The sequence below is a fragment of the Callorhinchus milii genome, unplaced genomic scaffold (assembly GCF_018977255.1).
Source record: "Callorhinchus milii isolate IMCB2004 unplaced genomic scaffold, IMCB_Cmil_1.0 Scaffold1, whole genome shotgun sequence".
Lineage (NCBI taxonomy): Eukaryota > Metazoa > Chordata > Chondrichthyes > Chimaeriformes > Callorhinchidae > Callorhinchus > Callorhinchus milii.
The window spans coordinates 77941122-78013210 of NW_024704742.1; the positions used below are offsets into that span (position 1 = coordinate 77941122).

Sequence of the window (72089 nt, forward strand, 5' to 3'; positions counted from 1 at the left end):
TTACTCACAAATTAAAAGTGACTAAAGAATTTGAATGTATGGCTCAATGTGTAAAATGCTCCATTGCCTAGAAATCAGTGGGTGCTTGTACTGTACGTGGTTTTCATGTAGTACTATGAAGCATCCCAGATTATTGGCCCTCAGCCTGATGTTAGTTCTGTGCCTAACTAGCACTTGCTGATTAGCACTTGCTGATTTTACTGCAGATCCCATGAACAGGTAGATAATGTCCAGGTGAAAACAGAACTTTGGAATTAAGAGTCTGAAGTAAAGTAAAAAAACTGGGAAGCCTTTTCTACAATTTGTCAACCTCTGATGAGAGGCAATAAACTAGAACACAATCACCAAAAATTCTCTTGCTGCTCGTACAGATATGCAGCAAATGGGTGTCTACATTCAGTAGTTTGGAAGTGTATACAAATTTTTTAAAAATCACAAACATCATGGATAAATGACATTTAAACAAACAATAAACAAAGTTGTTGGTCCTTGTCTATTTACATTTTTGTTGCATCACAAGACTCACTGAAGAATAATTTTCTATTGAGATCTGGGGAGTTTGCATGTTATCTGATGCACGTGACTTTAGGGATGAGGTTCTACCAAATGAAGGTGTGAACACCTGTGGCTTAAGCAAAGCATCTGGCATGAGCGGTAGCTCTCCCTTGTAAAAATATACCCGACAGGTCCTGAAGCACTTTAGCTAAAGTGCAGCAGACACCTTTCTGCTATTGAGGCAGTCTAAATTGGGGGGGGGGGGGGGGGGGTGAGTCAATGAAACACAACTACTGTTACAATATAATACAATGGCTACAAAATTCGGCATTGCTGGACAACATGCCAGATGCACAGAATGCAATCGGTAGGTTTTAATTTCTAGAATTGGGTGTGAATTACGGTTACTTCAAGGCATTACGGGAGCATCAGTAATTCCCAGAAATATGCACTATTGGCAATGCATGGACCTCCGTGTTTGGTTTAGGCACTTGGGTTTTAATCACCTGCCCAAAACAAGTGTGCACTGATCCTCATCTTTTCTGTCACTGCTAAAAACGGATATCACTGTATTCACATTAGAGCACTTAACAAAGAGCTCCTTCTCCTAATTAGTTAGCCTTTTAATACAGTAAAGTTAATATTAGCCCACAGCACGGTTACCCATCTACATTCCTACTATTTTTGTTTTACATTCTAATACATGATGGATGCAAACAAACTTTGCTATGCAGCATAGAGAATTAACTCTATAAAGGAATTACCTGTTAAAGCAGATTTTTGTTACAAAGATGACAGAATTACTTTTCTTTAAAAATTCTTGTAACGTTCTTGAACCAGTTGTGCAATTATACATTGGACAGATGATACAATATTGTACATTCAGAACTGAAGGCCATTTCGTATTCATTACAAAGAAAAGTTCCCAGTATTGATTTGACATAAGACTATATTTTGTATGAAGCGTTACCTCACTTAGGCACACCAACTACCACTATAAACACCTGCAACAACACAGTCCTTTGTAACCGACCTTGACGTGGGCAAAAATGGCACAGCTACAAAGCCTTTGGATTGCTATTGCTGAAACTATGACTTAGAATACGTAACAACAGTTTATCCTGGTTGACCACCGCTCCATTGTAGAACTATCTTCATCTGGTAAAAAAACATCCAAAATGACCATGGTTCAACATGATGGGTGTCCCCTCAATTTGGATTAGTGTCCAGGAGCTGATGTTGTGTCAGCTTCACATTGGAAAGCAGCAATTTTACATGGACAAGGGCACTTGGTTGAAATTCCCACACATTCATCCTCCCACGTTATCCCTCATGGAGTCCATTTTTTGACCAAGGTCCTTGAAGTTTGGACGTTGAGTTGGTCCATTGTGCCAGCAATTCATCATTGTGGAATGAATCTGAAATTGCAAGCGATTAGCACCATTAACCACAGGGACCAGAATCCCAGTTGAAATGCAAGCACAAGTAAGATATGAATGTTCTTCTTCCCATTTAAAATGTAATTTGGTACATATGCATGAACTTTATTTTAACTTTGTTCATGTAATAAAGTTGTTAGTCAATTGGTGGATCGCTTTCTGGGAGTAATAATCCTTTAAAAATAGATTAAAAAATAAAAAATAATTTGATTATTCAATTCACGACTGTTTGCAGGACACTGCTGTGTGAAATTGGCTGTCGTGTTTTGTGCACAAAATATATAGTCAATTCACTTTGCAATATATTCTGTGAAGCGCTTTGAGATGTCTCAATGCCGTGATAAGGCGCTATATCAAATGCAAGAATTATTATTACTATTATTATAATAATAACGCCAAGTACATCTGTGAACCTCTTTTGAAGTGTTTCCACCAGTCCAATGAGCATTCTTCATCTGATAGCAACACAACACTTTTCCTCTCTTCCAATTTCCCAGCTCTTTCCCTGAAAGTTGTTTTGATTCTCTTTGCTTTCTCCTGGGTTTCTACAGGCAATCTTTAGTACCTTGCTCAAGTGGTCATAATTCATGTGTAAGGCCTGATAGTGGGTACCATAGGGTCAACACATTCAATCCTAATCACGTTTTTACCCAACATCCACCAATGCACATCCTCAAACAGGGACAGTGATTAGGAATGGAAACCCTTGATGATTTTTCCCTCCATAACCCATGGGTGCTGAGGCCACTTGCCAACATCTCAACAGCAATGCAGTGAATCAGCTGGTCAGCAAAGACCATGATTCCAACATGCAATTGAGGTCATTTGGGATATGATGTCCAGTCTCATTTTAACTAAATCTTGAGACACTTAGTTTTAATTGTTGTTTGTTTTTTGATGGAAATATAATGGGTTAGTATCTCCTGACTGCTTTTTTCAGTGTTGTTTTGGGTAATATGTGGTATAGTGCATGCTGCTTCCAAATATTACCGTGTCAGGACATCCATCGGGTCTTGGCAGCCTTCTACCATCCTTAAGAAGCTCAATCAAATGGAAGACGATCATCTGCCCTTGCTTGTCATTGCCGATCATACGCATAAACTCCTGAAATTGCAACAACATTGATTAACCCAGGCCACTTACACTGGAAACAAAGTACGGCAATAAAGGCCAATAACAAAGTAGCAGAGACAAAACTTAATTGAAAAGAATTCAGTGATCCAAAACTAAAAAGTTGTACTTATAAGGCCCCAGATACGCTGCAGGAACCAATTCAATGTGCTGTCTGCAATAGTACTTCATAGTTGGCAGACCGTACTTTGTATTTAAGATTGGTGCTGGCAAAGAGGAGCTCCATGCATACACACAGAATCTTCTCTGAACCCGATTCCCCAGGTCCAGAAGCTGAATCTATACTAAACGACTTGTTTCAATAGGATGTGAAAACTCCATTGAATCAACACAACAATGTATAATTGGGGCAGAATAAAGAAAACTACAAAGGCTGAAACCATTAATTACTCTGTAGATCCTATTAGGGAACTCCCAACTATATTTTGCACGAAAGACAGAATAAAGGTTACAGGGAATTTGCAGCTGAAATAGAAACCGATACAGCTAGATTGAAGGATGCTTGAAACTCACTGAAGGTGGACTTTTGGTCTTCTCGCTGCATGTGAAGAGTTCGTACAAGACCACTCCGAAACTCCACACGTCTGAGGCCACTGAGAACTTGTTCTCCATCAAAGACTCCAGCGCATACCTGATTACAACGTTAAAAGGTGTTCAGCATGTCGTCTTGATACTTTGCTGTGCTATTAAACAATAATAAATGCTCTACATATAGTTCCACGAATACTGATGTAGCAAAAGATTATGGTGGAAGAAATGCCAGGACTGTGATTTGAACCAGACTCCCAACTCAGTGAAAGATTCCTGTTCAACTTGTAACACGTACTTACAACCATTATAGCTCATTTGGATTAAATTCTCACCAAAAAATTGGACTCTCTCCTGGTTCTTTGACTTTGTAATACTCTTTGTCTTGTGGCAAGACTTTGGTCAAACCAAAGTCACCAATTTTCACTCGGTTCTCATTCTCCACGAGAATGTTCCGTGTTGCCAGGTCTCGGTGTATGTATCGCTTTGTTCCAAGATATTCCATTCCCTAGAAAGAGGAAGCACTATTTTACATGCAAGGATCCAGGAGAAAACAAAATCAAGCATAACTGCTTAACAATGATTTGTCAACAACAGACATGGCAGCGGGTTTCAAATTGGGAAGATTGTTACAAATAAATTGCATTTTCAGTTGTACAGATTTTCACACTGAAGCCTTCCTGTCTGAGAGCGCTGATGTGTTCACATATGCGTGTTAGCTTCTCATTGATGTTGGTGGTGTACCTTGCATATCTGAGAAGCATAAGACAACAGTTTCCTGCGATCAATCCGATCTTTGTTTTTCTGTAAATAGTCTCGTAAGCTTCCGTGAGGTAGATACTCCATGATCAACTTCAGGTTTCTCCGCCCTGTAAAGGCAAAACAAGCAAAAATACAATTGTTGGCAGTCTCACCTGGGGCTCAACTGCACTTAGCCATTACGTGCTGCAAGAGGAAATCCAAGTTATGATGCTTCAAGTGATGATGCCTTTCAATGAAGTGCGTTTGCCTCCAGAAACAATTATTACTACATAAAATAGTCATTACAATCAAACACCTATCTTTTTCTTGAAATGCATGAATGTCCATGGCCAGTAAAGTGGGGTCGGGGTGAGAAGTATCGATGTTTGTGGATATATGGATCCACAACAATAATTAAAGCTCTTTCCCACTATTCTCAGATTTTGTAAGGGATTTTTCTTTCCTCCTTAACATTGCCCCAACTACTTTTGCAGAATCCATATTGGGTTAACTGGTGGGAAGGCTGGCAAATTAACCCCAGGCATCTGCCAATACCTTTCTGTAACTGTGCCGGGAGGTTTGTAGGCTAACATTCCCTTCAATCAATATCTTCCAACAGCTTGGCCAAGACTGGGCACCCCCGTTGTGAAGAGCTCTGATTTATTATTCTACGCCAAGGGTGATACATAAATGTCAGCTGTTGTTATGGAGAATACCCCATTTAACCCCGTTTCACAGATCAGTATTCCAGTACTACTCAATGACAGATCACATGACTACTTGCTCAAATATATATTTTTAAAAATTAAGGTTAAAAATTAAAATCTCTCCATTATACCCACAACCCAATCCAATGAAGATACAATTTCCAAAGCAGAATTTCACAAACAACTCATCCATATAACCTTCCCCTCCCCAACGGTCAATCTGTAAATCACTAAACAGAATGGGTCTTCACTTGAAGCCTTTCTGTGAGATTAATGCAGCATCAAAACTCCATTTCCTGACTGTTGTAAGATAGTGTGTTATCTAACCCAAAGCATGGTACCCATCAATGTTTGAGCTTTATTAAGTATTATGTTGTCTCTACGTACCAGCACTGTAACATACTCCTTTGTATTTGACAATATTATCATGCTGAAGAGATTTGAGGATTTCCGTTTCTCTTTCAAAGTCCCGTATGTGCTCTGCAGTGCTCTGCTGCAGCTTCTTCACAGCTACCACATCACCAGTGTTGTCCTGAAGTGGGTCGTATCGACACAGCTCAACACTGCCAAAGTTACCCTGTTTGGAAAAGGAACGTTTGGTTCATAAGGCAAATTAAAATGTTGAGCTACTTTGCTTAAATTACCTCCCAACTTTCTGGGGAAGGGGAAAAGCGAGAGATGATACTTTCTTGTCTATTTATTATCTCAGTATTACTTTTCTGCCAGATTTTAAAGAAAGATCTTCCCCTCCCCTTCTCTGACCCTTCCATACGAGCTCAGCACGGAGCCTGATGCCAAGCTTCTACACATGCCACGCTAATTAGATGCTAAGGAACAGTGCACGACTTAACCAAGGTGATACACCAAACAGATCTCTCTACCTGCAGAGAGAAAATCTGCACATTCAGAAAAATCAGATCATAGATAATAATAATAATAATCCTTGCATTTGATATAGCGCTTTTCACGTCGGGAGGACGTCCTTTTTTTGGAGGGATTACCTACATTTACCTACAAAGTACAGTTATAACACTTCATAGTAATATATCCTATAAAGCGCTTTGAGATGTTTTGACAATATGATAAAGTGCTACATCAAAAGCCATTATTATTTTTATTATTATTATTATTATTATGCTTGATGGCTTAAGCTGCACAAACAATTACCTTGCCCAACTGCTGCAAAAATATGAGATGCCTTTCTTCAAACTGTGCAGGATCATGGCTTACACAAGCACCAAAGAAGCCATTCCCAGCACCTCTCACATTTGGCAACAGATCAATTTCAGCCAACAACTCATAATCTGCAAGAGAAAAAACATTTTGAGGAGTTTATCTTTTAAAATTCAGGGAAATTGTTCGGTCTTCTATCAGGGCTTTTTACCTTCACGGGTTCAGTTCAGCTGCGTATACAGAGAGAAACAAAATGGTAACAGATACGCCCACAAATACACATCCAAACAAACAGGCTTTTAAGAGGGTGACAAAGGTTAAACCATTTAATTGACAGTGAATAGAAAAAAACTGATGGTGTAACTGGAACAAATTGCATGATTCCCCCACCTTTGAATTTCTCAGCCTGGACTCACTGGGACTATAAGATTGCTTTCTCCTCATGATGATCCACGCCAGTGGGCTAGCCATGCCTCACTAATCACCCCCCCCCCCCCCCCCATTCGCACCTAGTCTTGGCGTGTGCATTTTGACTGCCGCCACCGACCTGAGCTGCTTCCCTAAAATGCTCCCACCCCTGTCCTCTCCTCTCCCTTACTCCCGCTCAGTCCTCCTCTCCCACCATGTCGTGCGGCATTTCTCAGGTTTCTGTCCTTGGTTTCCTCCTGTTCAACATTTCTATGCTCCCTCTTGGTGACATCATCCGCAGACATGGGGTCAACTTCCACATTTATTCGGAAGACACCCAATTGTACCTCTCTGCCTCCACCCGTGACTCCAAGACCTCTGCTGTCCTGACATAATGTTTGTCTGACATGAAGTCCTGGATGAGAGTTGAACTTGAGCTCTCTGAACTCTCCATGAGAGTCTACGGTTGAACGTCAACAAGACCGAGGCTCCCCTGATTGGCTCCTGTTAACGCCTCCTCGCCTCAGGCGCTGACAGCATCACCATCCATGGTTGCACACTCCACCTCACTGAGCCAGTCCGGAACCTTGGGGTCTTGTTTGACCCTCAACTATCCTTCCTACCCCACATCTGTGCCATAACCCGCTCTGCCCTGCTCCACATTCACAATGTCACCCTTCTCCGACACTGTCTCACACCACAGACTGCCGAAACCCTCATACACGCATTCATAACATCGAGGCTTGACTATGTAGACTCATTGCTTGTCGGCCTCCCCAACTCCTCCCTCCACAGGCTGCAGATCATCCAGAACTGTGCAGCCCGTGTCCTCTCCCGCACCAGACTCGGTGACCCTATCACCCCCATCCTTGCCCAACTCCACTGGCTTCCCATCACAGAGGATACAGTTCAAGATCCTGGTCCTCACCTTCAAAGCCCTCCATGGTCTTGCTCCCCCCTACCTCTGCAATCTCCTAACCCCCTATCATCCTGCCCGCTTCATCCGCTCAGCGGGCTTCGGCCTGCTTCATGTCCCCCGCCTCGCCCGCCCCAACACTGGCGGGTGGGACTTCTGCCGCTCTGCGTTCACTCTGTGGAACTCTATCCCGCAGTCTCTCCGCATCGCCCGCCTGCCTTTTGAAATAGACAGCACACTACTCCTGGATGTCCAATCGAAACTCCATGATATAATTGCCAGCTATCAGTGTATCTCAAGTCTACAATACTGTAATGTGAATGAGCAATTCGCTTCATCTTTCTTTAGTTACTAAAACAAGATAGCTTTCAATGCACATTCACAAAGGAAGTAAGAACTTAAGCAACATTTCTGAAATTGTGAAACGTACCTGGAGTGAATAGGCTGTTGAGGTCTCGTATTATTGCACGAAATGAAGGTCTGAAGTCTGGTTCATAATCCATACAGTTATTTATAAGGTTAGCGAGTTCTGTCCACTTTGGAGCAGGGAGCTGGTGCCTATCCTCATAAAACTGCAGTTTCTGCAGCACAAAACATGCATTTCAGTAAATTCCTTTTGGACTGCAAACATTTAGGATTTTTGAAGTGCCCGACACACACACACACACACAGACAGAAACCCGTTAACAATTTCCAAGCCAGACAGAATTACAACATAAACACACACATACATACACATATATATGATTATTTTTCATACATGCCATCTTTGCAGTGTAACATCAGTTTTACGAAAGCACCATGACGGCTTTCACTGATTGCCTGAATTGGGTCTCATTACTCCTCACGTAGTGCTCCCTCAGTTATTAATTTCCACTGTGATTCTCATGCAATTCAACTCTTCCCATCTATGCCACAAAGCCCTCTCTGTGACCCTCACAGAGACAGAGGTATCAAACCACCACATTCCTTAAACCATTCCAGGTATTCTGAAATCCTGGAATGTGTAGTTTCACTGGACCCTCATCGCCATCAAGGTACACCACACAAGATATTATTTGCTGGCAAACACACGCACATTATTATAAGGGTCAGATGTGAGATGGCTGCTACTCACATCCAGTCTATCACTTACCCGTGTGGTATCAAGTGCGCTAAGTGGTTTATCTCCTCCGCTGCAGATCTCCCACAGTGTGGTGCCAAAACTCCACTTGTCTGTTGCAAGGCTGATATTCTTGGAATCCTCAATACATTCTGGTGGTACCCAGGGAATCCTTTCAATGAGAACTATGTAGACAAGCACACCAGCATATCACTGACTCCCATACCACAAATACTTACAAGGGAACGCAGGGTAAAAATTAAAGCGCAAAATAAGGTCTCCAGGATAAAGAGTAATTTGCTTGACTTTCTAATTCGTAGGGAAGATTTATGGAAACATTGCTCGCTGCAGCTTTCCTCATACTTTGAATGGAATGAAATCAACAAATGGATCACAGGGGCTTGTCCGTGTGAGACAGTCACCTAAACGCAGCACACATGATGCAAGCCTAGAAAATCACAGCACTGAAGAAGGTCATTCAGCCCATCGTGTCTGTGCCAGCTCCTTTAAGAGCTTTGAGGCCCACTTACCTCACCCTTCTCTATATACCTGTAGTTGCCTCCTTTTAAGCCATATATCTAATTCCCTTTTGAAAGCCAATACAGATCCATGACTCAATCGGTATCACTCTCACATCTGAGTCATAGCATTGTGGCTTTAAAGCCATATTTGTATTTACACATTGCTTATCAGTTAGGAGAAGCATATAAGAACTGCTAGACGAAAGAAGACCAAGGTCCATCTAGTTCAACTTCCACCACCTTGGCAGTCACATGCTTATGTCGTGCCCCAAATTATATACTGTATCTTGAGATATTATTTCCTAACAGAAATCGATCTAATTTGTTCTTGTAAGAAATCTATGATGCATGCAGAGCTGATTTAAATAAAATAAGAATGTTCATCTTGTTATGCTTAGGTGTAAACAAAACTCAGAAATGCAGGAACAACAACTTGCATCCGTCACACGAACCAATGACTCGGGAGTGGTTAAACAATCCCAACATAACTGAATGGTCAATTAACCCCCTCCCCCTGAGAAAAGTAACAGGACAGTATTCTCACCATCTTTTGGCAAAACTGTGATACCAACTCCAGGATCAGTGAGTTTTATGAACGGAGGGTTTCCGGTGTTCCGGTCCTCTTCTCTGATCATTAGGACATTCTTGGCACAGACGTTTCCGTGAACAAGATTCCGGTCTTCCTGCGTACGAAGATAAAAGAATCATAAAACATCCTAAAAGGTCGCAAACCGCAACTGGTTCAAAACAATTGTACAGGGTTTCAACAACAGCAAGTGCCACACTGAATACCATAGCAGTTCAAGGGATTGCTGTGTGCTTCATTGGTCAATGTCTTACAAAGTCAAGGACAATTGAATTTTAGATCCTGCAATTAATTTTTCACAAAAATGTTCACATGGTATTTTACAAAAACTAATGCCACTTGGAACCCCAAAAAATAGTACTAAGTAAACGGTTTGAAATTGTCTTCAGAGAATTGGCAGCACCATCAATAACATTCTGGAGTCTAATTTATAAAACTGAAATGTTTGTGTACAGTAAAACCAGTGCCATCTACTTAGAACTGTCATTTTGTGAGGATGCGTGGAGTAAGAGAGCCTTGATGAAGTATGGTACAGTAATAAATATACACCAGGTCCTCTATATCAGTGCATTGGCAGAAAAGCATGACTGGCTGGCCTTGGTGGTGCACAAGACAGATCATCAGTAAGAGGGTGGATTGTTTTCTTGAAAAAAGGTCGACCCACAACTGCGCTATTCTGGGGGAGCAATGTTATTCAGTAACTGGACTTACTAAGAAATGCATGGCCCAGGCTAATTGTTTGGCCACCTCAAGCTTCCACAGGATATTGATATTGTTTTTGTTTTTCTTCAGGTAGGTGTCCAGTGATCCAAACTTCACGTATTCCTGAACCATGATATCTGTTTCCAAAATATACAGAAGTGTGAATGCAACACAGAATATAATAATAATAATCCTTGCATTTGATATAGTGCTTTTCACATCTTCTAGATGTCTCAAAGCGCTTCACAGAATATACTGTAACGTGAATTGACTGCATATTATATGGGTGAAACAGGCAGCCAATTGCGCACAGCAGTGTCCTATAAACAGTCTTGGATTGAAGTGACCAATTTATTATTGTTTTTTTTGAGGGATTATTAGGCATGTGGAGTAAGGAAACTTGCCCAAGGTTTCGCCCTGCCAGAATGAATGTGATCTCTCACTGCACAATGACAAAGATGCTTGCATTAGAAAATTTTAATAGTGTGTCAAGCTGGCTCAGTTAGTAGCTTGACTTTCTAATTTCTAAAGTTAGTAGCACTCCTGTGGCTTCAAGCCACAAGTTGAAACTCATATAGTCTAAGCTGACATTCCAATGCACTGTTGGGGGATGCTGCATTGTCAGCGATGCTGTCTTCTGAATGGGATATTAAACCTTTTCAGGTGGAAATTAAAGATCCTGTGGCACCATTTGAAAAGGGGAGGCATTTTCTCCCGGTGTTGTGACCAACAGTCTCTCCAATATAACTGGTCATTCACTTCATGGCTGTTTATCAGACACTTCCGGGTGTAAATTGGCTGCCACGTTCATCTACAAAACACACAGTCACTACACTATATCCTGTGAAGAACTTTGGGACATTTTTCCGACGTAAAAAGGCAATATACCAAATGTAAGGATTATTACAATAAACAAGATACTATTTTTTAATATTAAAAAAGGTACTGAACAGTTATTTTCTGTGCAGACCAAAGTTGGTGAAACATAAGCGCAGTGCAAGAAGATCTAAATTATTCAGTTGGTAGGTGAGCCATCTTTTCAATTGAGAATGTCTTAAAAAATATTGGTCAAAGCAGGATGCCTTAAAACAGCACGTTACTTAAATCTAAACTAAAAAAGCTTTGTTTATTGGTTTACTCACTCTCTTCACCACATACACAAACTCCATAGTTCAAAACTAAGTGCTTGTAGGAGAGTTGACTCATCATGCTTGCAGCTTCAAAAAAGGACTGAAAAAGAAGATTAATAGAGACAATCAGACCACTTGCTAGTTTATCAATATGGCTTTCTCGGCTAAACCCTGCTCCATCCACCACCAGTCAACCTCAAAAGGAAATTAATCCTTTTTGCTGACTGTCAATACAACACCTCATATCATAAGAGCCCAAGAAAGGAGAAAAACCCATTTTTAGCAGATTACTCTGAATGAGCTGTGAAAAAAAACTCAACTGAAGAGTATATTCCAGCAACAACTGAATGAAGGCAAATGATTTTTGCTTCTCATCTCACTCATTCCTCCCCTTAGTCTCTGTAGCTCATTTTGCAGTTAAGGATTATTTCTGGGACAGCGCTTGTTTAAAATAACTAAGGGATGAAAATGCAAAGTGCAATAATGGGATCTAGTGTGCGGGACCCACAATATAATTTGTAAATAGCCAATGCTGTGGGCATGGATTGAGTCTCAGGTCAACTCTCTGGAACGCTGCTCGGTTACCAATCAGTTTCCAATTCCACAAAGCGGGACTGTAGCCAAGGTTGGCATGTAGAAGGAGATCATCACTAGAGCAGAGGTGCAGCATAAGGCACGTCCAAATATTTGCAGGATGGGTTGTTTACAAATCCTTTTGTGATTTTCAAGTACTTTGAGACGTCTCAAAGACGTGATAAGGCGCTATATCAAATGCAACAATTATTATTGTTAATTTCGCAAGTACAAGTGAAGAGCCATATCACAAGAAAAAGACAAAATCTCCACCCTGCAGCCTCTGAAGGCATGACAAAGCATTGAGTTCAAGTCCAAGGCCTTCTTGGTCTGTAATGCCTGTACTGTTCCAACACCGCATTGGGTGACGTACTGATCAGGAACAGACAGACATGTTTCAAAGAGGAGAAAATTAGAAAAAAAGACGAAGAACAATTTTAAAAAAATAGAATTCATTAAAATCTTTTTATAGCAAAGTGCAGACAAAACAAACCTCAGAGTAATTTCTGTGAGCCTTGTCTAAGACCTTGAGGAGAACATCAGTCTTGTGTATCTGTCCATAATCTCCTAATTCTTCCCTGACGCCTTTGCAAATTTTTGTAAATGTTCCCTGGCCAAGGCTTTCCCCCTGCAGAAAAAAAACACGATTGTGTGAAAACTCTCTGTAGACAAAGATTAGCCAACGTCAATTTGTCCCGATTTCAAATCATTTATGTTGGTACATGCAGAATCTCCAATTCTTTTCTCCCTTTCATGAGGCCTCTATGTTCCCAAAGTGAGAGAGTGAGATTACCCGCTTCCAGGCTTCACTGTACACTGCTCTGCATCACTTAAGAGGTGTGTGACAACACCACATGTGGTCTCAGGCTTTGATTTGCCCCTTCCTCAGAGCCCCACCTACAGAATTCTGGGCTCAATGGGACTCTGGACAAAAGACTGAGATCTTTGGTGCGCCGACATGCTGTGCTACTGGAATTCCCCAGTCACAAAAATAATCTCTCATCACATCTCCTCCTCGTCCCTTGCACCCTCCGCCCCACCATCGGAAGTCGTGCTTTCAACCACTACGCCCCAAAATTCTGAAACGCTCTCCCTCATTCCCTCGGCCTTGCCCCCTCTCTCAAGTTAGGCCTGAAAACTTTCCTCTTTGTGCTTACGGCCATCTCCCCCCTCCCCCCCCAGCTCGGAGTCAAGCTCCACCACTGTTAAGCGCTCTAGGATGCTATCCTGCGTAGAGGACGCTATATAATGCAAGTTGTTGTTTTGTTGTTCTTATTGTAACCAATAAATCCCCAGCACAAAGCTTTGTCCTGTCAAAAGCAATAACTAAAGAAATATCTCAATGTTTAGCAGATGCTGTTACATTTGAAGTCAAAGGTGGACAGTGAAACTGAGAAGTGCAGAGAGTGATTTAAATGCACAGATTCCCATAATCCGAGTTCAAAAGAAGCTTTGGATGGACTCTTACGTTAAGTTAATCTTCACATTTTCCTTCTATTTTCCTTACCTTCTTCTCTGAAAAACAGTCCCTTGCCTCACCCCTCCTTGCCTCCTTCAAGACCTTTCTCTTCGGTCACCCTCGTACCACAACCCTCGCTGCTCTCCACCCCCCTTGATCCCAACCCCCAGCTCGGGTCCAAATCCTTGACTGTCCAGTGCATTGGGGTATTCTCCCAAAGTAAAAGTAATTTGTTTTTGTATGCGGATGACACCCAATTCTATCTTTCTGCCTCCACCCTCAACTCCAGGACCACTGCTGTCAGACATCAAGTCCTGGATGAGGGCAAATTTCCGACAGTTGAATGTGAACAAGACTGAGGCCCTCCTGATTGGCTCACACCAGCGCCTCAGCACCTCAGGCTCTGGCAACATCAACCTCCATGGTTGCACACTACAACTCACCAAGACAGTCAGGAACCTAGGGGTCTTGTTCGACCCTCAGCTGTCTTTTCTCCCCCACATTCAAGTCATGACCTGCTCTGCTTCCCTCATCTCCGTAACATCGCCCGACTCCGCCACTACCTCACCCCTCAGGCCGCTGAAACTCTTGTTCATGCCTTCATCACCTCCAGGCTCGACTATGCAAACCCCCTGCTTATCGGCCTTCCCAACTCCTCCCTCCGCAGGCTACAGAAAATCCAGAACTCTGCAGCCTGTGTCCTCTCCTGCACCAAACTCCATGACTCCATCTCCCCCATTTTCGCCCGACTGCACTGGCTCCCTATCCTTCAGCGGATCCAGTTCAAGATTCTGGTCCTCACATACAAAGTCCTCCATGGCCTCGCCCCACCCTATCTCTGCAATCTCCTAACCCCCTACTAACCCGCCCGTTCCCTCCGCTCAGCCAGTTCTGGTCTGCTCCATGTCCCCCGACCCACCTGCCCCACCATTGGCGGGAGAGCCTTCAGCTACTCTGCCCCCAACCTCTGGAATTGCATCCCCCAGTCACTGCATCGCCCCCTCCTTAGCCTCCTTCAAGTTCCGCCTCAAGACTCTCCTCTTCGACCATGCCATCAGCCATTCCCTTCCCCTCCCCTCCCTTCAGCTGCCCTGACCCAAGCTCGGGTCTGAAATGCTGTACTCTGTTCAGCGCCTTGGGACGTCCTCCCGACGTGAAAGCCGCTATACAAATGTGATCTTGTTGTTATTGTTCTTGTTGAAGGCAGCGATTCAAGGGGCTAAGTGGCCACTCTTCACCTGAGACTAAATAACAGCAAGATATTCAGCAGTGAATGAGATCACAGTCGTATCTCCCGAGCTTCGGGAATACCTACCATTTTAGAAACGATCACTGAGAATGACACTGAGGCAGAATCAGTTGTAATGCCTGTCATTTTGCCTGTTGTGGTGCAAATGCAGCAAATTGCAGCCAAACTGGCCTCTGATTCTTGCACTCTGTTGAAAGATCCTGGGTGATCTGTGGGGCATATACTTTCCACCAGCGGCCACTGGATAGGATCAGGAAGTATAATTTTTGCCCAGAGAGCAACTGTGGCACCATCACCACTGCTCTGGATGAGATTAGCTAATTCACCAGAGATATCGTTCGTTGTAGAATCTCATCTGTAGATCATCTCCTGAGCTTCAGGAATATCTACCATTTCAGGAACGATCACTGAGGTGGTGTCAGCTCTTGGCCCCTGAACAACTTTGTAGGAAGTTAGCACAAGTCAAAAATCGTTCACGTCCTGGCTAACAACGCTGAGACCGGAAAACATCAGTGCAGGGACTGAGCACCACAAGTAAACTAGCACCACACCGCCCACTGTGAGCCACATTTGATCAGCTTGGTTGACAGCAGTTTCCCAGCATTTGGAAATCTTCAGTGAACGATCAACCATCAGACACCAAACCTTTCTCCCCTTCAGCATCTTGGCTGACAGAGCCCCTTTTGATTTATATACATTTTCTGTTTCTCGTTGCAATATGCATTGTCTTGCACCTCATCTATATTAGAATCCATCTGTTTCTCCTTAGACAATCTGCTCAATAGTCCAGATCTTCTCGAATTTGATAGCTAAGTAAATGTAATAACATTTCTAGATGAGATCTCTTCACAAGTCTTTCTATGATGGCTTATTGTACAATGTATTCTCCCAAGTCTAAAAATTCACTCTAAGTGCTGAAATCTAGGGTACCAAATTAACATGAAAGCTGCTCTTTTAAAGGAGACAATCCAAACTCAGCAATATGAATTAATCTTCCTGAATCACTCTAATTTTTCTTTGGAAAAAGAATAAATATTTTGCAAGATTGATTCTAAAGAAAAATAGATAGCACAGTAAATATTCAGAGAAGTCAGTGTGCCGTGGTTACTTACAAATACTAAATCCTCTTTCTTGATCTTGTGGAATACCATTTGGCTGACATTGTGTCTCTGCAAAGTGGGCGATGTTGGCAAATCAGACCTGCCATTGCTTCTCAAGACCAAAAGATTAGATTTATCTGGAGAAATGAAATCAAAAGCAAATGCAATATTATTATTCAATTCAGATAAAATTATACATCACAAGAGACTATTTTCACTTGCCAATCTCATTAATAATAGTCTTTTATTAATAATCCTTGCATTTGATGTATTGCATTATCACGTTGGGAGGATGTCTTAAATTGCTTCACAGGATTTATCGCATTCTTACAACTTCTTCTTCAAGTTGATTTCTCCCTTTCCTAAGTGCTAACTATTTCCATGCTCCCATGAAGGTACAGTTTCCTGCTCAGAGTGATCTGTCTTTTGATCGCTGCCATTCGACTGCATTTATTTGGGAATTTTTTTTCCAGCAATATTGAACAACAAATTACATTTGTACAGCGCCAGGAGGACATCCCAAGGTGCTGGACAGTCAGGGATCTGCACTTGAGCTGGTGGTTGGGATGAGGAGGGGTAGAGCGGGGAGGGTATGCAGGTTGAGAAATGTTTGACTCCCATTCCAAACACTAACTAAAGAATGACGCTGAGGCAGAATCAGCGTGTCACTTTGCCTGTTGTGGTCCAAATGCAGCAAATGTAAGTCAAACTGGCCGCTGATTCCTGTACTCTGTTGAAGATCTTGGGTGATCTGTGGGACATGTCAAGCCTTTTCTTTTTAACAAATGTCAATAAAGAGCTGATTGTGCTTCGACTGTTATTTAATAACAAATTAATACTCAATTTGGACTTCTCCACGTTCAGTGTGACATGAACACATGGCATACAGGACATTTTAAATCATCACTTCCTCACATACAATCCTCCCTCTTCAAAATCCCAAAGGAAGCACGTTCCCCTTCACCTGAAGGCAATATATGTAATGCTGGCATTTCCCCCGTTTCCTATCCAGGGGAAGGAGGGGAAGCTATTCCCACATCACTAAAGCTCGTCTACTGATGCACTGAGCAAGCAACGGTTTTACTGGATCATTTGTGTGGGAATCTTTGCACGTTCTTAACCAACTGAAAAGGGAAATAAAAGTACTTGTGGAAGTGGTAGTATTGTAACCAGAAAGGGAAAATCAAAGCGCTGAATTTCTCCAATTACCTTTGGGTTTTGGTGGGCAGCATTTGGTAAACTGAAAGATGACGCCTTCTGAACGAACGGTTTCCTTCTGGTAACAATTCAGCAGCTCTTTCAGACTGGAGAAGCTCTTCTTGGTTCCAATCAGATTGTACTCATTGTTTTCATTCTTTGTAATCAAGCAGTGTCGGCATTCAGTCACACCATCCTTCTAACAGAGCAGAATTGAAGGAAGTTAACTTTTTTTCCCCCTCCAGTCTCATTGTACACTTAGCAACTGTCCTGCAATCACCTTTATATAAATATAGAATACCACTGTCAATTGATGGGGAAGAATATTATTTGAAGACATGGTCCCTTTAAAGAAATTAACCTTAGCAGCCTTCCTGTTAACTTCACTGGAGTTCCCTGCATCTAATCCAAGGACATAGCTCTGTGGACAAATCTCATTACTGGTAAGCATTTATTGGTGAGTATTGCTCTGGACGGGACTGCAAAACAAAATTTGGTCATGGCTCTTATGGTGCATCTAGAGCATTTGATCAGGTTGCAAAGATCAATTTTAGTGTTTCTCAAGAGGTTTTTCTTTATCCAGTGGCTAACTGGTGACTGGAACAAGTTATCAGGAAGAATGGTTAAAGTCAAAATGCTGGATACATTTATAAAACAGCTCGTGGCTGTGATGGGAAAATGGCAGTGTGGATATGCAGGAAGATGAGATCAAAGGGCCTTCTTCATCAAAACCTCAATCATGAGAAGCTAAAGCAGTGGAAATGAGAAACATCAAATCTTTTGATCCTGTGAAGTGGTGCGATGCGTGGCCACAGCATGGTGCATCGGCACAGTGGAACCAACCCCTCCTACTGACCCAGGCTCTGTGAGTCTCCTTGCTTTACATGCAAAAAAAATCTTACATTTTTTTCTGTGCAAATCGAACTGAAGTGGATAACCAAGCAAAGCTTGAATCAGTAATTTTTCCACCAAGATTTTTGGTACAAGCGCATGCGTGCGCGCACACACACACGCGCGCTCACCCAAATTCTTCCCAAACAGATACAATAATATGCTCTGAAATTTAGAGTCAGGTAATGTTCATCTCTCACTGATCAAACACTTGAATTACAATGTTAGCCACAGTCACAACTCTGTACACTTACCTCTATAGCAATGGTGAGAAAATACTTGTTGAAGTCTTTAGGACTGCATCGAAGAATGTAAAGGCCTTTCTGATGCCCTGCTTTCTTAAGTTTATTCACAGCAAAGTCCATCCTGGCACAGAAAGAAGGCTTGGTAAGTTTGTGTAAAAAAGACTTGAAAGCTTTGCAACTTATGATGGGATCCTTGCACTGAAGGTTTTATATCAAGTTGATATTACATTCTAATTCCTAGAGTACGAAGAGAACAGAATAATAATAATCCTTGCTTTTGATATATCGTTCAGATGTCTCAAAGCGCTTTACAGAATATGTTGTAAAATGAATGACTATATTTTGTGGGTGAAACGAGGTAGCACACAGCATTGTCCCACAAACAGTCGTGGATTGAGTGACCAAATTATTATTCAAAAAAAGTTTTGAAGGCATTATTATTCCTGGAAAAGTCCACCAATCGACTAACAACTGGGTTCCTACTTGCTGCTAGGTAAACAGAGGCGTGTGGAGTAAGGAAACTTGCCTAAAGTATTGCCCTTAGGATCAACATTCTCAACCTAATTAATTATGTAGATGAATGCAACTTTTATACAGTAGTTGGCGATGTTGCTGCAAGAATTGCAAGGCCAAATTCAATCTACTGCAGATTTATTCATTATTAAATGAATATCCAGTCCTTTTCACAACTGGGAGCACTTATGTACACAAATGTTTACACATGATGGCTTATAATGTTAAAGGTGGCGTCAGACAATGCTCACAACATAAACATTCAAAACTCATTTTTGTTTTGAAGTTGCCCAAGGGGAGAGTGAGTGTACAAAAAAAATCCACTCCTCTCAAACATAATCTACATCATAAACTGAGGAGGCTTTAAATACAGCATTGGAGTCATGGTCAGAGAGAGCCAAAACAATGCAAAGCCTGCAGGGTAAACATTGTAATTGCCACAATGAAGAACACAGAAGCTGCGCGAGTGGGTTTAACATAATAAGCAGTGAGAAAAAGCAGGTTAGGAGCTGTTACCAGAGGGCAGCACTAATGCACAGATCCTGTAGTGACCAAAGCTACAGTCAGTCTTTTCAGTTTAGCAGTAAATAAAATCTGCAGAAAACACTATGCAGGGCAAGTAGTCAGCACCAATTTTCAGTAAAGACAAATTAAATATCGCTTAAAGTATTTTTACATCACTCGCACAAATCTATTACGTAAAACATATGTAAAATAATAGTAATTCCTTGCACTTAATATCGTGCCTTGGTGTAGAGACTGTGTATTTGAGGGAAAAACATGACCAATTTGTGCACAGCAATGTCCCACAAACAGCCATGTGGTGAATGACCCATTTATTACCTGGGGGATTGTTGCCCAGGACCCAAGGAGAAACTCCCTTCTTTTTTTGAATAGTGCTATGAGATATTTAACGTTCATCTGGACAGGCAGACAGGGCATCGGTTCAACATCTCATTTGGGATTTCCAACAATGCAGTGCTCTCCAAACACTGCATTATAATGTCGGCCTAGACTATGAGCTCAGTAGGGCTTCAACACACAAATTCTGATTCACAAGTGAAAATACTACCAACTGAATCAGGTATGTGTCATATGTAACCTCATACGTAATGAGGAAATTACTGGTGTCTTAAATGATGAAAAGGATTGGCTGTCAGTTTCATTATGAATAAATCCTGCTGACCTCCCAGCTCCACCTCCTTGCCCCTCTACTCACAGACACCATCAAACTTGCCTTGTCCACTGGTACCATTCCCACCCCTTAAAACAGCCGTCATCAGCCCTAACCCTCAAAAAACCTTCCCTGGACCCATCCCCACTCTCAAATTACTGCCCCAACTCGAACCTCCCTTTCCATGGTCCTGGAACGAGTCATTGCTTACCAGCTTTGTTCCTTCCTCTCCCGGCAATCCCTTCACGAACCCCTCCAATCAGGTTTCCGTGCTACCCACAGCACAGAAACAGCCCTGGTCAAAGTGACAAATGACATTTTGTCCATCTGTGACCAGGGCTCCTTCTGCCTCTTCATCCTCCTTGACCTCTCTGCTGCCTTCGACACTGTCGACTACTCTTATCTTCCTCCACCGCCTCTCCTCTCACCTCAACCTTCACGGTCCTGTACTTGACTAGTTCAGATCCTATTTTTAATATCGTCTCCACTTTGCCACCACAAACGGCTTCTCCTCTAGCCCACACACTGTCTTGTGCAGTGTTCCTCAAGGCTATGTTCTTGGTCCCCTCCTCTTCCAACATCTACATGCTCCCTTTTGGTGGCATCATCAGCAGACATGGGGTCAACTGCCACAAGTATGCGGATGACACACAACTCTATCTTTCTGCCTCTACCCTCAACTCCAGGACCACTGCTGTCCTGACAAAACATCTGTCAGACATCAAGTCCTGGATTAGAGATAACTTTCTAAAGTTGAACGTCAACAAGACCGATGCCCTCCTGATTGGCTCCCTCAACTGTTATTTCTACCCCATATCCATGCCATGACCTGCTCTCCCCCAACCTCCGCAACATCACCCAGCTCCGCCACTGTCTCACCGCTCAGGCCACCAAAATCCTCAGCCATGCATTTATTACATCTAGCCAGACTTCCCCACTCTTCCCTCCACAAGCTGCAGATCATTCAGAACTCTGCAACTAAGGTCCTCTCCCACACCTGCTCCATGACCCCATCACCCCCACAGGATTCCACTGGCTCCCCATCCCCCAGAGGATAGAGTTCAAAATCCTCATCCTCACCTTCAAAGCCCTCCGTGGCCTTGCTCCTTCCTACCACTCTGTGACCTGCTAATGCCATATAAGTCTAATGCTAATGCCGTGGAGTCCTGTAGCTCAGTGGTTAGAGCACTCGCTTTGCAAGTGAGAGACCTGAGTTCAATTCCAGACAGGGCGAAACCTTGGGCAAGTTTCCTTACTCCACACAGAGCCTAATAATAATCCCTCCAAAAAAAAAACAATAATTAAATTGGTCATTTTCAATCTACGACTGTTTGTGGGACATTGCTGTGCGCAATTGGCTGCTGCGTTCGCCCACAAATATACAGTCAATTCACTTTACAGTGTGTTCTGTGAAGCGCTTTGGGACGTCCTCCCGACGTGAAAAGCGCTATATCAAATGCAAGGATTATTATTATTATTATAAATCTGTCTGCTCCCTACACTTAGCAGGCTGTGGCCTGCACCATGTCCCTCACCCAGCCCACCCCATCAGTCTCTCTGCCACCACCCTTTCGAACTGTAAGTCCCTTTGCCTTGCTCCCTTTCTTGCCTCCTTCAAGGCATGTTTCAAGACCCTCCTCTTCAACTGCACCTTCGGTCACCCTCCTACCCCTGCCCTCCCTGCTCTCCACCCCACCTTCCCAACCCCCTGTTCGGGTCTAAATCCCTGACTGTCCAGTGCTTTGGGCTGTCCTCCTGACGTGAAAGGCGCTATACAAATGCAATTTGTTGTTGTATTAATTAGATCATTGAGGGAATTTTATTGCAGGTTATTTATGCATGGTCCATACATATACACCCCAAAGTTGAGTGCAAGTGTCTGTCTGGCTCAATAGCAATGAGTATTCTCACCTTTAAGTCAGAAGGCAGTGGATTCAAGCCCCACTTCAGGACTTTGAACAAATAAAGCCTATGCTGATACTCCAATGCAGAACTGGGAGTGTACTCTATTGTTGTCCTTTGGGTGAGAGTTTAAATTGAGGACTTATCTGCTTATTCAGGGGGTCTTTAAAGATTTCATGGCACTATTCAAAAAGAGAAGGGGGATCTCCTGGTGTCCTGGCCAACAATCCCTCTTATAAAATTGGTGATTCACTTCATCGTTGTTTGTTGGAAATTGCTGTTTGCAAATTAAATGCTGCATTAACCTACAAAATACACCATTACTGCACTTTATAATAAATCCTATGAAGCGCTTTGAGACATCCTCCGAACATGAAAGGTGCTATACCAAATGCAATAATTATCATTATTATTAAGCATATCAATATCATTACAAAGTATTGAGCCACAGAGTACAGTCATTTGAGTTTTCCTCCTTTCTCAGCACTTTGGTCACAGGAAAGAGATCCATTTTCATTTCAACATGCGGAGGAAGGGAAGAATAGATATATTGTGCTGACGTAGAACTTATCTGGAAGCTAGCCCAAGGGATCAAAACACCACTTACGAGTTACTGCTGGACTCAGCCGTCAAAGGACATTTTGTGGTTAGGCAGCTCAGAAAAAGCTTCCAAGTTAACCAAAAAAACAGCCCGCAATTGAAGTCTGCCAGGAACTTGCAGCACCTTTTACTATAACCTACTGTAGCAAATTGGCTCAGAGAGGAAGGATATCCAAATGGCAAAATTGGCTCATATTGAGCTTACGGTTGCTTAACATTGTTGCGAAGAGGTCACATTTCATACACATTGCAACAAGGGAGCACACCCCACACCCCCAACCATCTAAGCATGTGTGTACAAGTTTAATGTACCAGACCTTCTAAAACAAGTAAAACAAAAAAAAACTGGCACTTACGAGACTGGCCCATGACATTTGCTTTGAATGTTTTCCAGCAATCTGGGAGGTGCAACCTCTTTGCAGAGATAGTGATGAGCATCTGCAGTTAGCCTGTAGTAGCCATCAATTAACGACACGAACGAAAGAGCCTCTTTCAGGGATGGAAACTCCACTTCCTATCCAAAAAAGAAATAAAATGAAATTCACAAGTGTGCTAAAATATAACTTAAAGAAAAATCATTTCCAGGGCGGTCCTTGTATATACATTTAAAACACTGGTTGCTTCAGAGTGGAGAAAACTTCTACCTAAAATCAGGGCAGCAAAATAACATTTTCATAAACAAAAACTTTCAAAAGTTTACATATAGATATTTTATAAAGTACTTGAACATGTTACACGGTACTTGTGAGGAATAATTGGTGCTCTTTTGCTGTGTGTGTGTGTGGGTGGGTGTGCGCGCGCGTTGGGAATGATGTACATTTAAAGAGTTAGATTTTTCTTAGGCATGTTGAGTTACATTTGTCAGCTAACTGCTTGCTGGCTGGGTATAACCTGGGCATTGTGCAGAAGCTGGCTTAGTCTGACATTAGGCAGCCTTCTGATCAAAGATTGAAGTAAGCCTGTGTAAGAATACACATACAATTCCCATTTGTATAGCTTCCGAGTCATAGACTGCAGCAAACTCATATGTACAGCTTGATGGTCAGAGACTGCAGTTAGTCCGATACGTTCAGCTTGATTGTCAGTTTGCCGAATGTACGAAAACTGGAATAGTGACAATAATTAATACAAGTGGATTTATATTGTGATCCCTGACTGTTCAGCGCCTTGGGATGTCCTCCCGACGTGAAAGGCACTTTACAAATGTAATTTTGTTGTTGTTATATAGTACCTTTCACATAACGCAAAACAACCTGAAGTGCTTTAGAAAAAGTATTACATAAATCACAACACAGATCCAATTGTAGGACAAAGGGAAGATCAAGGAGATAAGGAAGTATGGAGTCTTGAGATTCTGGGGAAGAATAACAACAACTTGGATTTATATAGCGCACTCCACGCCGGACGGCGTCTCAGAGGGCTTCACAATAACGGATCCCGGGGCCAAGTCAGGGGGAGGGAGAGGAAGGTGACCAAAGGTGCGGTCAAAAAGAAAGGTCTTCAGCCGAGACCTGAAAATAGGAAGAGAGGGGGCGAGGCGAAGGGAATGAGGAAGGGAGTTCCAGAGCCTCGGGGCATAGTGGCTGAAGGCACGGCCGCCGATGGTGAAGCGGAGGACTCGGGGAACGAGGAGGAGGCCAGACTCGAATGGAGCGAAGGCGATGGGCACTGTTGTAAGGAGAGAGGAGGTCAGAAAGGCAGGGGGTTGCAGAGAAGTGGAGGGATTTGAAGGCAAGAGTGAGGATCTTGAAATCGATCCTCTCTGGGACAGGCAGCCAGTGTAGTCTGGCAAGGACTGGGGTGATCGGGGAGCAGAGTTTGGTGCGGGTAAGAATGCAGGCGGCAGAGTTCTGGATGACCTGAATTTTATTAATGGTAGCGGAGGGGAGACTGGCGAGGAGGATGTTTGAATAGTCCAGCTGAGAGGTGACAAAGGAGTCCTGTAGCTCAGTGGTTAGAGCATTCGCTTTGCAAGCGAGGCACCTGAGTTCAATTCCAGGCAGGGCGAAACCTTGGGCAAGTTTCCTTACTCCACACACCTAATAATAATCCCTCCAAAACAAAAATAAAATTGGTCATTTTCAATCCATGACTGCTGTTTGTGGGACATTGCTGTGCGCAATTGGCTGCCGCGTTCGCCCACAAATATACAGTTAATTCACTTTACAGTATATTCTGTGAAGCGCTTTGGGACCTCCTCCCGACGTGAAAAGCGCTATATCAAATGCAAGGATTATTATTATTATTTATTATTAAAGGCAAATAAGTTAAGAGAAGCAGACAGTGTTCCGAGTTTGGAATACAATATAGTAAGGATTGTCGCAATGAGAAAGAGTACTTAGGATATTTGGAACTTGGGAAGAAAATAAAGTTTGAAGAAGCTTAGTAATATTGGACAAAGATCGAGAAACAGCAGCAAAATCTGCACAAATGGAGGAACAAAGGTGGAATGAGGAAACTTGATTGTCATTATCAGGCAGAGAAAAGCAAAAGCAAAACCGCCGAGTTTATCAGCATGTATCAGAAGTTAAACCTGGATCCCATCTGCCTTCTCAGGTGGATATTGAAGATCCCATGGCACTATTCAAAAAGAGAATGTCTTGGCCAACACTCCTCCAGATAAAATGGTCACTCACTCCATGGCTATTTGTGGGACTTTGCTGTGCGCAAATTGGCTGCTGCGTTTGCTCACAAAATTCACAGTTACTACACTTCACAGTAAATCCAGTGAAGTACTTTGAGTTTCCTCGACGTCGTGATAAGGCGCTCTATGAAATGCAACGATTATTTAAAATGTGTGATGAGCGCAAGCAATGCACAAATGCCATTCAATGTGGTCCCAGCAGGTGGCGATGTTCCACAATGTTTCATACTAATCCTCGCATTTGATACAGCGTCTCATCATGTTGAAGCGTCTCAAAGTGCTTCATAATAATAATCCTTAATAATAATAATCCTTTCATTTGATATAGCGCTTTTCACGTCTTCTGGATGTCTCAAAGCGCTTCACAGAATACACTGTAAAGTGAACTGACCGTATATTTGTGGGCGAAACACCCACAATGGGCCTGATATAGCAATGCTTGGCAAAATAATACTGTTCAGAACATAACAATTTCCTGAAAAACATGTTTGCCCAGGTCTGAAACCATCCACAGTGTGCCTGAACTGTTATGAAATCTTCTCTGCATTATAATAATCTTTGCATTTAATATATCAAAGTGCTTCTCAGGATCTACTGTAAAGTGTAGTCACTGTATTTTGTAGTCGAACACAGCAACCAATTTGTGTACTGCAATGTCCAACAAGCAGTCATTAAGTGAATGACAAATTGTATTTGGGGGACTGCTGAAGCAAGTAATTCTTCTGCTTCTGACACATAGTGAAATGTACCTTTTGATGTCAATGGTGCCTTTGGACATCGCCAGGAATCACTGACAATGCTAGAAAGAGACGTCACTGCTCACCGGCATCTTCTCGTGCACAGCACAGGACACTGGGAGACACTCCATTCTCTTTTCAAATAGTGCCATAGGATCTTCATCTGAACAGGCAGACGGGACCTTGGTTTTAACATCTGATACATAAGATACACTTGGCAGTTTAGCTTCTCCTTGCCTTATGGAGAGGAGTTATACCGATACTGAGCCAGACCTGCATTATTTCAGACATGTCAGACTGTAATGTATTTACATTTCCAGTCTGGCTCAGTAGGTAGCATTCATGTCGCTGAGTCAGACGGTTGTGGAGTCAAGCCTCATGTCAGGACATTGAACTCACAAAGTCTAGGCTAATGCTCTAGTATAGTGCTGGGGATGTGCTACATTGTTGGTAGTGCTGTCGTTTAATTGACATGTTAAACCAAGAGATCCCATCTGCCTGTTCAGGTGGGCGTTAGAAGATCCCATGGGCGCCATTCGAAAAGAGAAGGGAGTTTCTCCTGATGCCCTGCCAAACAATGTCCCAAATTAAATTGGTCATTCACTTTATGGCTGTTTGTGGAGCATTGTTGTGAAAAATTGGCTACAACATTTGCCTACAAACACCTCCATCACTACACTTCACTGTAAAATCCTGTGAAGCGCTTTGAGATGTCTAAACAAGTGATAATGCGCTACATCCAATGCAAGGATTATTATTGTCATTCTTTCTGTATTTGTCTGCAGTTTACATTCTTATGCAATAAACTAATTTTGGGGTGGGATAAGAAGTTGGTTGTTCAACACTATAATAATAATCCTTGCATTTGATATGGTGCCTTATCATGTTCGAGACATCTCAAAACACTTCATAGAATATACTGTAAAATAAATTGACTATATTTTGTGGGCGAAACGCAGCAGCCAATTGCGCACAGCAGTGTCCCACAAAGTGTCCCACAAACAGGGTGACCTAATTATTATTATCATTTGTTATATTTTATTTTGAAGGGATTATTACTCCTGGAAAAGCGATCCATCAATCAACTAACAACCGGGTTCCTACTTACTAACAGAGACGTGTGGAGTAAGGAAACTTGCCTAAGGTTTGGTCCTGCCATGGAATTGAATCCATGGCTTCACCGCTTATGAGGCGAGTGCACTACACTACAGGCCTCCACAAAACTAATACTAATAACTTTTCCATTCACCAGTCGTCACCCTTTGGATTAATCGAACCATGCCCTTGCTAGCCTGAATTTCCTACTTGAATACTGTGGGTTTAAACTTAGGGCGATTAGTGTTGTCTCCTCCTTACCAAGATGCTGCTGTGCTGTCTGTTGATGGTGACAATTCTGCCTTCTGTCGAGCTATCCTTGTTTGCTTGCTTGATGCTGACATTGATGATATCAGGGAAATCACAATATGGTTGTAGATCCTGTGCACAGACGAAAGGTGTTATTACTGTGATGCCAGTCACAAACAAGTCAGCCTCCGAACCACCTTGACAGCACTTCATTCTTGTGGCGCATATTTAAAATGATGAAACTACATCAGTAGATCAAATAAAAGCAAATTCTACCATGCACACCTCCCACCATTCATTTCTGCAGAATGTTTTGCTTCTGAATAAGACCAGATTTTTCTATTTTCTATTACAACTGATCACACACGACCCTGCGACCTCTCATACTGCAGTCTGCCTCTTAGAGAGAAGGTCGTAGAAATATCCTGTACTCTTCCAGTAAACCCCTCTTCCTTTAGTAACTTTTTTTGATTTTTCAAATAAAATGTCACAAAAAAATCATCCAATATACGAAGATTTGGTTTAGAGACTTGAATCTCATAAACTTAGTAGATAATAGCCAATAATAATTCACCTTATATTCATCAGTCAACATATATTCATTGTTTAAATGCAGAAACCCATCACAATGCTTAAGAGTATACAAACCAGACTGAGAGATTCATGCAGCTCACCTACACATAAAAAATTCTGTATGTCTGGAATGGAATGCATTCCACGCTCTCCCCGGAGAGATGATCCCTGCTTACCTAATTCCAGAGAGCATTTGGAGCAGGATGGCACGAGCCAAGGCTTGGGGTCCCCAGAGTTTACAATGGGGTACTGCTGGAGCTTAATCTGTTAAAATCAATTGCTAGCACTATTTGGCAAGCTTCCTGTTGCTTGTCCAGCTAGGATGGCTCTACCCATTAGGGCTTTGATATACAGAGTTAACAGGAGCTGAGTGGAAAGAATCCCTGGCTCAGGCTGCTCCTCCAAGTTCTGCCAATGAGCCAGGCTGGCTGGTCTGTCGTTAGGAATACTGTGGCCCCCGCACCGGTTCAGGAATCAGGCAATCTAGAGCGCTACAGAGGTTTGGCTCGATTCTAATATTCCACTGGCAAGCATGTCATCTGCCCCAAAGGGGCCCCACTAACCTGCTTGACAAGGAGGCTAATATGGACCACAAGAATTACAAAACAAAAGATTATAACCAATGTGAACAGCTCAGATGCCAATTCTTCAGCTCTGCTCTAAATATTAGAAATCAATGCAGATTGCCTAAAAAATCTTACAATGAATGTTACCTGATCAGAGCCATACTCGTTGTCTTTACGTTTCCCTTTCATCCAATGGATACCGCCGTTTCCAGTTACAATTATGGTCACAAAGATATTTTCTCCCGAGGGTCCTCTCATCAGTTCCCTCACTTCAAAATACTCAGAGAAAAAGGAAGGCTGAAGAGTTTCCATGTTAATCAGATACTTCAGCTTCAGGTCTCGGGCACTGGCATTGCACTGGCTGAACTGTCGAATGAACCGGTAAAACCTGTACCGGATTCGCTTCCTGGTCACAAAGTGGTAGTTCTGGATCTCTACACGGATGTTTTTTGGTAACAAGGATTTGTAACTGGAAATTAAAAAAATGCAGTAAGTTGGGAAAGTATACAAAACCTTGCATTTGGTTTAGTATCTTTCACATTAGGACGACATCCTAAAGTGCTTCAAAGGATATAGTGTAAACTGGCGTGACTGTACATGTTATTGGGCAAACGGAAATAACACACAACAAATAAGTGTTACGCTGCTGAGAGCAACGTTATTTCGCCCCCAGCTGTATAACCACAGTGTTATGCCAATTTCAGCTCTATCGAACTAAGGGGAAAAGAAGATAAAAAGAGTGTTAAGTAGAGCAGTCAGACAGCTGACAAGTATTTGGTTTGAGCTCACCCTAAGACAGGAAATCCTCTCAATGGGAACATTAAGCAACACAGCTGCAAGCAAGGTCTACAAGTTGTTTGCCACAGTCTGGATTGACACAAGCTCTTTGAACTGTGACCGCAGCAAGCTGGATTGCATAGCACTCTGCACACCAATCCTTCCCTTTGTAATCTAGTTACTAGTATTAATTCACTGAAAGTTGTTCTTCTCGTTATCCTCCATCAGACTACAATTTTCTGTTAATTCTCACATTTCTCTACCAATTACAAATCATTGTTCAACCACATTGGGCTATTTTTAGACACATCGTCACTACCAATTCTTTCTCATTGCTTTAATTTCTTTTCCTCCTGGTCCTTTCTTTCTCTCATTATCCCCCGACTTTTTAATGTCACTTTCTATTACTTCTCAAAGTCTCCGTCTCTTCCCCCATCCTCATTGCCAGAGTGACATAACTCTGGCTATCGGAAAGAAACCCTACTCAGACGTTTTGCAAAACTCGTATTAGGAAACGCATGCAAAACTCAATGCAATATTAGTTATAAACTATAAACTGTGGGATGCTGCAGCTAAGCTCACACTGCACACCAACTTCCTGGTTCCGCCCCTGCAATCAAGGGGGAGGCACAGAGGAATGGCCATGATCTTCACCGGAGGGAAAACAAGCCACATTGGGCTTTTTGCAAACTTCCTCACTACCCATTCTTGCTTATTGTTTGAATTTCTTTTCTTCCTGTCCTTCCTCTCATTTTATCCGCAAACTATGTACTGTTACTTTCTATCACTTTTCAAATCCTCTGCCTTTTCCCCTATTCTCAATGCTGGGAACTTATTCCGTATACGTATCCCTCTGTTGGACTTGGACTGAAAGGATTGCACTTAAAAGAGCTAGCCCAGACTTAATAACCAAACCGCTTTCTTCTGTGCTGTAAATTTCTATGGTTTCTACGTTGACCCCCTCTCAATCCATGCTCCATATATTTTTCATGCTTCCTCATTCCTCGCTCCTAAGTGTTCCTAAACACCTGCCATGCCTCACTATCTAAATGTCTGCCTGTCCAATACCAAGTGTCATGGGACCCGAATGGGAGACACGGCTATCCCAAACTTCCATGTGGGTAAAATGATTCTGTTGGGAGGGAAATGCTTTCAGAGCATGGGAAAGGTTACTAGGATAGTTTTTGTGTTGAGAACACTTATGGAATAAATTTCATCAAGCTCTTTAAAGCAACAGCTACAATTTGTCTTGCCCATCCCAAGTGTTCTTCCAATCTCTACCAGAAGCTCCCAGTAACTCCCTCCCTCTCCTCTGCTCACAATGTGATTAATATTGAGGCATTTCTGAATGAGATTTCTTAGTTAAGAAATAAAGGCTGCTCCAGAAAATTTCTTGATCCCATTACAAAACATCCAATACTGAATGCACTATTGGTTACAAACTGTGAAGCAGCCACAACTTTCAGCCAGTAAATGTGAGTGAAATGGCCTTTACTCTGAAGTTAGCATTCTTCTTGGCCACAGAGCTTCTTTTCTATACTTCGTTTGCTTTCTCTATATCAAAATCTAGTACCATAAAAGCCAATTTAATCTCAATAGCTTTGACGGGTTAAAACTTATTCCTTTGGCACTGAATGCTGTGCTCACAAACACCACTTTCATATCACATCACTTGCATAATGCTGCCATACGTAAAATACACAGTCGTTACACTTTACAGAAAATCCAAGTGCTTTGATACATCCTCACAACGCAAAATTAAATCAAGGATTAGCATTATTATTAATATATGAAGTTCCACACACACAAACACATACACAAACACAAGAAAAAGCTGGAAAATGGAAATTTATCTGAATTTTATGGGTGTGGCTGCATTAAGAGAAACGTTTTAAGGTCAGTGCCATCACTTGAACGTCACATGTAGGGCAGCCCACGTAAAAAGGTGTAAAATGTTAATGTTAAAGCAGTACAAGGTGGTAGGTGGTGGTGGTGGGAATAGCAAACGTATGCTGGATCATGAAATAAAACAAGACTGTAAATGCACAGCAGGAAGAAGCTGGTAGCTTTTGCATCCCTCCCCCATACCTATTTGAGTGATAGATGTCCAGGGGTGACAGTTCTTTTTCCTTTGCCATTCTCATCATATCAAGTACTGCCATGCCCAGAGATTCTTCTTGCGTTTCGTGCGTAACTGGTATTTTTATCCATCCATTTACAAAGTCATCTCGCCACTATAAGATAAATAAAAAGGATGAATTTAGACACCAGCTCTTCAGTGAACTACCACCTATGACATAAAGTGATATTTGTCCATTCCCCTTCCTTCCGTGCAAGGAAGGTCTCTGCTTAACCACCTCTCCTCTCACCTCAACCTTCACTTCTCTGTCCTTGACTGGTTCAGATTGTACCTCTCACACCGCCTGCACTTCATCTCCACAAACTGCATCTCCTATAGCCCCCGGAGCGTCTCATGCGGCGTTCCTTTGTCCTTGTTCCCCTCCTCTTCAATATCTACATGTTCCCTCTTGGTGACATCATCCGCAGACGCGAGGTCAATTTCCACATGTATGCGGATGACACCCAACTCTACCTCTCTGCCTCCATCCTTGACTCGAGGACCACTGCTGTCCTGACAGAATGTTTGTCAGACATCAAGTCCTGGATGAGAGCTAACTTTCTACAGTTGAACGTCAACAAGACCGAGGCTCTCCTGATTGGTTCCCGTCAGCGCCTCCTCACCTCAGGCGCTGACACCATCACCATCCATGGATACACACTCCACCTCACTGAGCCAGTCCGGAACCTTGGGGTCTTGTTTGACCCTCAACTATCCTTTCTACCCCAGATCGGTCCAATGACCCGCTCTGCCTTCCCCCACCTCTGCAAAATCACCCGGCTCTGCCATCGTTTCACACCGCAGGCCGCCGAAACCCTCATACACACATTCATTACATCGAGGCTCGACTATGCAAACTCTTTGCTTATCGGCCTCCCCAACGCTCGCTCCATAAGCTACAGATCATGCAGAACTCTGCAACCCATGTCCTCTCCCGCACCAGGCTCCGGACCATATCACCGCCATCCTCGCCCGACTCCACTGGCTTCCCATCACACAGAGGATGCAGTTCAAGATTCTGGTCCTCACCTTCAAAGCCCTCCAAGGTCTTGCTCCCCCCTAACTCTGCAACCTTCTAACCCCCTACCATCCTGCTCGCTCCCTCTGCTCAGCAGACTCCGGCCTGCTTCACGTCCCCCATCTTGCTCACCCCACTATTGGCGGGCGGTCCTTCTGCCACTCTGCCCCCACCCTCTGGAACTCCAACCCGCAGTTACTTCACCTCGTCCCCTCCCTTGCCACCTTCAAGACCCATTTCAAGACCCTCCTCTTTGACCATGCTTTTGATCTCCCTGCTTCCCCCCTGCCCTCCACCCTCCCCCACCCCCCAGCTCGTATCCGAAACACTGACTGTCCAGCGCCTTGGGACGTCCTCCTGACGTGAAAGGCGCTGTACAAATGTAATTTTGTTGTTGTTGTTAATGCTCCATCTGACAGGATAAGCAATATTGGTAACCTACCAGTGAAACATGCATCCTACCACTATGTGACAGCACACTGATATTTATTTGTGTTCTTTGCCTTTTAAGCGCTCTGGGATGCTACCCTTTGTGAGGGGCGCTATATAAATGCATAAAAAGTTATTATATAAATAAAAGTTATTGTTGTTGTGCCCTCTGCAGGTTTCAAGTTTCTCTTAGACTTTTATAATATAAAGATCGTAGGTGTTTTTTTCCACTTTTATTTGGTCAGCCAAGTGTCGGACACATGCAGAAACTCATCACCATGCTTAAGAGTATCCAAATCAGATAAGAGTTTCACATAGGTTTACCACCTAAACATGGAAATTTCCCAGTGTCTGGAAGGAATGTGAACTCCCTACCCTGAAGAACCCATCCTGCTTACCAAAATCTGGAAATTACCAGACAGATTGTTGAGAGGTAAGGCTTGGGGACCCCAAAGTATGGGGTTGGGGGTATTCTGGAGTCTAACCAGCTAAAACTACATAGCTTGCCGCAAAACACACCGATACCTACTTCACCAAAGCAGATTCTGGGCACAAGACAGGAGAATTCCCTTCAAATCCAGGCTCACTTTGAATGGTAGTTATGTTTATTTAATAATAATAATAATCCTTGCATTTGATATAGCGATTTTCACGTCGGGAGGACGTCCCAAAGCGCTTCACAGAACACACTGTAAAGTGAATTGACTGTATATTTGTGGGCGAACGCGGCAGCCAATTGCGCACAGCAATGTCCCACAAACAGTCGTAGATTGAAAATGACCAATTTATTATTGTTTTTGGTTTTGGAGGGATTATTATTAGGCTCTGTGTGGAGTAAGGAAACTTGCCCAAGGTTTCGCCCTGCCTGGAATTGAACCCAGGTCTCTCGCTTGTAAAGCGAGTGCTCTAACCACTGAGCTACAGGACTCCACATTATTTTTCATATTATAGGGTGTTGATGGTGTTTTGAGTATTTTAAACTCCACACTGAATTCCCTCTTGTAAGAGCCTGAAGTATATATTGAATGATAAGAAGTCTCTTATATAGTCTCCAGAATTAATCTTAAGATTTGTTCGGGAGCTGGTTTTGGAGATAGAACTACATAAACTCTGCAGAATAAACTGCAATAGTTCTCAGAGATGTTTATGTTTCAGCAGTTGTATTTACATCACTCTGGAACATTTTGATGTACTTTCAATGTACTCTCTCCATATTAGGCAGTATTGTATTATAGGGTAGCACTAATGAAAGGTTATGTTTTGCTTATTTGCACTAAAAAACAGATCGGTATAGTACACCCCAACCTCAAAGACGTCAAACCACATCTACCTTCTCTAAATGAGTTTTCTATTTTCCAAACTATGGGCAGTTGTGTGCTTTGGGCTAGTATCCAAGAAGAGCTGGAGTGAGTGTGCAGAAGTTATTTTCCATTGACCTTAACAGCAATCAGACAGAGGGCATGGAAATCAGCTTTCAACAACATGGTTCCCCGTTAATTAGAATAACAAGTTTGCTTAGAATGCAGTCTTTTGTGGACTTGAAATTATCAGAAGTGCTTCCAGTTATAACAGACACAGTCTGTCTAATTTTATGGATCTGAGAAACTGTGTTACAATGAACTCAGTCTATAATTTCCAACGCAGGAGGTGAATTGACAATATTCCAACGTCCTGTGCCACTCTGGCATTAAATGTTTATAATAATCTTGGTATTTGGTATAGGACTTTATCAAGTTGTCAAAATGTTTGGCAGAGCTTCAACTTGCATTTACTGTAAAGTGCAGTGATTGTGTATTTGAGGGCAAAGACTGCAGTGAATCTGTGCACAGCAACGTCCTGCAAACAGCCATGAAGGTGATTGCGAAATTGTTAGCCAGGATACCAGGAGGCATTCCCTTGTCTTTTGGAATTGGGCTCAAGATCTTTAACAAGATCCACCTATCCAGGAGCAATATAAATCAAAGCTTGATTTAAATTAGGGTTGAAGCAAAATGCCAGTCGGGTATTGTTAAATAGGTTTGTTAAGATGTTTTGACTTAATAAGCTTTATGCTTATTTAAAAAGAATCAATGCAATCAAAGCTTGAAGCTGAACCACAAAAACATTTTGAAATTGGAGGAATAAATGAATCAAACAAAAAATATTTGTTTATGCCTACTATCCACAACACTCAATGCATTGATCGAGACAATTAAGATTGTCAGAATCAATAAACCTGTTTTTATTAATACTCAACTTTCCTCTATGGGCAGGAGGGGAGGAAGAAGGTAAGCGGGGTCTCCTTGGAGCTAAGCTGGAGCAGAATATTGGAATCGAGTCAACCATCTGTCGTACAGTCGTATGGTTCGGAGTCAAATAATTCTCATTTCAGATGCTGCCTGGACCATGGGTTCCCCTTGGACTGAGCCATTCAGTGATATAGATAATGGACAGATGCCTATAACATTCTAGAGGCTCCTGTGAGCTACAGGCGAGCTTTAGACCAGCCATAATACTGACCCAGAGCGTCTCCAACTCGAGAAGCATCAGTACTGGTCAGTATACAGTACAAAATAGTTGACCTCACTCGTAATTACTTGCCAGTCTATAGAAATTCATCAACATTAGCCTCAACTCAAATTAACTAGGCTAACTATCTAACACCTAAGTTTAGCTTCCAATCTGGCAAGATCTGGAGCACATTATTTCCATAACATAAGTAGGAGTTTTCCAAAGAGGTCATGTTTCCAACTGCACGGCGTAACATGATGCTGCTTATTGAAAGGTCATCGACGACTATTTGCATTTCATTGGCAGTGTTTTCTTGTGGCACAGCATAAATATTAAGGTATCATCATAAAGACTTATGTAATTATACAGTGCAAATATTTATAAGCCCCCTTATAGGTTATAAATTAACAATTATCTGATATGTTCAACACTTATCGTATCAGTCGCAAACTAATTCTAGCCACAATTCTCCTGCATAATATTAAAATTGAAGCAACTACAACAACAAGATTACTATAGTGGACAATGCATATATTATTAGTCCACACATGCAAGCCTAAATGGGCAGCGTACTATACCTGAGCAAAAAGGTAGGTCATTATGGTATCATCTATAAAAGGGCTCTCCATGCCCTTGCTAACACCATAGCGATAAGCTCGATTACATCCAGGACTATACCAGTGCGGAAAATAGAACCTGTTGGTAAACAAATCAAATTATTACTTTCACCAGTCTGTTGAATGATTAATTGATTATAAGTCATCAATTGCAATACATTTGGCTTCATACATATCACAGAACATAGATTTCCACAAAAGGATCATTTCACTTACCTTAGCCTTGCTATATAATTGCCCATGTAACAGAACCCATTTGGTCCTGAAATTGTGTGATTAAATCCTGCATTTAATCTAATGGACACTAATGTTTGTGTGTATTTCTGAGATGAAACATCTTAAAACTGCACAGATAGCTTCTATTTATAAAAAGGTACGCGGAATATCAATTGAGAAGTCTGGGTGAAGTGCCAAGTCAGAGAGTAAAGGACATCATGATGGTTGAAAAAGGATATACTGTCATGCAGTGAATGACCAATTTTATTTGGGTGATTGTTGGCCAAGAACACTGGGAGAAACTCCCTCCTTTTTTCAAAAATCTGGAAAATCTTTAAAGTCCTTCTGGTCTGGCAGATGGGACCTCAGTTTAATGTCTTATCCAAGGGATGACACCTCCAACAATACAACACACTCCCTGCACTGCATTGGAGGGTCAGCCTGCACTATGAGAATTCAAAATCCCAACATGGGACTTGAACCAACTTCTGAATCAGAGACAAGAGTGCTACCAACTTAGCCAGGCCAACACACATATAGCGTTTATCTTGTTGCTGAAATAAATGTATTAGAGTGTAGTGACTGTGTAGGTGAATTATAGTTTTAGTTGTAGACCATGGTGATGCCAAAGATTGGGAGACAATTACTGTCCTGGCTCAGTAATGATGAATAGTTACTCAGAAAAGTAATGGGAGCTGTTTTGTGAGAGAATGCTAAGTTGTTCCATTCTATAAACAGAAGATGCTCAACTGCATTGCAGTGTCAGTCTAGACAGCCTTGAGCTCAAAATACCGATCTGAGGTTTGAAGCCCCAAATCTCTGACTCAGAAGCAAGAATGCTACCAGCAAAGCCAGGCAGACAGATGCTATCAAATGCAAAGATTATTAGTCAGATACAATATCTGTTCACGTGTAGAGTAAAGCTATTTGGACATTTGAACAGTTGATTAATGTATTGTGCAAAAGGAAAAGTAAAATGTAAACATACTTTTACAGAAGAAAACTCATTCCCATAGGTTTACTTTACATCACAAGCCCAACGTGCCCAAAGAAAAATCAATAAGGACTTTCCAAAGGTAGAAAACATTTTTAAAAATTCAGAAGAAAAACACCTACAGTTTCAGTGCTGAATCTGCTAAATCCTGACTACTGATTTATTGAATACTCAATAATGGCAGGAAAAATCAATGGCAGGAAAAATCTAACCAACCTCAACCGATAGACGACTGATTCACTTTCCGATTCATCAATATGGAAGACATGGTTTGGAGGATACCAAAATCTGCCATTCTCGTCCATCAGCGCATATAGGTTATGGTATACTGGTGAGATACCTGGAAAAGAAAAAATACCTGGATTAAACATGGATAAACATCAAATATAAATGGAATTTGTTGCTGTTGTTGCTTTAGTATTGGAGTATATCTATATATATTATATATATCTCCTTCAGCCATTTGGCTGGAGGTTTTCACTAACATAAGTACTTCAGTTGCAGCCTCTCCACATGTTTCAATTATCCACAACATGTCTCCTGCTCATAATCTTGCACTGCATTTCAGTAAGAAACACTTTGCCACTGGCTTACAACCACTTGCTAAAATATTAAGTGTAGGACCAAAGCCCTGTGTAAGTTCACTGCAGATTCAGATTACTAAATATGAATGAAATTCAAACTTGGCCATGTAAACACAATCTATCTCAAATCTAAAGTGCCTTACTCCACACAGTTCAGTTTTACCAAGGATCATATGAAATCAAGATTAAATCATAAAAAAAAACCAAGGTAGCGAGGCTAAGAGACAAAAATAGACAGGACAGTACAGATACTGAAAACAGGAGAGAAAACAAAAGGTTAGAAATACAGTACAGCAACTTGAAACATCAAATTACAAATTCACTGAAAGAAATAAGCATCACGCATCATTCACCTACAAATCAGTCATAACACTTTACAGCTGATCATGTAAACAGTTTTGAGACATAAGACAGGTAGGATGTTCAAGAGGTTATGGATGCAGAATGGTGGACCACGACACCGGGAAGAACCGGCTTCTCTTTGCAAATAGTGTGATTTGGATATTTAACATTCACCTGAACATACAGCACCTTTACAGATGAGTCATATAAAGGATCGTAACCGTGACAATGAACTGTCAGCCGAGTCTCAACATACGCTTAACCCCACAACCTCTGAGCTGCTGAATGCTACCAACCGAGCCAAGCTGGAAACAAAGATCATTAATATAGTTGGCTTCCCTGATTTGTTACTCATTTTCAAGTTGTGGGGGAACACCCCCAATGGCTTGCGGATGATGTGGTTTCCATTGTTATCACAATCCAAGTCCAGGAAACTGACGGAGGACTCAAACGTATGACTTTTGGCACATCGTGGCACAATACATAGTCCACCCACCAAATGTGGCATTTTTAGTGGAGCACTGAACACTCAGCTTGTACCTTAATATTTTCACAACAAATACAAGTGTTAACATGGGTTGGCCTGCCAGCATTTGAGTATTCGGATTTGCTTCTTTCCTCGTGTTACTGAGTTTTTCTCAAGACACACGGACTCTGTGCTGAAATGGGTTTAGAATCGAGAGCTGACAAGTGTCCTGAGAGAAGGAAGTGATGTACCAAAAAAAAGAGATACAATTAGTCGCAGGGTGAAACAATTATAAGCGACGGTTTCTTTCTACCCAGTAATGCAGTCTATAAGGTTGACAAAAGCTTGTCTTAAATCATGAGTGGCCATTAACACAAGGATAAAGTGTTGCCGTTGGAGTTTATAAACTTGTTTGGATTACACTCTTTACTTTCCCACCTTAGTTTATTACTCTACTTAATAATAAAAACAATTCTCAGAAAACTCGCCCTTTTTCAATTCCAGGAAGATCCTGCGTGACCTGAAAGCCAAAGTCATAACGGATAGGGTTAGGATTGGGTGGCCCCAACCTTGGCACTTGCCAACCTTTGCCTAACACTTTCCAGAATTAGGTAACTGGGTTTCGTCCTTTCAGGGAGAGACTGCACATTCCATTCAAATACACAGAAATTTCCTTGTATAGGTGGCGATGCACAGAACTCAGTTCGGTTTGGATACTCCTAAGTATGGTTTCCATATAAGTCAGACACCTGGCTGACCAACAAGAAACCTAACATTTCACTACTTCAAATTTTATATTTTAAGTTGACAACTGTCATTAAATGTTCTTTTTCATAAACCTCAGGGAGAGAACGCATCATGTGTAAGAACATGAAAAGCTCCAAATGATTCGATTTAGGATTGTATATTATGAAGATATTTTAGTAAATTACTAATATATGGCTCATAACAGTAGTGGGAATAAAGAATGACCTCAACAGTTTTCTTGTGTTTTTCCCCTTTTAAAGTTAATTTTATTGTTTAACAAGTATTGATTGCATGCTATATACTGGGACTTGCCCGCAGTTCGATTTTCACATGTGGTAATAAGAAGGAATAGAAAGCGCAGCTATAATATATATGGGAAATGATTGAAAGGTTTTTCTTGTGGGAAATGGTACTATATGAAACCAATGGGAATCACCTATCTATTTTCTGATGGATGTTAATCACTGTGTGCTTATTTTTTCGTTTCTTGTTCTTTGACCATTGTTTCTAACCTCCACATGCAATCATGGGTTCTTTTCCCTCCACTCATGGGAAAGCGCAAAGGGAAAGATTGCTCCTTTAAAGGAAAAGTCAAGAGTTCAAATGGCCATGTGTGCTGATCTCAACTTGGGACATCATTCAGGGAGCTGTAACCTCAGCGGTGCAGGGCAAAGGGTGGGTGGGGGAGGAGGGGGGGAGAGGCAGAAGAGAGATATGGGGAACACATCAAAGTTCCTCCTCCCAGTGTCACTGCTGCTGGACGAAACTGAATGCGATGATCAAATTCAGGCTCTGCTGGGAAGGCTGAGCTTCAGTAGTCTGCTATCCATGGGCAGTGTTCAGATACGATCAGTACAGTAGAACAATAAAACCAGAGGCCACGGCTGCGATTGAAAGATCAAATTCAAAACAAATCTGCGGAAACACTACTTCAATGAGCGAATAGTGTTTCCGCAGATTTGTTTTGAACTTGATCCTTCAATCGCAGCCGTGGTCTCTGGTTGTATTGTTCTACTGTACTGATCGTATCTGAGCACTGCCCATGGATAGCAGTATGGAAACAAAAACAGAAGTCGCTGGGAACACTCAGCAGGTGAGGCAGCATCTATGGAGAAAGGAAAGTGAGTCAACGTTTCGGGTTCACGAAGGGTCAGAACGAAGGGTCGTGGACCCAAAATGTTGACTCACTTTCCTTTCTCCATAGATGCTGCTTCACCTGCTGTGTTCCCAGAGACTTCTGTTTTTGTTTTCAGATTTCCAGCATCTGCAGTACTTTGCGTTTTTTTTAGTAAATGTATGGAAACAGGTTCTCTAAGGAGATGATGGAAGCAGAAAGTGTCGATTCTTTCAAAAGCAAATTAGATAAGATTTATTTTAGGAAATAATACTATGGGATACAGAAAATAGTTTGGGAGATGACATGTGCATGTGAATAGTGCATGCGGTGGAAGGCGAACCAGGGTGGACCTTGATCTTCTTTTGTCTAGCAATTTTTATGTTGTTATGTTTGTGAATCTGTTAATACATTGCTCAGTGCCTGTGTAACTGTAACATTGTGTAACCCCAACAAGAAGTCAATGCCTCTCAGAAAAGGAAGTAGAGATGGCTGAAAAGAGAAATTTCTTGTTTTTTCTACTCCAAGAATACCATAATTTCCCTCCCTTCCAGACATGCAACACACCCTGGAGCGGCAGGCTACACCTTCAGTATGAAGTAAGTTAGAATAAATAAAGAGAGCCACTCAAAAATAACAAAAAAAAGAAACAATCGGACAATAAGCCCCCCCCCAAATATTTTTAAAACACAGCTTCAAGCCAAATCAGAAAGTCTAGGTGCGGGCAGCTGTTAAAAGTGCAGCCTTAAAGTCTGAAAAGAAAGAGGAAGAGTTATATTCACAACGCTGAGTAATCTACCAAACTTCCACATTTGTTCAACCTCTCATACACCAGGGAAGTAGACCAGAATGCTACATCATTAGCTCTGAAAACTGGTAGGCTAATGTGAAATACAGATGTACTTAAGACGCAAGGCAATTATACTTAGACACAGACAAATTCAGGCCGCTATAGTAAGCTCCAGATAACTCGAAGCGGTCTCAACTCGTCACTACCACTTAAGCCACCATTCAATCAATATGTGCACAATTGGCTGCCGGATTTCGCCCACAAAATACACAGCCAATTCACTTTACAGTATATTCTGTGACGCGCTTTGAGATGTCTCGAAGATGTAATAAGGCACTATATCAAATTCAAGGATTATTATTATTTTCATTATCCTAATCGAATATTATTCTTCGTGATCAGTGTAAATGCTAAGAAAGATCATTCCCATCCGTGTGTTCGGCAATAATGGTTTAATTAAACCTACAACTCCGCCACCCACTGAACAGTTCCTCCATAGCACAGGCACTGGAGTGCCGAAGTTTTGCCATGTGGATGTATTTCATTGTCACATAGGGGAGAGGAGGAAGGGAAGAGAGAAATCCTAGCACTGCCTGTATGGAGCTATCCTTAACTTTGACAAGGCTTGTTTTAAAAGAGCTGATGAGAACACATTTATGTTTAAAATCACTGCTGCTCACAACCTGTAAATTTATAAACACTGCCCACCAAATGTGCTTCATCTGCATCCTTATTAATACCGGAGAAAAGAGGTTGTTTTCATCACAGGTAACTGAAGCTGTAACCTGAAACCCCTTAACACCTAACTGTTATCACATACACTCTCTCTCTCTCTCACTCACACAGCTTGCAGAGTAACTTGAGAACCTTTGAATGTTATTTTAATAATAATACTTGCATTTGATTTAGCCTTATGTCATTGAGATGTTTCAAATTGCTTCTCAGAATTTTACTTTAAACTGTATACTTGTAAGCAAACCCAGCAGGCAATTTACACCTGGCAAATTGGTTGGATCCTAGATCTAGAAACCTAGACCTTGCTATGGCTTGCAAAAACACTCCTAGATGGATCAACGAGAAAATTAAAAGATAGAAAGGACAGGGTAGGCACCAGTCTGAATGCAAGACTGTACAGAAAGAGTTAAGAAAGAAAGAAAGATAAGGAGTCGTACACGAGTACCTACCGCAAATTTTGGCAGCTATTGTGCAGATCTCTTCTGAAACATAGTCCCCGGGCTGAAAGGTCAAGTGGTCGCCCTCTGGCTTTCCCAGGGAGCGATAAAGGAGTACTTGCAGGCCTGCTCCAGTCTGTTTTGGGGGGGCAGGCTGTGGTGAACATCCCCATTCTGAACTGGGGCCATTCCGGATTCTACATCAGTCACTGTAATGCAGGCCATCTTAACGGTTTCTTGTGAAGTTATGCAAGCTTTAATTTTTCACCTCACAACTGCAAAGAGAGGGAGAAAAACAGGTATAAATAATTTAGAATTAAAATACATTCATTTTAATGTAGCCTCATATTGAAGGTCGATTGGCAAACTGTTTCTTTCCACTGCTATCACCCGCCAGGTTTCATCTTTCAATAATAAGAGGGGATAACCAGGGTTAAATAATCAACACTATTCTATGAGTAGCTGACGCATGCTTTACATTGGAGAAACAGTGCTGGATCTGACAATTATCACTTCTCCCCTTCCCCGAAATGGAGTCCTTCATTTGGCAGCCCACGCCAGCCAAATCAGATGCTATTGCTCAACATAGAGGGCATCAAGATCAGTTGACACTTTGGTCTTGGAGTTGAGCACAGACAGTACTGTTGTTGAAGTGACCAGAATGCACATACCCGCAAAATAAAAATCATGAGACTTTTTGTGAAAGGGGGGGTGGAGGGAACTGCAACAGCAACTTGTAGTGACAATGAACGATAGGTTAACATTTGACCAAACATATTCAGTGATGCCAGTGACTTCTTGCAAAGCATCCGAGTGATTTCCAGGAATCAAAAAGCAGCACTGCTCTACTTCTTATTGTAGTGAGTAAATCATCAGACTCATCAGAAAACTCATCAGAAAACAACTGAAGGTGGACATTACACTTCTGGATATTATGCGACAACAATGCTGAATTTACAGCACCTTCAGCCGCACAAGCACCAACACAAAAGGCAATTCTGATGCAGAATTTCCCGCAAAAGTCACATATTCAAGATCATGCATGTCCCTCCTATCGAGTGGATTTTTACAAACATTTCTGCAGTTTCACCATGGACAGTTTTAATGATAATAATCCTTGCATTTTATACAGTACCTTATCACATCATTGAGATGTCTCAAAATGCTTCACAGAATATATTTTAAAGTGAATTGACAATATTTGGTCAATAATTATAATTAAATAATTATAATTATTATTGTCAAAATTTTATAATTATTTAACTATAATTATTGAATGAACAATTATAATAATTGTTTTTCCCATTAAAGGCTCTGTATTTACTATGTTGGCTGCTGCACAAATCCACAAGACTGACCCAGAGCATCTTCCAGAGACAAGTAGCTGCCCATCTCTTCCCAACTAAAACGAGCATGAGCAACAGTAATAATCCTTACATTTTAATATCCATCTGAGCAGGCAGACGGCACCCCAATTTATCATCTCATCCAAAAAATGACACCTCCAACGATGCACTGGATTGTTAGCCTGGTCTGTGAGATCAAAATCGTTGATGTGGGGCTTGAACCCACAACCTTCTGACTCAGAGGAGAGGGTGGTACCAACTAAGTCAGGCTGACACTGTGAAAAATGTGAATTCAGAACAGATTTGCTTTAACAATTATTATGAAAACTTTAGTGCACAATTGTCAACTAGCTTTAGGTTAGGAGGGTCGACCTAACACCTAAAGCTAGATGTGATGCCTCTATTCACAACTGTTTGACTACCATCATAAATACCTGCTCAGGGATAGAGATTCAAGAATATCTGATTGACACATTTTAGTGCTGGTAACAGGATAGAGTTCCATAGAGTAGTGGTTAGAGCACTCGCATCGCAAGCGAGAGAACCAGGGTTCGAATCCCGGGCAGGACAAAACCTCAGGCAAGTTTCCTTACTCTACACGCCTCTGTTTACCGAGCAGTAAGTAGGAATCTGGTTGTCAGTTGATTGGCAGATCACTTTCTGGGGGTAACAGGCCCTTCAAAAAATAAAATCAAAAAATGGTGCTCAATCCACAACTCTTTGTGGGACACTGCTGTCCACAATTGGCTGCCATATTTCACTCCCAAAATATACAGTCAATTCACTTTACAGTATATTCTGTGAAGCACTTTGAGACGTCTCAATGACATGATAAAGCGCTAAAGCAAATGCAAGGAGTATTATTATTGAGTTAAGTCAGTATCCTATTTGTCGCAGCAAAAATATGCTGCTTTCTGCAATCAGGATGAAGAAAATCTTCCACCCTGACCATTGTGCCAAAGTCAGGGGTAGGGTGTTCAGAACTGAAAACAATTGATATCTAAAACTCTGACTCTTAACCAGCTGAATAGGATAATTTCACCGAATCGGTTCTCAGTGCAATATCACATCAAATCTTGTTATGAAATATTGCAATTTTCACTCAATTATATGAGAGGAACTTACAGCTGGACAGAAGCTTTCTTTCACTCGATACAACAACAACAAGATTCCATTTATAGAGCGCCTTTCACGTCGGGAGGACGTCCCGACGATATTGAGAACATAACACAATAGCAACTTGCATTTACATAGCTCCCTTCATGTATAGTGTCCTGGAGTGCTTGATGCTCACAAAATCACAAGATCACATAATTTGTTCGGCCGCTTGGGGCCTTTTTACTATTTCATTCTTCCACAATACTAACTGTTAACTCTATCATCTTCACAGTAACAGCATTGAGCTGTTTTTTTTTAAATTGACCGTTCCTGGCAACCTATACCAGTCAATAATTACCCTCTGTCCTACAATTGCCTTTTACAACTCCAAACCTATGTCTTTGGCATATTTGAGAATATCAAAGCACTAATGCTAATATTCTATCCTTGTGGTTCAATATTATTCCTACGGTAATAATCATTACATTAGATATTGCACCTTTCATGTTAGGAGGTCAGCTCAGAGTTTCACAGGATATGGTGTAAAGTCTGTCATCTCCTTTTCCTGTATTGTGGTCTCTTTTTCAATTGTTCTTTTAGTTATACCTCCTGGATGAATCGACTCCTTTGTTTTACTGAGGTACGGTTCCACTGATAAGCCAGCCCGTCCAAGTGTTCATTATTTATTGTGCAAAGGGTTTCCCAGCTATTTAACCACTGGAGATTTCACAATTGAGCCTCTCACCTGACATCAGCTCAGTTGGAAGGATTCTCACCTCTGAGTCAGAACTTTGTGGGATCAGGCCCCACATCAGGACTTTGAACTAGGCTGGGGAGTACAGAACTGGGTTGGAGGTGCCGTCCTTCGGATGGGACAATAAACCAAGGTCTTGTCCACTAGTTAAGGTGGAAGTTAAAGTTCCCATGACATGTATAATAAAAGAGAAGCAAGTTTTTCTTCTTTTGCTGGCCAACATGTCGCAAAATAAAATTAGTCAGTGCCCCTCATGGCTGTTTGTAGGGTGTTGCAGAGTGTAAACTGGTTTCTGCATACTAGGTCATGGTGCAACAAGTCCAGAAACAGACAGGTAATAGTACTCATGCCTTAGAGCCGCTATCAACAATAATAAACTCTTTGCTTAGGTTTTTGTTTCAAACTTCAAATATATAAATGCAATAAAAAATACGGGGTTAGCTTGCTTATGAAACCACAGGATATTTTCCATCCAAAAGAGGAAGAAAGATAAAAGGCAGCAAAACTATATTAATGCCTTTTCTCCTTCTTCCACATAGACCAGTTAATTGAACAGAGCCACAACACAACTAAGGATATGAAGCAGGAAAAACATATAGTGCATTTACCTTGGTTACAGTTGGGTTAGGAAGTGTAAAGGCTGAGAAGTTTGTATTCAAGAGATTACCTTATATGCTACACATACTCACCCACAAAATATAGTCAATTCACTTTATAGTATATTATGTGAAGCACTTTGAGACATCTCAAAGAGGTGATAAAGCGCTATATCAAATGCAAGGATTATTATTATCTTCATAAGAAACAACACTAAACATTTTACATCTGAGATATTGGATCACTGCTAAATCGAGTACGATTCATAGTTTTATCCATAACTCAGACATCAGCTAAAACAGCTGATGAACGGCAATGTTTTGGCTGGTACGTCTCCATCTGTACTCCAGTACAATCTGTGGGCTCCACAAGCCTTGGCTCCTGCACCTAATAATCTCCAGATATATGCAATTGTGGCGCTGCAGGGAGAGAGGAACATTCCATTTCAGACATGGGAAATTTTCCGTGTGTAGATGGAACACATATGTGTGTACACACTTTCAAGCTTGATTGGATACTCTAAAGCATGTTTTTGCATATTTCAGACATATGGCTGACAAAAAAAATTGCTTGACAGCACACACAGTGTTATACGTGTTAGGAATTTATTTTGGTTTCATTTGTCTTAGGGAGTCGGGTTAGAAGCTGAGAAATTCTTTGCACTCGGAAGAGGACTGAATCCAAGTAGTTTTGGCGCTGAAGAAATTATGCTGTGGTGTTAAACAAAGTGCAGTAACAAAAATTTCAAAGTTCCTTACATCCTTTCTTAAGGCTGAACTAGAGTAAATTACAAATAAAGACGTCCAGCTTCTTCTGCTCACTATAATTGAAGTGAGAGGACCGAGGTTCGATTCCCAGGCAGGGCAAAATCTTAGGCAAGTTTCCTTACTCCACACGCCTCTATTTACCAAGCAGTAAGTAGGAACCCAGTTGTTCATCGATTAGTGGGATTGCTTTCTGTGGGTGGTAAGTCCTTCAAAAAATAAATAAATAATAAATAAATAAGAATTTGGTCACTCAAACCACGACTGTTTGTGAGATGCTGCTGTGCAAACTTGGCTGATGTTTCACACACAAATATACAGTGAATTCACTTTACAGTAAATTCTGTTAAGCGCTTTGAGACGTCTCAATATGATAAGGTACTATATGAAATGCAATGATTGGTATTATTATATACCAAGGCAGCAGATGTACTTTGTCTTGAGTCCAGTTGGAGACTGCGATTGACAGCTTGTGGGGAGTCAACGAAAAGTAAAAGTAAACAAAATTGCAATTATACATACATGTTTGTGATATCATTTCATATATACACGTTCATGTTCATTTTCATAACATGTTACGTATAAACGCTAGTAAAATACAAAGATGCATTTAACATATGAGTTTAGCCCCATTGAGTGGCAGAAGGTTACAGCTGTTCAGTTGTCTAATCTTCAGGAGATGCATGTTGCAGACTGATATGCCAGAAAGACTGGTTGTTTACTGTGGTTTACATACTTTCCCCTCCCCCTCCCGTTCAACGGTCAAACTGATAAGTGCAACCCTCTTGCTTATTTTTCAGTGCTCTCTTGTTTTGTTTGGATGAGCTGAATAATCATGACAAACGTTATGAAATCATTCGATTCTCAATCTTGCGTCACTTTCTTAGTTTGTTGTTCTCAATCTCGAGTCTTAGTGTAAGATTCCTTCTTTACAAAACCAGTCTGGCAAACCAGTGAACACGTTAACACGTTGCCTTCTCATCTGTGGCGACCTGCATTGAATCTTACACAACAAAGGACTTTCACCTCCACCAGATTTAAAGGTGCTACAGTAAATGTGAAGTCTCAATCAGTCAATAAGAACTTAAGAATGCAGGTTTATCAAAAGTTACATTGATTTTCAGTTCTTTTCTGTCTGCCCCCTCCCACTAACTGCACATTCATACTGGATACTTCTCTAAAACTAGTGTACGAAATGGAAAAACAAATACAAGAATACAAAATTACACTTGTAAAGTGCCTTTCACGTCAGGAGGATGTCCCAAGGTGCTGGACAGACAGAGATTTGGACCTGAACTGAGGGCTGGGTTCAAGGAGGGTGGAGAGCAGCTGAAGGCATAGTCAAAGAGGAGGGTATTGAAATGCACCTTGAAGGAAGCAAGGGAGGGAGCAAGACAAAGGGAATGTGGGATGGAATTCCAAAAGATGGGGGCAGAAAGGTGGAAGGCCTGACCGCCGATGGTGGGGCGGGCCAGGAGGGGCACGTAGAACAGGCCGGAGTGGCAATGTTACAGTAAGTGAGTGTTCTGCATCAAATGCAAGGATCATTAATTATTTAAAGAATACCATATTGTACCGATAGGAGGACTGGTAGCCCAGTGGCTAATAAAGATGATCGGGTTTAAATAGATGGTCCCCTTTTAAAATAGCTGTCATCATCCCGATTCCAAAAAAAAACTTCCCTCAACCCATCCCTGTTCCCTAACTACCGTCCCATCTCCAACCTCTCTAAAGTACTGGAACGAGTCGTTGCTTCCCAGCTTCACTCTTTCCTCTCCCTGCACTACCTGCATTAACCACTCCAATCTAGAATCTGTTCTGCTCATAGTACAGAGACTGTCCTAGTCAAAGTCCCAGATATTGTTCTCATCATCTGTGACCAAGGCGCTCTCTGCTTCCTTGTCCTATTTGATCTCTCTGCCACCTCAGACACTGACCATTCCATTCTTCTCCACTGCCTTTCCTCTCTTTCCTTTACTCTCATGCCTACCTATCCCAGCTTCTCCACTTTGTAGCTACCAATGGCTTCCCCTCCTGCCCTCACACTGTCATTTGCAGAGTTCCTCAGGGATCCTAGATTCACTCTTCTTCAACATTTACATGCTCCCGCTTGGTGATGTCATAATAATCCTTGCATTTGATATCGCGCCTTATCACATCTTCAAGACGTCTTAAAGCACTTTACAGAATATACTGTAAAGTGAATTGACTGTATATTTTGCAGGCAAAATGGCATCTATCAGCATGGGGTCAACTTCTACATGTATGTGGATGACACCCAACTGTGTATCTCTCTGCCTTCACCCTGGATTCCAGGACCACTGCTGCCCTGACAGAATGTCTGTCAGACATCAAGTCCTGGATGACAGACAACTTTCTCCAATTGAATGTCGATAAGACCGAGGCCCTCCTACTTATCTCCCATTAGGACCTCATCACCTCGGGCAACACTAAACATGGAAGCACATTTCACCTCATCGAACCAGTATGGAATCTGTGTCTTGTTCAACTCTTAAGTATCCTTTAAACCCCACATCTGTGTCTTGATCCAGTTTGCCTTCCCCAACCTCCACAACACTGCCCACTTTCACAACACTGCCCACCGCCACAACTCTGCCCACCGCCACAACTCTGCCCACCGCCACAACTCTGCCCACCGCCACAACTCTGCCCACCGCCACAACTCTGCCCACCGCCACAACTCTGCCCACCGCCACATCTCTGCCCACCGCCACATCTCTGCCCACCGCCACATCTCTGCCCACCGCCACAACTCTGCCCACCGCCACAACTCTGCCCACCTCCGGCACTAACTTCAGACAGGCAAGACCCTTATCATTACATCCAGGCTTGACTATGCAAACTTGCTCCTCACCAGTCTTCCCAATTTTTCCCTTCACAAGCTGCAGATCATTCATCCTCTGCTGCACCAGGCTCCATGAGCAAATCACTCCCATCCTCTCCTGACTCCCCTTTCCACAGAAGATTACATTCAACAACAACAACAAAATTACATTTGTATAGCGCCTTTCACATCAGGAGGACGTCCCAAGGCGTTGAACAGTCAGAGTTTCGGACCTGAGCTGGGGGTCGGGGTCGGGGAGGGTGGAAAATTAGGCAGGTGCAATATCCAGGAGGGTCCCAGTTTCTGCTCTCTCATATGCGACACACCTCTAATTTTATATCACAAAAGCAGAGATTCATTAACTTACAATTCTAGGACATCCTGCTCATTATTATTTTAGCAAGGTCAACTGGAGATGTCAACAGTGCAACCTCCCTATTCCCAATTACAATAATAAATAATAATCGTTGCATTTGATACACCTGCAACATCAAAGCACCTCAAAATCTTTCAAGTGTAATTGTTGCCACATCCAGTTATTGTACAACTTTAGGCAAATATCAACCACTGTCACACAAGGTCCCATAATTACCTCACCAACTCATTCTGGAGGACTGTTGGCCAAGACACCAGGAGTAATTTCCTCCTCTTTTTCAGATTGTGCCATGGAAACTTTAACATCCACCCTAAATAGACAGACAGGACCCCAGTTTATGTCTCATCTGAAGGATGTCAGCTCTGACAATGCAGTATTTCCCCAGTCCTGCACTGTGAGTTCAAAGTTTCAATCAACAAAGCTTCAGACCCAGAGGGAAGTACATTAGGTCAAAAGTTACTTGATGAATGGTTAAAAAAAATTGGAACCGTTTATTCTCACACTTCTCTGCAAGAGGCAATCTGCCTTCCACTCACCCCAAAGACTGCCAGTGCTGAGTTCACAAATACAGGGAAACAGACCCACAAGACTGAAAAAGGACTTTAGTTAAGAGTTGTGCCCCCAAATAAAGTTTTAGTTTCATACCTACCTTCCCTTTCAATAACGTATTCATCTTTGTAACACCAGTGCATAAAACATGGGCAAATCAATCCCAATGCTTTGTAAATCTTACATTCTCCTGCCATCAGTACATGCATCTGCAGTATCCCTGATATCACCAAACATTAGGGACAGTATTTAAAAAAAACATTGGTTACAATAGACATTGTCCAGAGAAGAGTCAGAGAACACTGCGCTAATGATTTTGCATGCAGGGTCGATGGACCAGAAACAAGACTGCTACGCACAGTTGCTGCTCAAAGGAAACAGCGCCTACCTTATTACAACCATCCTGGCAAGTTCCTCCCAAACCAATCTGGAATACACCAAGGAATGCGAGCAATGTACATAATGCATTATTTTGCTGAGCCAACAAGAAGATATTTTCTACAGATAGGCAAATTGCACTTGGTGTGAAGTATATCATAATTACCTTGGTCATCCAAGAGATGCTTCCGCTAATGTCCACTTATTCAAAACAGTAAAATGATGGATTTGAAGCACACATTGAGTCCTTATTCATTGGAAGCAAAGAGGATCCCAGGACACTCGCAGCACAGTGACACTAAGATCTAATGCCACACAAAACTAATGCAAATGACTATCTCGTCCCTTAGTTTCTAGTGATGTAAAAGCCTCCCCCACCACAACCAGGTGTATTGTTCCATGGCTCTTTTGAAAGAATGTCAAGATCAAGTGATATAGTGAAACGTGTGAAAAACAAAAACTGTGCGTTCTCTTTTTTCAGAGAGAAATTAGAGCACAAAGGGAGGAAGCTCTACATTAAGGGCATGTCTATTGAAAATATAAGTTAAAAAAATTGCATACAATTAAATATACTTCTTCATTTAGTAAACAATTACTTGCAAACAAATTAAAATAGGAGATTTGAGAGAGTGTCTCCGGGTATCCACTAGGTAAGCTATCACTTAGAGAGCGGTTAGTGGGGTTTCCTTGGGGCTGAGCCCTAGATTACTGGCAATCGGATATCAGAATTGATATCTACCCTCTGTGGCAGACTTCGCAGTCCTGGGCCGGGCTGGTCCGCAATTCTCCAGGGCACTACTGATAACAAACCAGCCAGCCTGGCGCATTGGCAAGACTCAGTGAAAGATCAGTCACTGGGGCAAGGATTCTTTCCACTCGGTTCTTGTTAACCCTGCAAGTCAAAGCCAAATGGAGCTGGACAAGAAGCGACAAACTTTACCAGACAGTGTTTTCAATGGCCAGCTGTACAGTTTTACAATAACAACTTACACTTGTATATCTCCCTTTACATCGGAAAGACGTCCCAGGGCGCTGGACAATCAGGGGTTTTGGACCCGAGCTGGTAGTTGGGGTCAGAAGGGAAGGAGGGCAGGGGGGTGTGGGTGGGGGGGGGGGGGGGGGGGAATTACCACAGCCTTGACATTTCCGACCTTAGTATAGTGGACAAGACCATCTCGGACCACTTCCTCATCTCCTTCTCCTCTTACATTCCTCTCTCCTCCACCAACCCCTCAACGATTCTCTACCGCCCATGGAAAAGGCTAACCCCTGAGACCCTCACAAAGGCCCTTACATCCTCAAATATCCTATCGCTCTGATCTTCCACCCGCAGAGATCCTGAAGCAGCCGTCCAGCTGCTCCATGATCGGCTCTCCTCCACCTTCAACTCCCTCGTCCCCCTGAAATCCAGGACCATCTCCAAATGCACCCGATTCCCCTGGTACAACAACCATGTCTGCTGCCTAAAAACCCAAACCCGTCTGCTTGGAAAACTGGCCTGACAGTTCTCCACCAACTGTGGCTCGAGCCGTGATACGCACAAAAACAGCCTTCTACTCCAACATCATTTTGGAGGCTAAACACAACCCTAAAATCATTTTTTCCACCACCCACTACCTCCTCCATGTGCCCCCTCAGGCCTACTCAGTCTTCACATCCAGTGCCAAGTGCGAAGAGGTCATGGACTTCTTTTCATCTAAAATTCACAACATCCGCCAGGCAACCTCATCCACCTGCCTCTTGTCACCCACCACCACGCCCTCTCTGTCCCCCTTACTCTCCCCATCATCAGCTCCTACCACAACCCCCATCTTACCTTCCTCCCCATCTCTCCCGCCTCCCTCTCACCCACCATCACCTCAATGAAACCCACCACCTACTGCCTCGACCCCCTCCCTACTAACTTGCTGGTCACCCAGCTCCCCCTTCTCTGCCCACTACTGCCTGATGTCATCAACCATTCCCTCTCTTCCAGATCAGTCCCTGCCCCCCTCAAAACTGCTGTCATCACCCCCTTCCTCAAAAAACCTTCGCTAGATCCCTCAAACCCCAGCCACTACCACCCTATTTCTAACCCGCCCTGCCTTGCCTCGCAAAAGTCCTAGAACGCGTTGTTGCCAATCAACTCCGCGCACACCTCTCCTTCCACTCCCTCTTCAAACCTCTCCAATTTGGTTTCCGCCCTGCGCACAGTACAGAGACTGCACGTGTGAAAGTCACAAATGACATCCTCTCTATCTGTGACCAGGGCTCCCTCTGCCTCCTTGTCCTCCTGGACCTCTCAGCCGCGTTCGACACAGTCGATCACACCATCCTCCTCCACCGCCTTTCCTCCATCATCCACCTCACTCACAAATCGTCAGCAGTACATCTGCACAAACGGCTTCTCCTCCCGCTCTCACCCGCTTACCTGTGGGGTACCACAAGGATCCATCCTTGGCCCTCTCCTCTTTTTGACCTACATGCTCCCTCTTGGGGATGTCGTCTGCAGACATGGGGTACACTTCCACATATATGCAGACGACACCCAACTCTATTTTTCCACCTCACTTTGCGACCCCCTGTCCCCTGATATTCTGTCAGCCTGCCTGTCAGACCTCAGGAGCTGGATGAGCGCAAATTTCCTTCAGCTAAACACTGAACATCATATTCTTTGGCTCCTGTCAACGTCTTAAAATCTCACGGTTCTCACCTCCTCCACCTACTCGACCTCCCCATAAAACTCTCCAAACCCATACTCAACCTAGGAGTCAGGTTCGACCCCCAATTATCCTTCCTCCCCCACATCCGGTCCCTCACCAGCACCGCTTTCTTCCACCTCCGACGCATCGCCCGTCTCCACCAATACCTCTCTCCGAAAGCCACTGAAACTCTGGTCCATTTCTTTGTCACCTCTTGGCTGGACTATTCATATGCCCACCTCGCCGGTCTCCTCTCTCCTACAAAATCCAAATTATTCAAAACTCTGCCGCCCGCATTCTTATCCGCACCAAACTCCGCTCCCCGATCACCCCAGTCCTTGCCAGACTGCACTGGCTGCCTGTCCCAGAGAGGATCGACTTCAAGATCCTCACTCTTGTCTTCAAATCCCTCCACTCCTCTGCACCCTCCTACCTCTCTGACCTCCTCTCTCCTCAAAACAGTGCCCGTTGCCTTCGTTCCTCCGGGTCTGGCCTCCTCCTCGTCCCCGAGTCCTCCGCTCCACCCTCGGCGGCCGTGCCTTCAGCCACTATGTCTCGAGACTCTGGAACTCCCTTCCTCGCTCCCTTCGCCTCGCCCCCTCTCTTCCTATTTTCAGGTCTCTGCTGAAGACCTTTCTTTTCGACCGCGCCTTTGGTCATCTTCCTCCCCCTCCCCCTGGCTTGGTCCCAGGATCAGTTACGGTGAAGTGTTCTGAGACGCTGTCCGGCGTGGAAGGCACTATATAAATCTAAGTTGTTGTTGTTGTGCTTGATGAGGGTGGCCAAAGGCATGGTCAAAGAGGAAGGTCTTTAGATGGAACGTGGAGGCAAGAGAAGGGATGAGGCGGAGGGATTGCAGGATAGAGTTCCAGAGTGTGGGGGCAGAGATGTTGAATGCTCGACCGCCAATGGTGGGGCGGGAAATTCGGGAGACCTGAAGCAGGCCGGTGTCTGCCAAGCGGTGGAAACGGACAGGCTGATATCGGGTTATGAGGTCAGAGAGGTAGGGGGGAGCAAGACCGTGGAGGGACTTGAAGATAAGAACAAGGATTTTGTACTTGATTTCTCTGAGGAATGGGGAACTAGTGAAGCCGGGCAAGAACCAGGATGATAGGTTCCTGGAGCTTGGTGCGGGAGAGGACATGAGCTGCAGAGTTCTGAATATTCTGCAGCTTGTGGAGGGAAGAGTTGGGAAGTCCAGTGAGCAGGCAGTTGGCGTAGTCAAGCCGGGACGTAATGAAAGTGTGGATCAGGGTCTCGGGAGCCTGTGGTGAGAGGCTGGGGCAGAGGCAGGCAACGTTGCGGAGGAGTCTGTTTCAGTGTGCCGGTGCATAGAATCATAGAAATCCATGGCACAGAAAGTGGCCATTCGGCCCATCGTGTCTGTGCCAGCTCCCTCAAGAGCAATCCTTTCATTCACCTGCTCTTTCCCAATACCTCTGTAGCTGACTCTTTTTAAGGTATTTGTCTAATTCCCTCTTGAAAGCCATTATGGGTTGTGTCTCAAGCACCTCTTCCTGGCAGGGCATTCCACATCCTAACTATGTGAAAAGTTTTTGCTTAACACCTCCCCATTTGCTTGTTACTAAACTAACGTAAATTAATGTTCTATGGTTACTGACTCAGAGACTTCTTTTCTCAGGAACTCCAACTCAGACTCTCTCGGCCTTGCCACATCCTTTCCCACTTTTAAAACCTACCTTTAGATCCAACTTTCCCACTGTGCTTTAGCCACCCACCATTCCAGCTCAGACTCCAAGGCAGCTGTATGCAACGTCTTAAGACTTCGTTTTTCTTTCCCCAACCCTCCGGTGTGAAAGGCGCTATATAAATGTAACGTATAGTTATAAATAAACTACACTGTACCTGATATTGTAATCTGGGCCTCCTAGGCTGCTATTCAAAGGTTCTGGAGAGCACTGCACAGTATCTGCCCCTTCATCTGTTAGAACAGCTCGTCTCTTCACTTTATCAGCACAAGCCAGTCCCTGCTCAGCTACGATATGATTCAAACACAGGAATTAAAGGAGAGAAGCGATGCACATTCCCAGGCCCCAGGATAGAATGTTTCTGAATTCTTCGTTTTAATATTTAGTACCATAAATTTTGGCTATCAGCACATTATAAAATATCTGGATTACCCAAACGTAAAAGTGGAGTTTATAAAATATCTGGATTACCCAAACGTAAAAGTGGAGTTTATCATTCCACTTAACTATTCTGAGCCTGCATATATGCTCTGCAGATATAACTCCACTAACCAGAGTTAGTGTTGGTTCTGCATTTACTGCCCTAAGGGTGTCAAGTTAACAGTAAATTATTTGCTTAGCAGATCAAATGTGCGTATTGTGAACCTCCAGACAGCACGGTCAATGGCAAAATCAGTCTACGATAAGTAGGATGCAAGATTTTTAGTAAACAAAAAATGTTCAACAGTCACAGGTCACAATCCAGAAGTTCAAAGTTGCAAATCCAACTTAATGGGCTTAATAACTACCACTGAGAAACAAAGGTTGGGGGTGGGGGGAGGGAAGCAGGCCACAACACATATATTTGATGTGTTAAATATTAGACACAGAGTACAGATTGGCTTTAAAGAATGAATTTCATAGTTACCTCTTCTCTATCTGTTGAAACTACAGACTGAATCACAGACACATTCTCAATCACACCCCAATAACTTGATTCTAATCATTTTGTGCTGCATTGAGTCAATTCACTTTACAGTATATTCAGTATATGCAACTCAGGCCCTTGATCTAACATTTATAGAGGCTCACACACCAGAGATCCCCAAAGGGTGAATTTCGAAGACGTGCCTAGTAAGCCAGGAAGAGCAGCTCAAATTATCGGAAATATGATGATAAGTCAATTTTCACAGAATTGTGGCACAACTTTTTTTTTGGTCAGCCGGGTCTCTGACACATGTCTGAACCCCTTACCATGTTTAATTTTATTCAAACCAAACTGAGAATTCCATGCATCCCACCTACACATGGAAATTTCAGATCGATTGTTGGAATGGAAATGTGTACTCTCTCCCTGAAAGGATGCATTCCTGCTTACCTAATTCCGGAAAGTATTAGGTGTAGATGGGCAAGAGCCAAGACTTGGGGACCCCAGTGTGTTCGGGTATTGCTGGAGTCTAACCAGCTAAAACCACATAGCTTTCCATTGATATCACTGTCTGGCAAACTTTCCTGCTGCTTGTTCAGCTAGGACCAACCTACCCATTAGGCACACCAATATATGTAGTGTCAGCCTGACTTGTTGGTAGCACTCTCGCTTATGGGTTCAAGATATAAGTCAGGACTTTGAGCTCATATAGTCTAGGCTGATACTCCAATGCAGTGTTAAGGGAATGCTGAATCATCAGAGGTGTTATCCTTCAAATGAGACTTTAAACCGAGGTCCCATCTGCCTGCTTAGAAAAGACAAGGGAGTTTTTGTTGGTGTTCTGGCCAAAAAAATCCCTCAAATAAAACTGGTCACTCACTTCATGGTTGTTTGTTGCGAACAAAATGACAGCAAATTGGGATGCCACATTTGTCTACAAAATACATTGTCACACAACTCTGGGATATCATGCAAATAGCTTTGAGATGTCCTTCCGACATCTAACGCAATATATCAAATTCAAGGATCTTTCAATTCATTGGGGAAACACTCAGTAATGTACAATATTATCAACAGACAAATTCATTACATTTCATTAGGTATCTACCAGAATGCAGACAGCAAGAAAGAGACTGCAAAGATGATCATGGGGTCATACTTGATATACGTAAATGTAAAATCTGATACTTTTTCAAAGCAATAGATTGTAAAGAGATATCAATCTATACAGACCTGATAAAACATTTAGATTGTTTTGGTCCTATTGCTACAAACTATGGCTCCTCCAATAATGAGTCATTCCCCTAACACCGACCTGGAGTGTCAGCCTAGACCATGAGTTAAAATCCACAACTCAGACCCTTGATCTCACAACCTAGAGGCAAGAATTGAGTCAAGCAAACAACTGATATGCATCTGCTTGATGCTCACCAGGAGGATTTAACAAAATACCTTTTACAATAAATACCCGGGAATGGGAAACTTGGCAACATATGTTACCATGCATCTAGAAGAGAAGTGGTCACTGAAGTGACTTCCTGCAGGAATGGAAACCCGTGATGCTGAGGAAGGAAAAGAGGAGAGAATAAAGGATGAAGAGTGGATAAAAATAGCTATTATATCTCATACCAGTGAAGCATTTTTGAAGTTGACTGATGGGGCAGTCAAAGGATAATACTCTTATTTGCCCACTCATCTCAAGGCAGGGAAATGCTAATGACACACTAACTTCAGTTCATGGGCTTTTCTTGCTCTTTCTACTACAAAGGTAGAAGAACCTATGAGAAGGAAACTAGTGCACATTACCCTTTAAAATCCTTAATATATGATATGTTAAACCCTTGTGTGCTGAAAATCTATAATGGAAGGCCCTAAAAGTAAAGATTACCATCCCCGGGTAAACTCCTATCAACAGGTCACAATTTACATATTTTTGAAACCTCATACATTTGACTCAAAATTTTGTTTTCAGTTATATTCTCAAGTACTTTCTTCCCTGTGCTGAGACTTCCTGTGGAACATACCCACCCCCCACTGTTATGCCTGTGAACATCTTTCAGTTGACGTAAACAGGTGACCAGACACTGACACAAATGCTCTTCTAATTCTCTCCTCCCACCTCTCTGCCCATTTTCATCCACTCAGAAAAGAGCACTTCTCATACTCTTCAGATTGAAACTTATGTGGAACTCAGTGCATGGTTGAGAAATCTCTTAGGAAATGGTGTCTCTGCACCACGGCAGCAAACTTTACATTTTCATCAAATTGAGCAACAAAAGATAATAATAATCCTTGTATATAGTGATATAGTGTCATACCACATAATTGAACTGTCCCAGAGTCCTTCACAGGATATACTGTAAAGTGGATTGTATTTTGTGGGTAAAACGTGGCAGCCAGTTGCACACAACAATGTCCTACAAGCAGCCGTGGAGTGAGCAACCAATTTTATTTTGGGGGATTGCTGGCCAGGACACCAGGAGAAATTCCCTTCTCTTTTAGAATTATATCATGAGATCTTTAACATGCCCTGAACTGGCAGATGGGACCTTGGTTTAACGTTTCATCCGAAGGCGACACTTCTGACAACGCAACACCCACCCAGCACCGCAATGGAGTGTCAGCTTAGACTATGGCGTCTGGCCATTCTGACTTGGGGCTTAAACCCACAACCTTCTGACTCAGAGACAAGAGTGCTATCACTGCACTCAGACCTTTCTGACAACGCTGAGAGGCGAGTACTACCAACTGAGACAGGCTGAAATCACATGATCACCATTTTGTGGTGTTCTGCGCTCAAAGTATTGAAACTATCTAATATTTTGAATTGATCAATAATCTTACTAATGCACTTTGTGAACTGCTTGCTGTAAATAAGCATTGGATAGTAACTGCTTGAACCTCATTGTCAGACCCTTTTGTGCTTTGTTCATAGGAATTCCTCTTAATAAGAAAACCCCCAGCAAAAGGGGAACTTGAGACAAATTGTTTCAGTACAAAGAGTGTTTTTTGTACTGTGATAAGCATACACATCTAGCACAACTTGCAAAATCACACTTGAATAATGAATGTGCATCCTTGATGTGTGCTTTGACATGCATTGTAGTGGCTATGATTTAAATGACAAAATTATTTTACCACACTTTGCCGAAAAATGTAGGTGAAGGGTACTGCTGTATACTGTGTGAATGAACATGAACCATATTGCCGTGTAAATATCCTGGATGCTTAAAGCAATAAACTAGTGGTTTGCCACCTCCCTAAAATCTAAAAGAACGTGACATCAATTGCACATTGCTACTTCCTTATAATAATCCTTGCATTTGATATAGCACTTTTCACGTCTTCTCGACATCTCAAAGTGCTTCACAGAATAGATTGTAAAGTGAATTGACTGTATATTTGTGGGCGAAATGTGGCAGCCAATTGCGCACAGCAGTGTCCCACAAACAGTCGTAGATTGAAAATGACCAATTTATTACTGTTTTGTTTTGGAGGGATTATTATTAGGCGTGTGGAGTAAAGAAACTTGCCCAAGGTTTCGCCCTGCCGGGAATTGTACCCAGGTGTCTCGCTTGCAAGGCGAGTGCTCTAACCACTGAGCTACAGGACTCCACATCTGGCTCACTAGTGCCAAGTTGGTCAGAGGTAACATCGGCTAAGATGTATTACAGGATAAGTTCTTCCCTGTGACTTTTAGCTTATAATGCTGCTCCTTCACAAGCAGTACAACAAGAATGAACCATAAAATGCTCTGAAGCACAGTAGATGCCATTCTCACCAATGCCATCTAATTTGCTTATCCACTGCCTGATATCAATATGGTTCAACTGTTTCAAAAGGGAAAGCCCCTACAAGTAGCAATGCATCAAACGGTAATAATAGCAATTGTTCCATTTGATAGCGCCTCATCACATTGTTGAAATGTCTCAAAAGCCTTCACTGGATATTGTAAAGTGACGTACCTGTGTGTATTTTGTGGGTGAATGAGTCAACCAATTTATCCTACAAACAGCCATGGAATGAGTGACCAGTTTTATTTGGGGGATTGTTGGCCAAGACATCAGGAGAAAGAAACTGCCTTAGCTTTTCAAATAGTGCCATGGGATCTTTAACATCCACCTGAACAGGCGGATACGGCCTCAGTTTAACGTCTCATCTGAAAGACAATGAATGGTAAGTGGAAAGCTGCAAAAAGCCAATCCTTTTCTTCAACACACAGTAAAGGTCAGCTTAGTATAGAGCGCTGGACACTTGGACAAGGGGAGCAGAAAACCTTGAAATCACTACGAAGTACGTTTTATCTTTTAAAATCATTCCCATGTGTATGTTATCCTTGAATCATTCACATGCATGTCTTTGCAGCAGAATTCTTTTTCCTGTCCATTCACTTCACAATGTAGAAATAAATGGTTTAAGTATACTTATAATAGATAACAGTAATCCTTGCATTCGATATAGGGCCTTTTCACGCCATTGTGATGTCGCAAAGCTCCTCAGAGAATATAACGTAAAGTGAATTGTAGGCAAAATTGTGATTGACTTGCATCCAGTGAACTGAGTGACTCACAGACTTGAAGGAGAGAATTAGGAGTAGATCTCCTGCAATCACTCGGTCCGTCACAATAACCTGGTGCAGGAGAATTGTGAAGTGATTTCAGTCACAGTGGGCGTCTGCTTTTTAGAAACACAAATGGGACTCATCCATTTTTGGGAAAGACTATAAAGGGGTAGGGGAATTTTGTTAGATTAGTGAATTGTGAAAAATTACATGACATCATGATGTGACAGATGACTATTCTGGGTTATGAATTGTCTTGACTCTTATGTTATTTTCCAAATTGCTTTTGTTAGTGCATAGTTATTGAAGTTGGAATCAGGTAATTAAAAAAGAGAAGATACTTAATTAAAAAAGAGAAGGTACTTGCCCTTGTAACAAGGAGACATACCAGCCAAAACATTGCTGTTCAACTGTTTTAGCTGATGTCTGAGTCATGGATAAAACTATGAATCGTACTCGATTTAGCAGTGATCCAATATCTCAGATGTAAAATGTTTAGTGTTGTTTCTTAGGAAGATAACAATAATCCTTGCATTTGATACAATAATAATCCTTGCATTTGATATAGGGCATTATCACGTCTTCGAGACGTCTCAAAGTGCTTCACCCCAAGGTAAAGCAGCATTCACATCGGGAGGGCATCTCAAGGCGTTGAACAGTCAGGGATTAGGACCCAAGCGAGGGGGCGGTTGGGATAAGGGATGGTGGAGGGCAGAGAGGGTAGGAGAATGGCCGAACCACAGTTGAAGAGGAGGGTCTTGAGGTATGCCTTGGAGGCAAGGGCGAGAGCGAGGCAAAGGGAATGTGGGGTGGAGTTCCAGAGTGTGAGGACAGAGAGGCTGATGACCGCCAATGGTGGGGCAGACCGGGTTGTGGACATGGAGCAGGCCGGAGCCTGCTGAGCGGAGGGATTGGACAAGTTAATAAAGGGTTAGTAGGTCAGAGAGGTAAGTGGGGGCAAGGCCACAGAGGGCCTTGAAGGTTAAACTCGATCCTCTAAGGGATGGGGAACCAATGGAGCCGGGCGAGGGTGACGGTCACGGAGCCTGGTGCAGGAGGACACGAGTTGCAGAGTTCTGGATGATCTGCAGCTCGTGGAAGGAAGAATTGGGGAGGCTGACAAGCAGGGCGTTGGCGTAGTCGAGCCTGGATTTGATGAAGCATGTATGAGGGTTTTGGTGGCCTGAGGCAGTGGCAGATTCGGGCAAGGTTTCAGAGGTAGGGGAAGGAAGAGCGGGTCATGGCATGGATGTGGGGAGAAAAGACAGTTGAGGATCAAACAAGATGCATAGGTTCCTGACTGGCTTGGTGAGGTGGAGTGAGCATCCGTGTATGGTGATGCTGCCAGTACCTGAGGTGTGGAGGCGCTGGCGCGAGCCAATCAGGAGAGCCTTGGTTTTGTTGATGTTCAACTGTAGAAAGTTGGCTCTCATCCACAACTTGATGTCTGATAGACAGTCTGTCGGGACAGCAGTGTTCCTGGAGTAGAGGGTGGAGGCAGAAAGATAAGACTTGGGTGTCATCCGCATACATTTGGAAGTTGACCCCATGTCTGCAGATGATGTCACCAAGAGGGAGCATGTACAGGTTGACGAGGAGGGGACCGAGGACAGAGCTCTGAGGAACACCACACGAGACGGTGCGGAGACTGGAGGAGAAGCCATTTGTGGAGACAAAGTGGAGCTGGTGTGAGAGATAGAATCTGAACCAGTCAAGGAGAGAACCTTGAAGGTTATGGTGAGACAAGAGGCAGTGGAGGAGGATAGAGTGGTCCACAGCGTCAAAGGCAGCAGAGGTCAAGGGGGACGAGGAGACAAGCTCTGGTCACAGATGGACAAAATGTCATTTGTCACCTTGACCAAGGCTGTTTCCATGCTGTGGGCAGCACAGAAACCCGATTATAGGGCTTCATAAAGGGAGTGGCAGGAGAGGAAGGAGTAAAGCTGGGAAGCAACAACTCTTTCAAGGACCTTGGAAAGAAAAGGGAGGTTGGAAATGGGGTGGTAGTTAGTGAGTAGGGTTGGGTCCGGGGAAAGTTTTTTTAGGATAAGAGTGATGACAGCTGTTTTTAGGGTGGGTGGGAACAGTGCCACTTGATGAGGTCAAAGAGTAAAGGGGCAAGGAGGTGGAGCTGCAAGCTAAGACAGGTAGGGATGGGATAGAGGGAGCAGTTGGTGGGCTTCATGCAGGTTATAGTGGTGGTGAGAGAAGAGGGGAAGACAGGTTCGAAGGTGTGGAGGGAGGAATGGGTAGCGGATGGAGTGTGAGGGAGAGTTGGGGATGGGGTGGTGGTTGGGATGGCGGAGGCAGCTGAATGGATCCCCTCGATTTTGGTCTCAAGGAAATCCAGCATCTCTTTGCAGTTGTAGTTGGGAGGAGAGGATGGGCGAGGCATGAGAGGGTGGATGGAAGAGCTAGTTGGTGATGGTGAAGATGAGCCTGGGGTGGTCCTTGGCCTCCAAGATTACCTTGGAATAGAAGGACAATTTAGCGGAAATGAGGGCATAAATGTTTATGCGGTCCAGCCAAATCTCCCGGTGGACGGTTAAATCAGATTTGAGCCAGGTGCATTCAGTGACCCGTACTTGACCCTTGAGTGAGCAGAGGCGGTTGGTGTACCAGGGTGAGGTTCGTAAGTAGGAGGTGATTTGAGAGATGAGGGGGGCAAGGGCATCAAGAATGGTGAAGAGGGAGTTGTGAAGGAGAGTGACCAAGGAGAATAAGTCGGTGCAGGAGGTAGGCCAGAGGGGGAGGAGTTCAGATGACTCCAGGGCAGTTGAGAGGGAATGCGGGAAGATTCTTTTCCAGGGTCGGTAGGAGATGGAGGTGGGTTAGATGGCAGTGGGGAGAGGGAGATGAATGGTGATCTGAGATGGCTTTAATATACTGTAAAGTGAATTGACTGTATATTTTGTGGGCGACACGCAGCAGCCAATTGCGCACAGCAGTGTCCCACAAACGGTCGTGGATAAAAGTTAAAACTTAAAAGTTCATAATGTGCATACAAAAAAGGGGTAGAAAACATATGTGATCAATAATCTTTAGTCAAAGTGATGTGTTTTGATTCCACTGCAAAATCTAAATTCTAATTTTCTGTGCTTTTTTTGTGAGACGCTCTTGCCTCCTTGGCTTTCATACTATATACTATACATCATGGGTATGCAACTCAGCCTTTTTTGTAATAAGGGAGTGGTTGTGTTGGCCTGAAGACAAATGCACTTATATTCGGGATGTCTGTGGCTGCTCAAAACAGCAATGAGAGAACATCTGAACAAAGAATGATGAAGTGCCTTAAAGTATTTAAGTGTAGTGTTTTTTTATGCCTTGGTTCTGGCCAACCTGTGACTAATATTCTATGGAACCACCGAATGCATCCTGTGAACAGGGTGACTCCCTCTGGGAAGAGAGTGCCTATTCCACTCCAGACACAGGAATTTTCATGTGTAGGTGGGATGCATAGAACTCTGGTTGATTTGGATACTCTTAAGCAAGGCGAAGGCATGTGTCAGACACCTGGCTGACCAAAATAAAATCCCCTCGTACTGCACCAATGTGTCGAGTTGGTGGGTACAAGTTTTGATTTCGGGCTTGTACACACACAATTCTGGCCCAGATTCGAGAGTCTGAACTAGGCTGTAGCCCTGAAATTGGATTTGATCTGCTTTTTAAAAAAATTCATAACTCATCTAGTTACAGTCCAATATCATGACTGCGTTGAGTCATCAGGTATCTTTAGATCCTATGGCCATTTTAGAAGTTGACACAAGTCTATTTTGTTTCAATCGGTTGATTATTCTTGTAACTTTTTCCCCAAGGATGGGATTTCAGGCTCTCCCTCTCACGAGATTTTGCCTTTTCCTGCTCTTCCCCCTCGGCTCCCACCCCCAGCTCGGGTGGTCAGCCAACAGTGTTGAGCACTTTGAGACATCCTTTTGACCAGGCCACTCCCTTTGTACAGCAAATACCGTCTTGCCTCGTATGAAAAAGGCACTTGTAAATGTTATGTTGTATTTCTGGAAGGGAAACACAAAATTATTGCTTATGTGACCCACGGACATTTCTGAAATCCAGCATCCGGCCCTCAGCAACCAAAAGATTGGACCCCCCTCAGCAGACCATTAGGTCTGCCCATGTTTACAATGTCTGTACAAGGCCACTTCTACAGAAAATGAAATGACTGGGGTTTTCAAGATTTTGTTGGCCAATCTGCACAACACCCCGACACCACAGGGAGGGCAGGGGATGCTGAATGCTTGGAGGTGCTGTCCTTCGGATGAGATGTTAAAGTGAGGTCATGTCTGCCCGTTCAGGTGGGCATTAAAGATCCCATGGGATTACTTCAGAAAGTGAAGGGAGTTTATCAGAGTGTCCTGGCCAACAATCCCTCCAGATTTAAAAAAAATGTGCATTTCACTTCATGGCTATTTGTGAAGCACTGCATAAATTGGCTGCAGAATTTGCCAACAAAACACATAGACGCTAAACATTACAGTAAAACCCGTGAATGCTTTGAGACATCCACCCTAGGTGAAAGATGTTATATCAAACGTAAAGACAGGAAAAGTCAAAAGCAGCCTTCATTGCACCACCGAAAACTATCTAAGTCCGTGAGTTTGACTGACAGCAACAACGCTACAAAACCAGTAATGTAACTTTTAAACATTCAAAGTTAAGACATGTAGTGGAGATTTTTTTNATGAATGAGCTTCAAAAATATGTTTTTGAATTCATTTCCGATACTTGAGAGGTTGGGGGCGAGGGGGAAAGTTACAAGCTGTCAGAGCACGTGAATCAATGTTTTACAGCACCTTATTTAACAAATGTTCTCATGGTGTAGTTCAAAATGGAAAATACAGTTAGACATTGGGGGTTTTACCCTTCAGCTTCAATGTAGGAGGATTCTTTTCCCCTCCTACCCCAGGAAATCCGCTCAGATATTCATTTGAACAAAATGTGGTCAAGTGTGAAGAAGCAACAGGAAACCACACTTCAAATGTTAAGGTTAATGCAACACGAGACAACGTACACTATCTTCTATTCTGAATAAAACGTGGATCAGCCAAGCTTGTGTTCCAAGAATGAGAGCTATTAATGATGCTCAGTCAACTTTGCGTAACAAAAATACCCTGCACACTCCAAAAATTATTATAAGCAAAATAAAGTTGGAAGTTGCACTGATTAAAAAAATCTAAAGGAGGTAAATTGAACTGATTCAATCTTCAAGTGAACAGTGAAACACAATTTTGTGATCACGTGTATAATGAGATTTTGGTTTGTAAGGAAACTATCCTGAATTCTGATGACACAAAAATAGCTGAGACACAATAATATAATAATACGTGTATTTGATATAGCCCCTCATCAAGTCTTCGAGGCATCTTATAACGCTTCACAGAATATAGTGTAAAATGAATTGACCATATATTTTGTGGGCGAAAGGTGGCAGATAATTGCACAGCAGTGTCCCATAAACAGTCATGCATTGAGTGACTCCATTTTTTTTAAAAAAGGGATTATTACCCTGGAAAAGCGATCCGCCAATCAACTAACAACCGGGTTCCTACGTATTGCTAGGTAAGCAAAGGCGTGTGGAGCAAGGAAACATGTCTCAGGTTTCACCCTATCAGGATGAATCTCAGTTGTTGGAAATTCCTACTGAAACCTCAGGTATCAATCAGATCATCAATGTTGAAATGTGTAAACAAACCACAAAGTGGTAATCCCTGTAGTTTCTTATATTCAAATAAGAAAAAAATATTTTGACTCATTGAACATTTTCCCCAAAGTTTTACCTGCTTCAATAACTGTACCCACAAGATTCAGATTGTCTAAGCTTTAACAGGTCCCATATGTTCTGAAATGGTTTACACTGCACAAGGAACTCTCTAGTTAATAATAATTTCACATGGAGATGATGTCGCAAAGAATTTACAGTCAAATCTAATGACTATTTTGTAAGCAATTGATGGTGCAAAGTGCCCTTTCATGCTGTTGAAGAAAATTGTTTTAGGGCATTGGGCTATATAGGCACAGGATTTTGTTATAGGTACACATAAACTTACAAAGTGAAATACTGTCACAATTTAATATTTGAAGTTAACATCCACACAAATATGTAAGAGTCAAGTCCTCAATATTGATAAAAATAGGAGGAAGGAATCCAGTCTAAATCATTTTGCAATGGATTCTGGCTGAAATGAATTGGATGAATCCGGATAAAACCAACAAAATCCTTGAACACGTAGACTGTGTGTTAGTTAAGAAAATTATCAGAAAACAACTGCCATGATATTGTGTCGACAATATGTTTGTAATCAAGAGGTTGCACAACACAATTTTGCACATGCATGTGATCAACACAACAGGCATCTGGATTATTGTAGAATTTCGGCAGTGACAAACTCAGACCACGAGGCAAGAATAAAGAAAATGTGAAATGGTAATGAAAGAGATTAGAATACGATTTAGGATGCAGGAGGGGAGCAAAGAATGGTGGAGAGGGGGGGGGGGGTAGAAGGACTCCTAAATGACCCTAGGTGACTCTGAAATGTCCGTTGTCTTCCCCCCCACCACCCCCACCCTTTTCAGAGGCAGTTGTGTTTGGAATATCCTGCAACACAAAGTGTGAGAGCCTACACGAGCCAAATGCTCCAATTGACACTGCAGGATATCCGTACAGCCCCCACCCCTACGCCCCCATTCACCGACACTGGTATAGAGCAGGGGTTTCCCCAGTGGTGTTCTTTACAAGATAGAAAGTACTTGAAAGGTTTATCTTGCAGAATACAAAAAATCTGCATTAAGCATTGCCCTTTCTGTAGAATGATGCCTTGGAGTGTTTTACAATGGCAGGGCAATCCAATTTATTAATCACTAAAGGATTTTAAAACTTCATTCAATGCGAGTCACTTTCAAAAAATCATTAGTTTGGGATCTTATTGTTGGACAAACTTCAAGTTCCTTGAACAATGTCACATTCATGCCGTAATATTGCTGATCAAGAAAATTCTGCCCTTGCACAGCATGTTACAAGACATTTTGTAGAGCAATAGAATTTGAAACATGGGAACAAGCAGAAATATTACAGTTCAACAACAGATGGACAGTGATATGGATATATAGATACGGAAGGGATAAACAAGAAATCTCATACAGAAGGGTGTTCAAAAAAAATCAGGTTTCATCAACAAAAATACCATGTAATTTATTGATGGGGATTTTTACTTTGCCACAGCAGTGTCCCAGAAACAGCCATGAAACAAATGTACAATTGTAGTTTGGAGCATTCTTACCGAAGACACTGGCATAAACTACCTTCTCTTTTCAGTAGTGCCATGGGATTTTTAATGTTCAGCTGAACAGGTAGACAGGACCTTGATTTAATGTCTCATCTTAAGGACAGCTACTCCACCAATGCAACAAACCCCCAGCAACTCCATTGGAGTGTCTGCTACGACTATGCGAGTTCATGTCCCGATGTGAGCTTGAACCCACAAGCTTTTCACTCAAAAGCGAGAGTGCTATCAACTGAGCCACGTACAAGGTATTCAGTGTGCACAAGGACCGCGGTTCGATTCCCGAGTGAGGCAAAACCTTAAGCAAGTTTCCTTACTCCACATGGTTGGTGTACCCATCAATAATAGGTTATTAGTCAGGTTATTTGTCGATTGGCAGATCACTTTCCAGGGGTAATAATCCCTCAAAAAAAAATTGGTCACTCAATTCACGACCGTTTGTGGGACGTTGTTGTATGCAATTGGCTGCAGCATTTCACCCACAAAATACAGTCAATTTACTGTACAGTATATTCTGTGAAGCACTTTGAGACATCTCAACGACGTGATAAAGCGCTAAATAAAATGCAAGAATTATTATTATTATGAGCTGCACCCCAATGCAGCGCTGGTACAAAGTCTCAAGTCATGATGTGGGGCTTGAACCCACAACCTTCTAACTCAGAAGTGAGAGTACCACCAACATTGTCAACCAGGTTGACAATTCCTCCAATTATGCCTCCGTCACTACCCGGTTGGAGTATTCCGATGTCCTCCTCACTGGTCTCCCCAGCTCCACAATACACAAAATGCAACAAATTCACAAGTCCGGTGCACAGATACTCACCCGCACAAAACTCCGTACCCCATCACACCAGTCCTTGCCGAGCTGCACTGGCTCCCGATTACCAAACTGATTGATTTCAAGATCCTCTCACTCGTTTACAAATCCCTTCGTGCTCTTGCACCTCCCTAGCTATCTGCTCGGCTGGCTCTGGCCCCCCTTTTGTCCCTCTTCCAATCCTCTTCACCATCGGTGGCCATTATGCCCCGAAAATCTGGAACTTTCTCCCTCAATCCCTCTACCTTGCCCCCTCCCTCCCCACCTTCAAATCCTGCCTAAAAACATTTCTTTTTGATCGTGTTTAGTCACCTCCCCCCTCTCTCTCCCCCTGGCTTGGTGTCAGACTGTGCTGCTGTCAAGCTTTCCGGGATGCTACCCTGCGTGAAGGGCGCTATATAAATGCAAGTTGCTGTTGTATTACTGTAACATTTATATTCTGCATGGAAGAATAGAACTAGAATACCTGTACACGGTCAGATTTGTGCCAGAGTAAAGACTTCACACAGCAGGAAGCAATGGCAGTATAAACTCTGCCCTCCCCCTCTCCTCCTTACCAAGAGCATAAGCACAATGCCCCACATAAGAGCATGAAATTTATGCCAATATAAATTATGTGCCCAGGTAAGTATCACAATGAGTTTCTGTAATTCTTCACATCACCAGCCAACGAATAGCACTGGTGTAACGGTTGAAATGGTTGCAGTGGTGACCACTTTACACAATTTACTCAGCACTCCTACCAGTCATTCCAGATACCAATATAAAAGCTGCAATAACAAAAGTGAACTATAATACCGGACAATTTGTCATCTCATTAGAAATTGCAAATGGAATCAATTAAGAACGAAGCAGATTATCAACAACAGCAACAACAAGATTCCATTTATAGAGCGCCTTTCACGTCGGGAGGACGTCCCAAGGCGCTGTACAGTGGGTCAGGACCCGAGCAGGGGGGAAATGGTCAGGGTGGGGGGAGGGAAGGGAGGGAGCGAGGAGGGGGTAGAGAGTCGAGAGGGGAGCTGAAGGCTCGGTCAAAGAGAAAGGTCTTGAGACCGGCCTTGAAGGAGGAAAGGGAGGAGGCGGCGAAGGCACTGGGGATAGAGTTCCAGAGCCTCGGGGCTGAGAGGCTGAAGGCCCGGCCACCGATGGTAGGGCGGTTGGGGCGGGGGATGTGGAGCAGACCGGAGCCAGAGGAACGGAGGGTACGGGAAGGTACGTGGGGGGATAGTAGGTCGGAGAGGTAGGAGGGAACAAGGCCGTGAATGGCCTTGTAGGTGAGGATGAGGATCTTGAAATCGATCCTCTGGGGGATGGGGAGCCAGTGGAGGCGAGCGAGGGTGGGAGTGATGTGGTCCCGAAGCCTGGTGCGGGACAGTACACAAGTACAATTTCACTGACTAGCAACAATTAGGAACATGCAGTTCAAATTTCCATTTAATAATGTTTTCTTGCTGAAGATTGCGAGGTTTGTGTAGCAAACTCAATGATCTAATTTAATGTCTAGTTGCATTTAAGTCGATTACATAAACTCAAGCCAATGGCTTGACGTACCAGGTAATATTTTGCTAGCAAAGGTAAAATCAAGGCCAATTTATGAGGCCGGCCCCAGTTTCATATTCTTAAAATGTAATTATATGGAATTATATAGCATCTACAGTACAGATCAGGGCATTCAGCCCAACTTTTCCCACGCCACATGAGACTCCACCCACCAATCCACTTCCTCGGCCCACGACCTCACCGCTCTATTATTCCCTTCCCCATAATGTATGCACAGTTTCCTCCTAAAGGCATTGATGCTTTCTGCTTCAACCACAACATCAACATTCTCACAACCCCCAGAATAAAGAATGAGGTTAGAAAACCAGCCCATTCCAGTGATTTAACTGTGATATTGTATGTGACCTCATGTAGTCCAAACAATTCCAAGACACAATCACTTGTCATTTATACGAGGCTTGGGCTGCAATAGGATTTTAATCAATGGTGGGGAATGAGAACTTTCTGATCTGGACTGAACAGGCTCTTTAAGACAGCTACTTGATCCAGATTATGCTTTCTTTACAAATGCCAAAAAGCAGTAAAATATGGCAATGATACTAATTTTCCCTAGTCAGTCTAACACCAGATGATTCTACAACATCTGTGTGTTATACAATGTTCACAAAAGGAAAAAAGAACGATCAAGGGTTTACCCAAGCTTGACCATTTACCAATGTGCTCCAAGACGCTACTCTGCATGAAGGCCGCTATATAAATACCTTTCCGCAACTTTCCCCAAACTAAGAGGAGAACCAGCTTTGCAATTTGTAAGATTAAGAGAAAAAACAGGATCAAGCTGTGCTGAAAACACCAGGATCAAGTGACCAAGTCTAAAGCTGCACAACAGTACTGTACAAACATCGCCAGGGCTGACTGTGCCTCGGATTCCCTCTGTTCAGGTGAGGGAATACTTCCTTTGAATAAATCTAGTGTATCAAACATACACTTGGCAGATGGCAAGCACAGCTTCTACACCTCTTGGGACTCTGACCAAGTTTGACTTGTGCAATGTATAAAATTGAAACCAGAATTTTTATCTGGTAAATTACTATGCCAGGGTTGCAGATTATAACAACAACAACAAGAAGATTCCATTTATAAAGCGCCTTTCACGTCAGGAGGACGTCCCAAGGCACTGCACAGTTGGGTCAGGACCCGAGCAGGGGGGAAATGGTCAGGGTGAGGGGAGGGAAGGGAGGGAGCGAGGAGGGGGAAGAGAGTCGAGAGGGGAGCTGAAGGCTCGGTCAAAGAGAAAGGTTTTGAGACCGGCCTTGAAGGAGGAGAGGGAATCCCTTATCAAGGCGAACACATGCACCACATTTTATAATGTGCCAAGAATGCTTCATCTTCCTGAACTAATAACATCTATCAGATTCCCCCTGCATTTTGCAGTCAAGCAAATAATATTCAAGTCATCAATTTCCTTTGCTCTCCATGAAACTTGTTTTTTTTGGACCAATTTGATTTATGGAATAATTCTGACAAAAGAAATGTTTAGGCATTTGAGAGCAGCAGGATTTACTAACAAAGTTGGAATCAGTGAGGGAGTGCCCCGAAATAAAATTGGTTATTCATGTCATGGCTATCTGTTGGATGTTGCTGTGTGCAAATTGGCTGCCGTGTTCGTCTAAAAAATACACAAT

At 42.8% G+C, this 72089-nt stretch overlaps 1 protein-coding gene and 1 non-coding gene across 2 annotated transcripts; both read right to left on the reverse strand.

Annotated features, from left to right (window-relative positions):
- Positions 1 to 1033: 1033 nt before the first annotated feature.
- Positions 1034 to 55664, reverse strand: LOC103177704 (tyrosine-protein kinase JAK2). Its single transcript, XM_007892011.2, has 24 exons — positions 55476 to 55664; positions 42234 to 42496; positions 37223 to 37346; positions 35758 to 35875; positions 31212 to 31357; positions 28494 to 28815; positions 27220 to 27339; positions 22839 to 22996; positions 18303 to 18414; positions 17170 to 17356; positions 15973 to 16097; positions 12646 to 12780; positions 11592 to 11679; positions 10459 to 10586; positions 9706 to 9844; positions 8674 to 8825; positions 7969 to 8119; positions 6209 to 6345; positions 5429 to 5618; positions 4338 to 4462; positions 3929 to 4101; positions 3579 to 3696; positions 2925 to 3038; positions 1034 to 1913 (listed from the first exon to the last, which is right to left on the reverse strand). The coding sequence occupies exons 3-24, from the start codon at positions 37309 to 37311 to the stop codon at positions 1806 to 1808; spliced, it is 3135 nt and encodes a 1044-aa protein (XP_007890202.2). The 5' UTR covers positions 37312 to 37346; positions 42234 to 42496; positions 55476 to 55664; the 3' UTR covers positions 1034 to 1805.
- Positions 33546 to 33617, reverse strand: trnav-uac. Its single transcript has one exon. It is a non-coding gene; the product is annotated as a tRNA-Val (tRNA).
- Positions 55665 to 72089: the final 16425 nt, after the last annotated feature.

Excerpts from the sequence above, each read along its gene's own strand:
- LOC103177704 (XM_007892011.2), bottom strand. The coding sequence starts at position 37,311 with ATGGACGAGAATGGCAGATTTTGGTATCCTCCAAACCATGTCTTCCAT. Across the intron at positions 35,876-37,222 it reads TCAGTCGTCTATCGGTTGAG|GTTCTATTTTCCGCACTGGT; the intron begins GTTGGTTAGATT and ends GTTTACCAACAG. Across the intron at positions 5,619-6,208 it reads TTTTGCAGCAGTTGGGCAAG|GGTAACTTTGGCAGTGTTGA; the intron begins GTAATTGTTTGT and ends TTTTCCAAACAG.